The sequence below is a fragment of the Aegilops tauschii genome, chromosome 2 (genome assembly GCF_002575655.3).
Source record: "Aegilops tauschii subsp. strangulata cultivar AL8/78 chromosome 2, Aet v6.0, whole genome shotgun sequence".
NCBI classification, from domain to species: Eukaryota; Viridiplantae; Streptophyta; class Magnoliopsida; order Poales; family Poaceae; genus Aegilops; species Aegilops tauschii.
In genome coordinates this window covers 68056540-68128628 of record NC_053036.3, presented here as the reverse complement: position 1 = coordinate 68128628, position 72089 = coordinate 68056540, and the positions used below count along the sequence as shown (strand labels likewise).

Sequence of the window (72089 nt, the reverse complement as noted above, 5' to 3'; positions counted from 1 at the left end):
GTTTTGACCCAGCCATGTACATGAGCCCTGGCCATACGTACGCGCGAGTAGGCGTTCGAGACCCCGCCCGTATGTACTTACGTGGTCGTATTTACTTTCTTGCACCCTGGCCGATGTACGTACGTGTACATGCTACGTGCGCGCCTCTACTACGACATGTGTGCACCTCTACATCGACTAGTATGTACGTACACTTTCGCGACCAGAATGACAATGCTACGCACGCTTCGACCAGGTGGGTCCTGACTGTCAGGCACTTCCTTGCGTGCGAAGATTTAGCTGGTGGGTCCCAGCAGTCAGGGGACAAATCATTTTTTTGCCCGGACGCACTTCCTTGCGTGCGAAGATGTAGCTGGTGGGTCCCAGCAGTCAGGGGGAAACGTTTTTTTTTGCAAAATACGGTGGCCCGTCCGGTGGGTCCCCGCTGTCAGGTGGAGGAATAATTATTTTGCGCGTAATAAGGAGGCACTTCCTTGCTGCGGCCGTGGACCCAGCTGTCAGCCTCTCCATGTACAGTACTCTTTCGATGGAAGTCGGTCGTTGACCACATTGACCACGCCGCGCCGAGAGCACCAAGGCGGCGGACGACGGCGAGGCCTAGGAAGGGGACGACGCGGAGCCAGGGAAGATGCGGCAGTGGATGCCCACGCGGAGAGGAGTACGAGGGTTCATTGGTTCGGCTGCGGTGTGAGGCTGCCGTCGCCGCAGAATAACAGGGGGTGTGGGTGAGTAGAGGGATGGCCTGGCCAGCGGTGGGAGTAGTAGGGGGCGGTGAGGCCTCCGCGGCATCATAGCCGGCCACGGGAGGTAGGAGCATGCGGCACGACCGGCGCTGCTTTGGGCGGCTGGAGCAAAAAGACCAGAGGTTGAAGAAGCACTACGGGCGTTGGATAGACATCGTACGGTCATTGGAGCTAGAATCGTTCATATTGACTAAGTTGACAAAGCACTCCGTCCCCGTCAACTTAGTAGGCCCACAAGTCAGCCTCCCACCAAGGTGGGTCCCAACTAGCAGGGGGAGTATTCATTTTTTTGTGCGTAATAAGGAGGCACTTCCTGTGGGTCCGAGCTGACTGCGGGGGGAACGTTTTTCTCGCGAAATACGGTGGCCCGTCCGATGGGTCCCAGCAATCAAGGGGAAACGTTTTTTTGCCAAATACGGTGGCCCATCCGGTGGGTCCCTGCTGTCAGGTGGAGGAATAATTATTTTCTGTGTAATAAGGAGGCACTTCCTTGCGGCTGCTGTGGACCCAGCTGTCAGCCTCTCCACGACAGTACTCTTCCGATGGAAGTCGTTCCTTGACCATGTTGACCACGCCGCGCCGAGAGCACCAGGGCGGTGGACGACGGCGAGGCCTAGGAAGGGGAAGACGCGGCAGTGGATGCCCACGCGGAGAGGAGTACGACGGTTCACTGGTTCGGCTGCGGTGTGAGGCTGCCGTCACCGCAGAATAACAGGGGGTGTGGGTGAGTAGAGGGATGCCCTGGTCAATGGTGGGAGTAGTAGGGGGCGGTGAGGCCTGCACGGGAGGCGGGAGCAGGCGGTCCCGACGGCGCTGGATTTGGCAGCTGGAACAAGAAGATCAGAGACTGAAGAAACACGACGGCCGTTGGATTGACCTCCAACGGTTACGTCTGCTAGAATCGTTTGTTGACGTATATAATAACTAAAAAATCTTGCGTACGCGTCAACTTAATAGGCCCATAAGTCAGACCATTCCCTCTTTTTTTAATAATTTATATATAGCTCATTGCGACTTCTTATGCAATTTATTGTAGTCCTTTTTCTGGTTGGCCAGGGCCAATTTCGCATATTTCTGTGGGTTCCAAACTATTTTTAATACCGAAATGTCAAGCCAGATTTAAAGTTCTTTGAAGATATATTCAAATTAGGTTAATGCCCAGTGAAATAGGAATCTGAAAATGTGAAAAAATCAGAAATTATAAAGTAATTGCGAATTTGTCATCTGTTTTTATATTTACAACCCATTTCATATTACTTTCAAGATTTGCAGGCGTCTTGAAAGAGTTGCAGCCCATCAGGGCGTAGAAAAATAAGTAGGCCTGGATTGGGTATTCTTCAGAAAAAATAAACTGGGCTCATTTTCACAAAGAAAAAATAGCTGGGCTGGTCACATGGTGAACATAAAATATAAGCCTGGGCTAGACGGGCCACAGCCCAGTTCAAAGCCTGCTCCGTCCCAACAATACCAAAAAAATACTGCTCGAGCAGCTACGTCCCAGGTGTCAGCCGATCTTGTGTTGTTCTCTTGTCTATTGACTATATACGCTCACAATGTCGTGGGTCCTAGATGTCAGGAAAACACTAGGAGGAAGCATTTTATTTTTCCATACGCTGACATGGTGGGCCCGTACTATCATCCTCTCCACGTACTTCTGCCGATTCCTGTTGTTTGTTGACCCTGTTGACAACGCGAGAGGGCGGCGCCGCGGCGAGCGCACCAAAGCGCGCGGAGGACAACGGCGAGGCCTCGGACGTCGGCGTTAACGATTTAGGAGACGGTGGGCGGCGATGCGTGCGCTGAGGCGCAGCCAGCCGTGGGAGGCGGAAGCAGGCGGCCCCGCCGGCGCTGGTTTGGTTTTGGTGGCTGGAGGAAGACAGGACTGAAGAAACACGACAGACTGTAAAAGCAGCAGGAGTACTTAACAACCTTAACTGAAACCAGCAGGGGCACTTAACAACCATAGCTGAAAGCAGTATGAGTACTTATACAGGTTCAACTGTACAAAGCACGCCTCGAACAGTGCTACTTTGCCTACAGTTAACCAAGGGTGAGGCCGCCAAGCCCCAGGACAAGACCCAGGCGCCACCCCGCGCATCCACAACCTTCTGAAAGCGGCTTCATCTCGCAATGTGGTCAATAAACAGGATATTCGCTTTAGAGCCATGGAAAAGCAGGAACATAATCTTCTGTCCTATTCTCCAAGATGGACATGCCTTCATTATTTGAGACCACCCATGAATAAGTATCTTTTCACCTCCAAGGGGAATGGAGTAGGTCGACATAAACATCATGTTGTAACCAAGCGCAAGTCTAACCCGACCATGGTCAGGCATCTGTATAGGAACAATAGAACTGGGCAGTTTCTGTTTCAAGAAGATCACAGCTGTAAAACTGTGTATAAGAAATAGTTTATGAACAACATATATAACAGAAAACAGCTCGTACCATAAGTTTCTCGACACAGTTGGACCTGTTCAACGAGTGCAGCAGTGGCACACATATCCCATGTGGCCTTCCACCATTGAAACGCACCACAAGGACCTCAAGACGATCAATAAAGTGTAGGAACTTGTGGATGTCGTCCCAGTCAACTTCAGTGCCATCAGTAACAGCCGAGTTGTTACAGAATAACAAACGAGCAGCCTGCTTAACTCTAAAAACCCTACACGTGCCACCAATTATAAGAAAATATTAGTTAGAAGTAGCATCTTCGTGAGAGATTCGTTGCTACTTCTAAAGTTAAATTGTGATTAGTTAGACAGAATAGGTGGATTAAGAAGTAATCGAGGCAACAAGCAAGAACCAGATACAAAACTAACATGGGTGAACAATTGGAACGACGTCGGGGTGGAAGATCGCAGTGAAGATGAGACCAGGTTCTGCTATTTCCATCAACATTCGTGCGCCAACTTTCAGTCCGTAACACTTGAGGAAGTTTATCCAAGTTCGGCCATAAAAAAAGCAGCGGTCTTCTTGGTTCATGAACCCAACTCGGAACTTATATCCATGGCTTGTCTTCACTGTGACCATTAAACTGGTGTATTCAGTTATGGCAAGGCCGAGCATCTTGAGTACATGTGTTCTGGCAGAGCAAATAATGCACTGCAGGAAAAATAATATGAGAACACAATGTATTCCCTAGCCAAATCTAGAAATAACTTCCTCCTTCATGTCAGTGTTGACCATCGTACTGGTAGTACCTTTTATCCAAATATAGCAATCCAAATTTCCAAATTAGTCGACAGCATGTTCAAAAAAACCCACCCTCCCGGATAGAAAAGAGGATTCTAGGAACATACTATGCACGTTTTAAAATCCTGTGTTAGGATGAGAAGGAATAAGTGTGGCGTCTCGCCGAGGGCGCAGAAACCTGTAGGGTCCTCGCACTTTGGGCACTGCAAATGAAACACACTACATTCAGTAGGAAGAAAAATGCATCAACGGCGGCAACTGCCATCCTAGGATTACCCGCGACCAAGGGACTTGGATTTATCGGGGATGGATGAAGAATTCGTACCTGGTTCTCCATGAGAAAACCCTATGCAATCGCTGAGAGGGGGTTTTCTCTGAACAAGCAGACGAGGGAGAAGGGGATTCAGGCCCAGTGAAATATTGCCGCTTCATCCGTCCAGCTTACTGCTAAAGCTGGAAAGGGGGGTTCATGATTTGACGGCTCATTGGGCATTACTGCGGCGCTACGACCGGAGTGTGTCTACCGCGCAGTTGTGCACTCTAATTTGTGCATATGGCACATGGACCCCGTTGCCGGATGCCCCACATATCAGCGAAAGGAAGTAGAAAGACAGGAGTAACTAGTTACACAAAAATATATTTTTGACAGAGAGATACTCCCTCTGTAAAGAAATATACAAATCTTTTATATCACAACTTTATACATAAGAAAAATCAAGGGGGATATATATAACATATATAATTATAAAAAAACAGAGTTGTTTTTAACACAGTATAGACGAGTTGGTGATCATGGTGTGCCTCCCATCCTGCAATATAGGCCGTCCGATTTATATCTGACGGATAGGAAGGAAACTATGGCAATTTTGCAAAAAGGTACCCAACAGCTCTCCACATTTGCAAATAAGGCCTTCCCTCGTTCATCCTTTTCTCTCACAAGATAAAATACTCATACAAATGCATATTGATGTTACATGCAACGCACGGGCATTATGGGTGTTCAGCTGAGAATATAATACTCAGACAGGCTCACGGTTCTGGACATTGGGCCGCAGGCCCACCCTACATGTTTGGGGGCCCATGTGTTCTACCTCAGCGCTTTTCATATTGCAAGCGATCGGTACGGCGCTGGTTTTAGATGTTGTCGCAAGGCGAATACACAAAATTGAATAAAGCACGACAACTGTTGGAATGAAATCGAACGACAGTTCCTAACCAGCAATGAGAGTTGCAATTCTATCAACGATATACCATGTGATAAATAATACGGTCGTATTAATTATACACATAGGACACTTGTTTCACCATGCCAGATTATTACATCAAAATCTCTCGGAGGATAGATCAGTTCGGCAGTTGCGTGCTGCTACTGAAGAATTTGAAAGTTGATTTGGACCAGCTCTCCTTGCCGAGAAAGTTCGATTTTGAGATCATCCCCTACCGCAAGATATGATTTAGATTTGAACCTTAACCATCCTTTAGCATCAATCATCATGCAACCATCCTTTGTACTTACGGTATATTGAGCAGGTTCATTCACACCAAGGCTGCGCATGCTAAGAGAAACTTGGCCGCTGTCACCCGGATTGTTGAACGACTCCCTCGTTGCTCTAGGAATTCTCTGTTTACAAACAAGAAGACATACCCAAACAGTTAGATCAACACAGTGAATCATGCGAAACAACATGGAAAGAAAAAAGAACGAAACACTTGGGCGGCCAATGCTTACCAAGAAGGTGGACATGTCAGTTTTATTCAGGACTTTGGTATATGAAGTGCGAACTGCAACCCAGTCTGTTGCCGGTGCAACTGCTTGTTCGATTGCCGCTGCACGGGCCGGAGCAGATGCAAGTGCAAGTGTTGGTGCAGGTGCCGAAGCCGCTGCTGCTGCCGGAGATGGTGCTCCTTGTAGAGCTGGTGCCGGTGTCGGAGCAGGTGCTGGTGTCGATGCCCGATCCTCCGGTAGATCAGCCTGATCCGCTGACGCGGTCCGTGCCCAATCCTCAGCTGGATCAAACTGAGCTGCTGCCGTTGTCAGTGCTAGAGCAACTGTCGGTGCTCGATCCGTTGCTGAAGGTGGTACCGATGTGCGAGACAGCGGCGATCGTGCCTGGTCTGCTATGATCAGCTTTCTAACTTGACTAGGCTTCATGACCGTGATCCAGTTTTTTTCTTCATTTCTTTTAAACGCGAGAAGGACTAATTGTGGCATTTTTGTTAAACCAAACTGCAGTTCATCATAGGGATTCAGCTTGTACTCAGACAATAGACTGATCCAATTTTTTCCAGTAATATAAGTGATGGACAGTGCCTTCGTTACTGACACGACATAAGAAGTGAAACCTGCAAAAATAGCCATCGTAGAGCAAACCAAACAGTTTATTCTGTGATGAATGTCACATGGCAAAACATGCATCGTAAAATTGCAAGAAAAGAAAGAAAACATGACATTAAATCAATAAGATTTAGACAGTAAATCAATAAGATTTACTTGATGTGACACGAGTGAATCCTTACCAGGAAATCGCTATGTTGAAGTACTAAACAGAAGATTGATCGTCCAACTACGGGTGGCATGTAGGGGCCCCGCCTACTCCCACAAGCAGGACAGTCCAAAGGTCGTGACAAATCGTATGGACCGAACAACCATGGGACTGGAAATCCTGGTGGGTGCGATAAACCCTGCAATGCATACAGATATTGGAGTGTAACCATAATTGATAAACCGTCCTCACAAAAAAGATGATCTGGATACTTCAAAATATACAGACTGAATTGAGTGGACAGACATTAACATAGACCGTTCTCAGGACTGACCACACACCAAAAGCGGCAGTACTGATAAACAATACAGGGTTCAGAAACACAAATCAAGTACTGAACAATAGTACTTACTACAGACAAGCAAAGTTGCACTAATTAAACTCTGCAGACTATTTCTTGCCACCGACCTACGGGATGAACCCCGCATAACTGACTAGGCCATGGACTTCGTGAGAGATGTCTACATGCACCATCACCATCTCGTCAACCTTGGAGAACCTAACAGAGTGGTCTTTCCACTCATAAACATGATCATGAAGACAGGCCGCATCAGATTTGTTGGGAAGCTTTACAAGAACCACACCCTTTGTAATCGAAGGCACAACCAGGAAATTGTTGTGGTCAAGTACAGCCTCGAGAACACGCCTGACAACAATGCTACAGGAAAACACTAGTTCAGGAAACGTGGCGACAAGGACACAGCAGCTGGATAGTTTAGCAGTAGAACTCATCCTCAGGTCTTCCAGTTCACACGGCATGACTTTGAGAACTTCATCTCCACCGCGGACCTGGTTCTAATTCAAACAGAAACCATATTTTATTACTACCTCTGTTCAGAAATATAAGATGATTTTTGATATTATACTCCATATATGACTACATATACGCACAGAAATGAGTGAACAAAGACACTAGAACATGTCTTAAGGCATGAGAGCAGAGGGATTACTTGCAATATCCATAACACAAGTTACTAAGGCAAATATACCCTCTTCAAAGGTAGCATTGATGTTCATAAAGTACTCCCTCCGTCCCAAAATTCTTGTCTTAGATTTGTCTAGATACAGATGTATCAAGTCACATTTTAGTATTAGATACATCCGTATCTAGACAAATCTAAGACAAGAAATTTGGGACAGAGGGAGTAGTTGAAAGTAATCTATAAGAAATCAGTGTCAACCTCTCGCATGTTTTGGTCAAAAGAGGAATTTAGAGTCGTCATTTGGCACACAAAAATCACATGCAAGATCACCTAGAAAGTTGTACTACTAGTACTAGTACTGCGTGTTAGATGAAAAAACACGATCAAGATCGAGAAAAAGATCGTCAAGAAGAGATATTACCTGGACTTGCTTAATGAGGGATCCCGGAGAGGGGGGCTTGGACAGGGCGATGGCTTTGAGCTTGTCTGCGGTAGTCTCGGCGGGGTGCTTGCGCTTCTTCGTACCATGAGCCTCGATGGTTTTGGCCAGAGCCATAGACATCACTTCGGTCGGTGCTCCAGCGTCCATCAAGAAACTGTCAAATAGAAATAAAAGAAAAGAAACCATAATCACAAACCCAAAAGAAGAAAAGAGAGGGAGTTATAGGATCAGTCTCGGGGTTGCAAGACCGGGTCTTGGCCAGAATCAACACCATTGATTCGCTCACCTTTCCTTCTTTCGGAGAGAAGAACAATGGCAGAAGCAGGTCAGGGTTTTCTTGAAGAAATGAGGAACAATATGAGGGAGAAGCGAGTTGGGTAGAGAGGAAGCTGAGGGAGAAGCGAGTTGGGTAGAGAGGAAGCTGAGAGAGAAGAGTGAAATGATGGTTGCTTCGTCCGTCCAACTTACTACTGGAAAGGAGGGGGTTTTGTGATTTGACGGCTCATTGGGCATTACTGCGGCGCTTTGATCGGGGTAGTCTACCGTCACTCTACTACGGAGTAATTTAGTGCATGGCTGGTGGACCCCGATGCTGGCTGTCCCACACGTCGGCGAAAGTGAGTAATTTAGTGCATGGCTGGAGGAGGATCCGCACGGTAGAGCGTGTCAATTGTTTTTTGAAGAAAAAAATGATTACAGCAAGCATTTCCACTCTTACGACGGAGGAGTGCGAAACACGGCAGCCACTTGAACATACACAGTGCTCCTACTACTAGGCATGTGCAGTGGTTCATACGTCAGTACTACATAATCTTGTTGCTAGTGTAGTAAGATATGACGACAACAAATGATGTTGTGCGCATGTCAACTATATGAACAGTAATGTAGTAACATAGTACCGCTTTCTCGACTGTCCAGTCAAGAATGAACGGTGAGATCAATGTTAACAGAACTAGGTCTACAGCGCACGGAGAGTACGGTGCTACAGTACTCCACGAAACATGAACCATATGAAGCACGAATAGTGTTAGGAAGGGTGTATGAAGGGTGCACGGGATGGGAGCAAAAGTTCCCTTCTCGACCCACTTTTGGGTGTTTGGCAGAGTGCATGAAGGGTGCATGAGTCCACACTAGTAGGTTAACACAAATACACGAAGAGGAAACAACTATATTGAGATGCGAATGCAACCAAACGCACCCACATGCTTTGTGCTACAGTGACTGATCTGCGCCGTCTGAGTTTGATCCAACGGTCATGTTGTGCCGAGACATGGACATGCCCATGCAGAGGGCGCCTAAACACCACCGAAGTCTGTCTGCTTCTCGAGGTGCACGACGTTGGTGATGCAGGGGCGAAACGGCTGAAAGGCAATGCAATCTACGGGAAGGCGGAGGGAGCCAGCCGAGGAGTGGGGAATCTTTTGGTTTTCACCATGGTAAAACACCAGTCGACGACTTCTCACATCAGGGAGCAGTGGGTTTTACAGGCGGAGTCATCGTGACTAATTGTTGCCGCGCCTGCTCCCGTCAATCAAAAAATTAAAAATCCTGCCGCGCCTGCTCCCGTCAATCAAAAAAATTAAAAATCCCGCCGCACTCAAACACCAGAGCAACGCCGTGGTGGATACTTAAATTTACCTGCCGGCAAGTAGATAAAAAAAGGGGTGAAAAAAAAATGTGGCGGCGGCCTAGCTAATCGGTCGAACTAGCCCAACTAGCTAGCCACCGTGCTTCACTGATGTACTCGGCGGGAAAAGTGGTCTTTCGTGATTTGACGACTCATTTACTTGCTTCGGCGAAAACGCGCGGTAGGGCGTCCCACGTCAGGAAGAATATACGCGTGCACCACCCGGGAGGACCCCGAAATCGCGCGGTAGGGTGTGCCATGTCTCGGCACGGAGGAAAAATGTGCGTGTAAAAATTTACTGTATCAGACGTAGTACCTATGGTTCGACCTCGGGACCCAGCCTGTCAGTCGAAAACACCCCACTAGCCACACAGCTTCATCATGCTAACATGGCACGGAGGATAGGTGTGGTTAGCTCTGCCTCGACCAGCCACAACGTCTCTTGTTCTAGGCGATTCTTGTATTTTCCAAGCTTTTTTTAGTTGTAATAACACCATGGCAAGCTAGCGCCGCTCTTCGTGTGTGCCCGTGCAAAGGTTAGACGATGGAGAGAAGAGAGAGATCGCAGACCTAGGACCCACCAGTAAGTGAGTCAACGGTCATGCACGTGTTGACGAGGCACTCCCTCTACTCTACTCAACGTAATACTGTATAAAATCAAGTTATGGGACAAAGCCAACAACCGTTGTTGTTTCAGGCTATCGACTTACGCTTTGTAGTCCAGGTTGCCAGTTCGAATCTCGTCTTTCAGATTTGTTAGTTTTAGGTCCAAATTTGATTAATGACAAGTGGGACCCCCGTGTGTTGTTCCGATATTTTAGTGTAGGATGGTTTTTTTGAACAAACAATTTGCGCGGTTAGACAAGTAACGACACAAGTTACACGTATTTTGCAAGTTTACGAACAAAAATGACAGCGGCATAGAATATCACATCCACCCCGCAGTTTAGATGCTATGGTGATACGAGTTTTTACACCGTTGGAAGTGAGATCCAATGGCTTGGGATCAGTCTTTGTAATTATGCGCAATTTCCAAACTCTCCAAAGGTTTTTTTGCAAATAAAACATTCAGGCCTCGTGTGTGCCGCTGCATCTTGGATCCAACGGCTCCTCGTTGCTCATATTAGGTGCTCCCCATAGCTTAATTACCCGCTACAGTGATATGAGAATCTAGGTCGTATGATCAGTGATCAGATGGCACATGCGTAGTACTTGTACTTTCTGCGCAGTTCCCAAACTCTCTTAGTCGTATATTGCAAAAACATTCAAACCTCCTACTATGGGCCGTTAGATCTCCGTGAACTCGTATCACCATAGAATCTACGGTGCGGGAGCACCTCATATTCTCCCGTGCGAGAAAACATAAGGTGCTCTCGCAGCTTGGATGCTACGGTGATACGAGCTTCGAGGTCGTTTGATCTGAGATCCAATGGCATCTGAGCAGTCTTTGTGCTTGTAAGCAGTGGCCGAACTCTTTGGGGGCTTTTCTGCAAAAAAAACATTCGAACCACCGAGGAGGTGTTGGGTCACAAGTCCAACGGCTCCGAAGAGCTTGTATCACCAAAGCATCTAAGGTGTGGTAGCACATGATATTCTTACATACAGGTGAATATGATGTCCTCCTTCATCTTAGATGCTACAATGATACGAGCTTCGAGGTCGTTGGATATGGGATCCAAGGGCATCTGAGTAGTTTTTGTACAAATTGTGTGCAATTCTCAAACTCATCAAGGTTTCCTGTAAAAATATTAAGACATCATGTGAGCTGCTATATCTCAATCTACAAGCTCCAAGCAACTCGTATCGGCATATAGCATCTAAGGTATGGGGGCACATGATATTCTCCCGGGGAGGAGGGGTGGGGGTGCACAACCAATCAGTGGTTGGGAGGGTGGGGACAAATATAATCTAAACAACCCTAAACGGAGCTTCACAGTTTTATCTAAGGTCGAGGGGGTGACCCCCGACAATCATAGCTCCGCCTAATTAAACACAACATTTGCATGTACTGTAGTACTAGACTTAATATTCATGTTTCAGTTTCATCTTTGTTTTAAATATTGAATTGAGGACCATGGATGTCTTACATTTTACTCCATTCGTTCCTAAATATTAGTCTTTTTAGAGATTTCAAGTGGACTGGCACATACGGATGTATATAGACATATTTTAGAGTGTAGATTCACTCATTTTGCTCCGTATGTAGTCGCTTGTTGAAATCTCTAAAAGACTAATATTTAGGACCAGAAGGAGTATTTTTGAATTCGTGGCATACATGCATGGTTTGGAAAAATAGATGCACTATACTTATTGGGTTGTTGTTGTGTTCGTGTGTGGGTCTCTGTGTGTGTGTGTGTGTGTCATATGCTTAATACATACAAAGTTTTCTCACCTCCATATTGTTCATCTTTTAAATTTGAATTTGCATTGAAAAACTTACCAGGGATACCATGAGATGTGAAATCCACGTTGAGATCACTATATCACAAACTCACTCTAACTCAACAACTCGTCATAAATCAATTACCATGTTGAGATTAGTATTTGCAAGGAAAATACGGGCATTGTAATACACATAGATTCGTTCGGCAATTTAAAAGGTTCCTTTCGTATTCTCGAATGGTAGGACCCAACGGCGTACTAGCCAGACCTTGGCTCGTGTTGATCCTAAAAAAATAAAAAAAATAAAAAAAAACCGGGCTCGTGTCCTTCTGGTGGCGTGTGTGGTACGCACATTAGGCAACCCCAACCAGTCGAGCCTCCGCGTTTCGAGTCGAAATATCTGGCGGCCAGAATTCCAGCCCTAGGAAATTCCCCTCATGTCCCCGGTCCATAATGACTACCGATGAACAACGGAGGGATGCTTTAGTAACTAGACAACGTTACCTACCGTGCCGAGCACGGTTCAATTCCCTCGGTCGCCGCTCGACAAGGTCACCCGTCAACTGCATTGCCTAGTACTAATACTACTACACCAAGATGAGCACAGAATTGAGCCCATTTGTTCATGCCTAGTACTTGAGTTAATATATCACGCAATGCACTGGTATGGAGGGATTATCCTTTTGCTCTGCATATATAACTTGTCTGAAGTATAACTAAGCAAAATGTTTGACCAAATCCTTTCTTAAGAAATACAACAGGACAAATGTATGGCTTGAAAATTTATTGCATGATGTAGGTTATGATATTGTTTCCAGTCCTGGATCTTAAATTTCAGAAAATCCAAAAGTGACCATAAATTCTTGAAACTGAGCATGGTCACGTGATATGGCACAAATATTACTTCGTAATTTTTTCTTCAATTTGAGACAAGCTGCTTATGACAAGTTGCACAAATGAAGAGCCAAGGTATTTTGGAACAAAGACCTGTCACGTTAAGCGAACGCTTTCACTATTGAAACCATGGGCGTTTACGTGCCGCCACGAGTCCCACTTCTCATCGGCAGGTGCCGTCCGAGCAAGACGGGAGGCGTGCGAGCAGACCGCTGTGCAGGCTCACCGGGAGGCGAGCCCTTTGAGCAGGCTCCGCCGCCCACCTTCGTCCCAACTGCTCCCACTTTTAATGTCGCCGGCGCCGCAGTTTAAAATCAACCCCGCACTACTCGGTATCGCTACAATCTTCTCTCTTCCTCTCCGATTCTCCTGTCGTCTACCTCCAACCAGCCTGACCTAAACGTACGCCATGCCGCATCACGATGGTCTGCCCTTAGTCTTCCAGTTTCCTGAGGAAGACACCCAGCCAGAGTCTCAAGAACATAAGGCGCTTTGGGACGAGCTTGAACTGGCCTTGCGGGAAGACGTCGCGCCTGTCCCCGCTCCCGTTCCGGCTCCCATCGCCCTGACTGCGCCAGCGCCCATCCCCGTGGCATTGATGGGCTGGGAGCCGCACATTGTCGCCGAGCTTGATGCCACAGGGTTCCACGAGGTCACCGCCGACTTTCACGCGCCCGTGCACCAGCCAGCGCATGCGCCTGCGCGTGCACTGACGTGCACGCCCGTGCTGGTGCCCGTGCACCTGCCAGCGCATGCGCCTGCGCGTGCACTGACGTGCGCGCCCGTGCCGGTGCCCATGCACACGAATGTCTCCGCCGCGTCGTTGACAGCGCCTGTCCCCGCGCGGGTGCCAGTGCCCCCCTCAGTGGCATGGATGGCCGTCGTCGACCGCTTCCTTGCACCAACGCCAGTCGCCTCCTCCCGCCAGTTGACTCGCTCCGTAGTCCAGAACATTTTGGCCTTCCTTGAAGCTAGGCCAACGTCCAGGAGTATGCCAACAACGGCGCAAGGCGCCGCCGTCACCGTCGGTCAGTGGCCCGACGACACACAGAGCATGGCAGAGGAGCCTCTTCCCATCGCAAGACGCCCCCGCCGCCGCCGCGTAATCTAAATTTGCCATGAAAAACGTTCGGATTGCCATGCTTAAAATCCGAACCTTTATCATTTCCGTTTATTTTAGATCGATCGTCGTATAATTTAAAGTCGGAGTCAGACTGAACGAAATCTATGGTTTGATCGATTGAATGTTCTGCTAGAGCCGTATCAAATTAAATATAAACCGTCATCAAGCCACATGTATTCCTTGTCATCCAACGACCTAGACTGCTTCAATGTCGAGCGCTCAACACGTTTAGCGTGCAGTAAATTTCATGCCAAAAATAGTGCTAATCACATAATAACAGGCAAATAATATCCGCATGCACTTAATATACTTCCAAATTAACGTGCATTGCACGTACACACTGACTAGTGCTGCTAGCACGTGAAACTGGTGCCGTAACTTGTGAACGCGTCCAGATATGGTCAACGGCAACATCGCCCGCGAGTTCTTCGTGTTTGCCCGTGCGTCTAAACGCAGAAGGGGAGGAGAGAGAGAGCACACATGGAACCCACCAGTAAGTGAAGGCGAAAAGTACTAAGAATAATATTACATGTTATCAATTAAATAGGTTGTGGTAATATAAAAACATTATGTGAACAAAGGGAGGTACAACAAACATTGCTGTTCTACGTATGTTGCCTATTGACGTGCGGCTTGAAGGCCCTGGTCGCATGTTCGATCCTCGTCCTTTATTTTTTAATTTGTATATGGGTCCAAATTTGTTTCATGACATGTGGGCCCCTCGGTGTGTAGTTTGTAGCACTTTAATTTGTGGGTCGAAATTTGTTCCATTCCAAGTGGACTATCGGTGTGTAGTTTTGTAGCTTATTTATAATAATTAAAGAGAACAACAGAGTTTTTTGCAATAATACCATGGTGCGACGTTGAAGGCGAGAAAGGACGTGCGAGAGAGCGATGACCGAGCCAGAGGGAAATCAACTAGGGGAGTTGCGGGGGTTGCAACGGTGTTTTGAGTAGTTGTGGGCCGAATGCTACGAAAATATAATCTAAACCGACCGGAATAAATGCCTACACAAATTAATCCAAGGTTGGAGTGCCCCTCGCAATGTAAATAGCTCCGGCTTGCGAAGGATGGAGAGGTAGCTTCAATGTGTGGAAGATACGGCGTGAGAAAGCAAGGTCAATCGAGAGACATATAGATAGAGAGACAAAGTGAGTGTGGTCCGACATTCATTGAACAAATATATATTCTCTGGAGAGATATTGTCCGATTGAGCTTTTGGCAAGGGTGAGGGCTGTAAGATAGAGCTTGAGAGATGATCCAGTCACAGACGTGTAGATATATTTTGTGCGTGGGAGGAAGCAAGGTCAATCGATCACATAGGGTCGTCGTGCGATCGAAAGAGTGAGACGGGTTGGAGAGAGTGACCTAGATAGACAATGTGTGTGAGAGAGTATACAATGTGAATAAGTCGAATTGGGCTCAAACATGATATATCGTTTTTGTCCGAGAAAGAGCGAGGTCAATCGAGACATACAGAGAGAGAGAGAGAGAGAGAGAGAGAGGAAGAGAGAGAGTGTGTGTGGCCCGCCATGAGGTTGAACGAGTGGGGGCGACTTCGATGGACTGACCTAGATAGACAATCTGCATGAGAGAGTATAGAGTGTGTCGATCGAGGCCCGAACAAGGAGATATATCATTTGTGTGTGAAAGAAAACGAGGTTAAACGAGACTCAGATAAAGAGAGCGAGATTGAGCAAGTGTGGCCCGTCGTGTGGAAGAAAGAGTGAGACAGTCTCGAGGGAGTGACCTAGATAGACAACGTGCGTGCGTGCGCACGAGAGGTTGGGGGCTAGATAGGCAATGCATGTATTTAGCGCGAGAGGGTGAGAGGGAGAGGGAGAGAGAGAGAGCTCGACATGGGGTGCAATGGCGCGTGTGTGAGGTAAATACATTTTGTAACAGAGTGGAAAAAGGGGGTTGTGTAGTTGAGAGAGTTAGAGATCGAAACATGGAGAGAAAGAATGGATGTGTGTTGGAAACCGATAGCTTCCTAAGGTGGTTAGGAGAGGAAGATTGACCGATACAGGAAGTATGTAGCGTGTGTGGGGGGGCTAAAAACAACATTTGAATGTAGATAGTACGAGACTTAATATCGATGTTTCAATTCGGTGTACATTGTAAGATTTGAACTGAGGACCATGCATATGGGTAATTATTTCGAATTCGTGCCATACTAGGTTTCGAAAAGTTGACATTGACTCGATTTGTTGTGCTATTTTGTAGGTCATATGTTTGAATCCATCCAAAAGTTTTCTCACTACCATGGTGTTCATCATATACATATAAATTTGTATTAAAAAAGTAGCGTGGATACAGTGAAATACAAAATCCACGTTAGAATTGGAGATCGCTATGTGACACACACTCTAATTCAAATAACTAATTATGTGACACACACTCTAATCCACGTTAGCGTGGATACCGTTTCGATTTTTTTTTCAAATAACTCCTCATTAATCAATTTATAGTATCTTGTTTCGAATGACTAACTATTGCAAGGAAAACACAGGCATGGTAATACATACAGATTCGTGTGCAAATTAAAGAAGATTCGTTTGCATTCTCAAATGTAGGCACACCAGGCAGGCCAGGGTCGTGTCGTGGTGGTCGCATGTGTTGGACGGACGCTTAGCACCCAGCCACCCACCCCCTCCCTCCCTCCCCCCTCCCCCCAAAAAAAGGACGACGACAAAATAAGTTCGCGCTTCCATGTTTCGGATTGAAATATCCAGCGGCCCCAATTCCAGCCCTGCAAAATCTCCCTTCTCCACCATCCCCTTCCGCGCCCAGATTGCTCAAATCCCTAATTCGCCGCCAACCCAAGCAAAGTTCGAATCGCCCCTCGTCTCGTCTCTTTCCCCACCTCTGTGCCGGACGACAAAGACGAAGACGACGGTCGCGCTTCACCACCGCACCGGAGCTACCTCATCTATGCCCTAATCCACCGCACCGGGTGGTCCACCGACAACGTCGGCCGCCGCAACCGACGTGCCTCACAAACACCGACTTCCACCGCATCAGGTGCGCTTCACCGACGGCGTCTCCCAGCTCACCGGGGCTACTTCACCGAGCACATCGTCGCGCCTCCGCCCCTCGAGGCCGCTGGGGCTTCACCAACGTTCTCGTCCACCGCATCGTAGCGCTCCGCTGCCACTCAGGATCTGCATCCGTGCGCGGCCAGCCAACGCCAGCGCCTCACCCTCAACGGCTCTGAAGTGACCCGCACTCTAGCTAGGCGAGCATGCCCAAACGCCGGCCCGAACTAGGTATCCACACATCACTCCCTTGTGCACTGTTCCGACAATGTTTGCATATCCTTTCACTGCTCTCTTAGCTTACACGCCTATCCAACTCTGACTTTAACTCTTATTTCTTCTGGAGATATCATCTGAAACAAGAAAATCCATTTTTAGCGAAGCATGATGATAACCCACAAGTATATAGGGGATCGCAACAGTTTTCGAGGGTAGAGTATTCAACCCAAATTTATTGATTCGACACAAGGGGAGCCAAAGAATATTCTCAAGTATTAGCAGTTGAGTTGTCAATTCAACCACACCTGGATAACTTAATATCTGCAGCAAAGTATTTAGTAGCAAAGTAATATGATAGTAGTGGTAACGGTAACAAAAGTAATTGAAGCAAAAGTAATATTTATGGTGTTTTGTAGTGATTGTAATAGTAGCAACGGAAAAGTAAATAAGCGAAGAACAATATGTGAAAAACTCGTAGGCATTGGATCGGTGATGGAGAATTATGCCGGATGCGGTTCATCATGTAACAATCATAACATAGGGTGACACAGAACTAGCTCCAATTCATCAATGTAATGTAGGCATGTATTCCGAATATAGTCATACGTGCTTATGGAAAAGAACTTGCATGACATCTTTTGTCCTACCCTCCCGTGGCAGCGGGGTCCTAATGGAAACTAAGGGATATTAAGGCCTCCTTTTAATAGAGAACCGGAACAAAGCATTAGCACATAGTGAATACATGAACTCCTCAAACTATGGTCATCACCGGGAGTGGTCCCGATTATTGTCACTTCGGGGTTGCCGGATCATAACACATAGTAGGTGACTATAGACTTGCAAGATAGGATCAAGAACTCACATATATTCATGAAAACATAATAGGTTCAGATCTGAAATCATGGCACTCGGGCCCTAGTGACAAGCATTAAGCATAGCAAAGTCATAGGAACATCAATCTCACAACATAGTGGATACTAGGGATCAAACCCTAACAAAACTAACTCGATTACATGATAGATCTCATCAACCCATCACCGTCCAGCAAGCCTACGATGGAATTACTCACGCACGACGGTGAGCATCATGAAATTGGTGATGGAGGATGGTTGATGATGACGATGGCGACGAATCCCCCTCTCCGGAGCCCCGAACGGACTCCAGATCAGCCCTCCCGAGAGGTTTAAGGGCTTGGCGGCGGCTCCGTATCGTAAAATGCGATGAATCCTTCTCTCTGATTTTTTCTCCCCGAAAGTGAATATATGGAGTTGGAGTTGAGGTCGGTGGAGCGTCAGGGGGCCCACGAGGTAGGGGGCGCGCCCTAGGGGGCAGGCGTGCCCCCACCCTCGTAGGCAGGGTTTGGGCCCCCTGACGTGGATTTTTCTTCCGGTATTTTTCTTATTTTCCAAATAGATGTTCCGTGGAGTTTCAGGTCATTCCGAGAATGGAAAGTCTGCTGAAAACAGCGTTAGTCCGGGTTAGTTCCATTCAAATCATGCAAGTTAGAGTCCAAAGCAAGGGCAAAAGTGTTTGGAAAAGTAGATACGACGGAGACGTATCAACTCCCCCAAGCTTAAACCTTTGCTTGTCCTCAAGCAATTCAGTTGATAAAGTGAAAGTGATAAAGAAAAACTTCTACAAACTCTGTTTGCTCTTGTTGTTGTAAATATGTAAAACCACCATTCAAGTTTTCAGCAAAGATTATGACTAACCAGATTTGCAATAACTCTTAAGTCTCATGTTTACTCATATCAATAGCATAATTAACTAGTGAGTCATAATAATAAATCTCGGATGACAACACTTTCTCAAAACAATCATAATATGATATAACAAGATGGTATCTCGCTAGCCCTTTCTGAGACCGCAAAACATAAATGCAGAGCACCTTTAAAGATCAAGGACTGACTAGACGTTGTAATTCATGGTAAAAGAGATCCAATCATAGTCATACCCAATATAAATTAATAGTAATGAATGCAAATGACAGCTGCGCTCTCTAGCTAGTGCTTTTTAATAAGAGGGTGATGACTCAGCATAAAAGTAAATAGATAGGCCCTTCGCAGAGGGAAGCAGGGATTTGTAGAGGTGCCAGAGCTCGGTTTTGAAATAGAGATAAATAATATTTTGAGCGGCATACTTTCATTGTCAACATAACAACCAAGAGATGATGATATCTTCCATGCTACACACATTATAGGCGGTTCCCAAACAGAATGATAAAGTTTATACTCCCCCTCCACTAACAAGCATCAATCCATGGCTTGCTCGAAACAACGAGTGCCTCCAACTAGCAACAGTCCCAGGGGGAGTTTTGTTTGCAATTATTTTGATTTAGTTTGCATAAAGCATGGGACTAGGCATCCCGATGACCAGCCATTTTCTCGTGAGTGAGGAGCGGAGTCCACTCCTCTTGAGAATAACCCGCCTAGCATGGAAGATAAGGGCAGCCCTAGTTGATACATGAGCTATTCGAGCATACAAAACAGGATGTTTATTTGAAGGTTTGGAGTTTGGCACATACAAATTTACTTGGAACGGCAGGTAGATACCGCATATAGGAAGGTATAGTGGACTCATATGGAATAACTTTGGGGTTTAAGGGATTGGATGCACAAGAAGTATTCCCGCTTAGTACAAGTGAAGGCTAGCAAAAGACTGGGAAGCGACCAACTAGAGAGCGACAACAGTCATGAACATGCATTAAAATTAATAAACGTTGAGTACAAGCATGAGTAGGATATAATCCACCATGAACATAAATATCGTGAAGGCTATGTTGATTTGTTTCAACTACATGTGTGAACATGTGCCAAGTCGAGTCACTTAAATCATTCAAAGCAGGATACCACCCCACTATACCACATCACAACCATTTTAATAGCATGTTGGCATGCAAGGTAAACCATTATAACTCATAGCTAATCAAGCATGGCACGAGCATCTATGATGTCTAATTGTCATTGCAAACATGTTTATTCATAATAAGCTGAATCAGGAATGATGAACTCATCATATTTACAAAAACAAGAGAGGTCGAGTTCATACCAGCTTTTCTCATCTCAGTCAGTCCATCATATATCGTCATAATTGCCTTTCACTTGCACAACCGAACGATGTGAATAATAATAAGAGTGCACGTGCATTGGACTAAGCTGGAATCTGCGGGCATTCAATAAGCAGGAGAAGACAAGGCAATATGGGATCTTGGTTAAATCAACAATAATGCATATAAGAGCCAATTCAACAATTTAATCATGGTCTTCTCCTATCGACCCCCAAAGAAAAGAAAAGAAATAAAAGCTATTTACACGGGAAAGCTCCCAGCAAGCAAAAAGAAGAACAGGAAATCTTTTTGGGTTTTCTTTTTAATTATTACTACTACAGCAAGAAAAGTAAACTAGCTAGAAGCTACACTAATTTTTTTGGTTTTTCTTAAAGTTTATTAAACACACAAGAAGAAAGCAGGAAAAAGAAAAATAAACTAGCAAGGATATTACAGTGAAAAAGTATGAGCACCGACATCTAGCAATGAGTGTGTGTACATAAATGTAATGTCGGTGGGAAATACGTACTCCCCCAAGCTTAGGCTTTTGGCCTAAGTTGGTTCATTGCCACGAATGGCCTGGCGGATATCTGTAGTTGTAGCTGGGGTCGTACTGAGATGAAGAAGACTCTGACTGCCACTGGCTAGCAGTCATCTCCAGATCCCAAAAGTAATCAGACTGTCGTGGAGGCTCAAATTGTGTTTCCGGCTCAGGGGCTGGTGTAGGGTTCCTGTAGGCGTAAATGGCCGCCCGCGGAACGAGATACGGGCCTTCGGATAAATTAAACAAGGAAGGAGCAGGCAAGGTAATAGTATCAAGGTGATGTTTATCAAAGAACAATTTGTATTTAAGCTCCCCTTCCTTATTCTTAACAATAAAGTCATGCGCTACCATCCTCTTATAATCTAAATAAGCATTGGGCAGCAATTTTTCTTCTTTCTCATAGAGCCTAATAGGTATGTTATAATGTGCAGCAAGGCATGAAGCATAAATACCTCCAAAGATGGGGCCCTTTCTACAGTTCAAACTTAACCGTTTAGCAATAATACCGCCCATACTAACAGTGTTATCGGAAAATAAACCATGGAACAAAATGATAATATCAGGAACACTAAGGTTTCCACAGTTTCCGCTACCAATCAAGCAACGACTAGCAAAAATGGCAAAGTAGCGTAAAACAGGAAAATGTATGCTAGTGATTCTTGCATCGGAAACCTTCCTGGTTTCCCCCACAGTAATTGTGTCAATAAATCCGTCCACATCTTTACGATGTGGTTCATCTAAGGTACCCTCGAAGGGTATTTTGCAAACCTTGCAAAATTCATCTAGTGGCATCTTCTTAACAACATCATATAAATGAAACTCTACTGAAGGAGGTGTTTCCTTAGGAAAATAGTAGAAGTTTTGCACAAAAGTATTGGTGAGTAAGAGATACTGATGACGTTGGTCGCGGAGGAAGTTGGTGAGGCCAGCATTCTCAGCCAATGAATAGAAATCATCATAAATCCCGGCTTCTCTCAAGAAATCATCGGAAGGCCATTCACACGGCCGAACCTCCGCGGTGCGAGGCAAATTATATTTGGGCCTCTGTGCTTCTTCATTCTGCTTTTCCTTCGAGCTTCGGCTCGATGAGCCCCTCAAAAATCTCTTCATTATTTTCTGAAAAATTCTGAAATTTTTAGTAACTTCAAAAAAAAGTGAACCAAGCTCAACAAAATTGATAGCAACTACTCCTACAAGTGACTAGAGCCTATATCAAGCATTAGAACTACTTGGAACCATATAAATTTGACATGCAAGCTCAAGAACATGGTCACCTAGGCAGCACAAATTTGCAATGAATAAAGCACTATAACAAAAACTAATTGGACCAATGGAGGAGTCACATACCAAGGAACAATCTCCCCAAGCAGTTTTGTGAGAAGTGCTTTGAGCAAGGAGATCAAAAATCGCAGCAAAATGAGCTAGAACTCGTGCTTGAGCTGGATATTGGTGTTTGTGGGAGGAAGAAGAAGTGTGTGGGTGCAGGAATAAGTGGAGGGGGGCCACCATGGGCCCACAAGGCAGGGGGCGCGCCCAGGGGGTAGGGCGCGCCCTCCACCCTCGTGGCCAGGTGCTTGCCCCTCCTGCTGTGTTCTCAGTGCCAGATATTCTCAAATATTCCAGAAAAAATCATATTCATTTTCAGGGCATTTAGAGAACTTTTATTTTCGGGGTATTTTTATATTGCACGGATAAATCAGAAAACGGACAGAAAAATACTATTTTTACTTTATTTCAACTAAATAACAGAAAGTAGAAATAGGGTACAGAAGGTTGTGCCTTCTAGTTTCATCCATCTCATGCTCATCAAAAGGAATCCACTAACAAGGTTGATCAAGTCTTGTTAACAAACTCATTTCGAATAACATGGAACTGGAGAAATTTTGAATAACACTATGTTACCTCAATGGGGATATGCACATCCCCAATAATAAGAATATCATATTTCTTCTTGACAGTAGGAAGAGGAAATTCAAAACCTCCAAATATAATCGATGGAATTTTTCCAATAGAGTTGATACTATGAACTTGAGGTTGTTTCCTCGGAAAGTGTATCGTGTGCTCATTACCATTAACATGAAAAGTGACATTACCTTTGTTGCAATCAATAACAGCCCCTGCAGTATTGAAAAAAGGTGTTCCAAGAATAATAGACATACTATTGTCCTCGGGGATATCAAGAATAACAAAGTCCGTTAAAATAGTAACGTTTGCAACCACAACAGGCACATCCTCACAAATACTGACAAGTATAGCAGTTGATTTATCAGCCATTTGCAAAGATATTTCAGTAGGTGTCAACTTATTCAAGTCAAGTCTACGATATAAAGAGAGAGGCATAACACTAACACCGGCTCCAAGATCACATAAAGCAGTTTTAACATAGTTTCTTTTAATGGAGCATGGTATAGTAGGTACTCCTGGATCTCCAAGTTTCTTTGGTATTCCACCATTAAAAGTATAATTAGCAAGCATGGTGGAAATTTCAGCTTCCGGTATCTTTCTTTTATTAGTAACAATATCTTTCATATACTTAGCATAAGGATTCATTTTGAGCATATCAGTTAATCGCATACGCAAAAAGATAGGTCTAATCATTTCAGCAAAGCGCTCAAAATCCTCATCATCCTTTTTCTTGGATGGTTTGGGAGGAAAAGGCATGGTTTTCTGAACCCATGGCTCCCTTTCTTTACCATGTTTCCTAGCAACAAAGTCTCTCTTATCATAATGTTGATTCTTTGATTGTGGGTTATCAAGATCAACAGCGGGTTCAATTTCTATATCATTATCATTACTAGGTTGAGCATCATCATGAACATCATCATTAGCATTTTCATTAGGTTCATGTTCATTACCAGATTGTGTTTCAGCATCAGAAATAGAAATATCATTTGGATTCTCAGGTGGTTCAGCAATAGGTTCACTAGAAGCATGCAAAGTCCTATCATTTTTCTCTTTCTTCTTTTTAGAAGGACTAGGTGCATCAATATTATTTCTCTGAGAATCTTGCTCAATTCTCTTAGGGTGGCCTTCAGGATACAAAGGTTCCTGAGTCATCTTACCAGTTCTAGTAGCCACTCTAACAGCATAGTCATTATTCTTACTATTCATTTCATTGAGCAAATCATTTTGAGCTTTAAGTACTTGTTCTACTTGGGTAGTAACCATAGAAGCATGTTTAGTAATGAGTTTAAGTTCACCTTTAACATTAGCCATATAATCACCCAAGTGTTCAATCATATAAGAATTTTGTTTAATTGTCTACCAAAATACGCATTGAAATCTTCTAGCTTAACCATAAAGTTATCAAACTCATCCAAGCATTGGCTAGCAATTTTAGTAGGAGGGATTTCAGCTTTATCATATCTATAGAGCGAATTTACCTTTACTACCTGTGTCGGGTTATCAAGACCATGAGTTTCTTCAATAGGTAAAGGATTAAGATCATATGTTTCTTCAATAGGAGGTAAATTCTTAACATCTTCAGCTTTTATACCTTTTTCTTTCATAGATTTCTTTGCCTCTTGCATATCTTCGGGACTAAGAAATAGAACACCCCTCTTCTTCGGAGTTGGTTTAGGAATAGGCTCAGGTGCTGGCTCAGGAAGTGTCCAATTATTTTCATTTGTCAACATATTATTCAATAGAATTTCAGCTTCATCCGATGTTCTTTCCCTGAAAACAGAACCAGCACAACTATCCAGGTAATCTCTGGAAGCATCGGTTAGTCCATTATAAAAGATATCAAGTATTTCATTTTTCTTGAGAGGATGATCAGGCAAAGCATTAAGTAACTTGAGAAGCCTCCCCCAAGCTTGTGGGAGACTCTCTTCTTCAATTTGCACAAAATTATATATTTCCCTTAAAGCAGCTTGTTTCTTATGAGCAGGGAAATATTTAGCAGAGAAGTAATAAATCATATCCTGGGGACTACGCACACAACCAGGATCAAGAGAATTAAACCATATCTTAGCATCACCCTTTAATGAGAACGGAAATATTTTAAGGATATAAAGATAGCGAGATCTCTCATCATTAGTGAACAGGGTGGCTATATCATTTAATTTAGTAAGATGTGCCACAACAGTTTCAGATTCATAGCCATGAAAAGGATCAGATTCAACCAAAGTAACTATATCAGGATCAACAGAGAATTCATAATCCTTATCAGTAACACAGATAGGTGAAGTAGCAAAAGCAGGGTCAGGTTTCATTCTAGCAATAAGAGATTGCTGCCTCCATTTAGCTAATAACCTATTGAGCTCATATCTATCTTTGCAAGCTAAAATAGCTAAAGCAGCTTCTTTTTCAAAAATATAACCCTCAGGAATAACAGGCAAGTCTTCATCATCACTTTCATCAATATAATCAGTTTCAATAATTTCTTTCTCTCTAACCCTAGCAATTTGTTCATCAAGAAATTCACTAAGTGGCACAATAGTATCAAGCATAGAAGTAGTTTCATCATAAGTATCATGCATAGCAGAAGTGGCATCATCAATAACATGCGACATATCAGAACGAATAGCAGAAGCTGGTTTAGGTGTCGCAAGCTTACTCAAAACAGAAGGTGAATCAAGTGCAGAGCTAGATGGCAGTTCCTTACCTCCCCTCGTAGTTGAGGGATAAATTGTTGTCTTAGCGTCTTTCAAGTTCTTCATAGTGACCAGCAGATATAAATCCCAAGTGACTCAAAGAATAGAGCTATGCTCCCCGGCAACGGCGCCAGAAAATAGTCTTGATAACCCACAAGTATAGGGGATCGCAACAGTTTTCGAGGGTAGAGTATTCAACCCAAATTTATTGATTCGACACAAGGGGAGCCAAAGAATATTCTCAAGTATTAGCAGTTGAGTTGTCAATTCAACCACACCTGGATAACTTAATATCTGCAGCAAAGTATTTAGTAGCAAAGTAATATGATAGTAGTGGTAACGGTAACAAAAGTAATTGAAGCAAAAGTAATATTTTTGGTGTTTTGTAGTGATTGTAACAGTAGCAACGGAAAAGTAAATAAGCGAAGAACAATATGTGAAAAACTCGTAGGCATTGGATCGGTGATGGAGAATTATGCCGGATGCGGCTCATCATGTAACAATCATAACATAGGGTGACACAGAACTAGCTCCAATTCATCAATGTAATGTAGGCATGTATTCCGAATATAGTCATACGTGCTTATGGAAAAGAACTTGCATGACATCTTTTGTCCTACCCTCCCGTGGCAGTGGGGTCCTAATGGAAACTAAGGGATATTAAGGCCTCCTTTTAATAGAGAACCGGAACAAAGCATTAGCACATAGTGAATACATGAACTCCTCAAACTATGGTCATCACCGGGAGTGGTCCCGATTATTGTCACTTCGGGGTTGCCGGATCATAACACATAGTAGGTGACTATAGACTTGTAAGATAGGATCAAGAACTCACATATATTCATGAAAACATAATAGGTTCAGATCTGAAATCATGGCACTCGGGCCCTAGTGACAAGCATTAAGCATAGCAAAGTCATAGCAACATCAATCTCAGAACATAGTGGATACTAGGGATCAAACCCTAACAAAACTAACTCGATTACATGATAGATCTCATCCAACCCATCATCGTCCAGCAAGCCTACGATGGAATTACTCACGCACGGCGGTGAGCATCATGAAATTGGTGATGGAGGATGGTTGATGATGACGATGGCGACGAATCCCCCTCTCCGGAGCCCCGAACGGACTCCAGATCAGCCCTCCTGAGAGGTTTTAGGGCTTGGCGGCGGCTCCGTATCGTAAAACGCGATGAATCCTTCTCTCTGATTTTTTCTCCCCGAAAGTGAATATATGGAGTTGGAGTTGAGGTCGGTGGAGCGTCAGGGGGCCCACGAGGTAGGGGGCACACCCTAGGGGGGCAGGCGCACCCCCCACCCTCGTGGGCAGGGTGTGGGCCCCCTGAAGTGGATTTTTCTTCCTGTATTTTTCTTATTTTCCAAATAGATGTTCCGTGGAGTTACAGGTCATTCCGAGAACTTTTGTTTCTGCACATAAATAACACCATGGAAAGTCTGCTGAAAACAGCGTCAGTCTGGGTTAGTTCCATTCAAATCATGCAAGTTAGAGTCCAAAACAAGGGCAAAAGTGTTTGGAAAAGTAGATACGACGGAGACGTATCACATGATGGCGCTACGGGATCTGGTACACATCCTGCACACCCGTATAACCTTGTAAGTATCTGTCCTCCGGTACAACAGCAAGGTCGATTCCTCTTATTTGATCAGCCATTCGCCGTGTCAAAAATGCAGAGGGGGATGCAAGGAGCACAAGGCCTGCACATCCAAGCAAGTGGTAACATGGACATTACATGGAACATCCCAAGCGCAAGCAGAGCTGCAGTGAGCCTATACAACGAGCTAGCGTAAGTTCCTGCATTTCATTTAATTCGTACTGGCATTCGTGTATGATTTGTGTGCAGTGGCGGATCCACGAATTCAAGTTACCAGGGGCGAACATTTTACTTAAAAAATACGAAGGCACTTGCACTCCGGAAATCAACATAACTTGAGAAATGTGAAGCTACATGCACTTTGAAAACAAGCTAATGATCCAAAGTAGTTCAGATTATAAACACTAAATGATGCAAGCACCAAAAAACACAAAATGAAACATGGTGTACAAGGACTACAAACATGGTCTGTACCTGCTTGAATTATTCGTTCTCTGGCTGAAAATATCGAAGTGTAATTGCACCTATAACCAGTGCGCAAACTGCATATCAATATATCTATCCTGCACAAGTATGCCAATAGTTTCAAACAACAGATTAGAAAAGTATTTATGCTACGTTGTCATGATACGGGGACTTTCTGGTAGATGGCCTCGACGTTTCCTCAAGCCATCAAAATGCACTATAATTTGCTTGTCATCAATGCCTGCAAATCTCTATGTCTCTCTCAACATAGCAGATCATCATTAGACACTAAATCCTTCAATGGGAGCTTGCAAAATGCTTGCATTAGATGCCTCATTAGACACTATATGTTCATCACCAGGAGCATGTAAAATGTTTGCATCAAATCCTTCATTAGCAGTCTGTTCATTAGACACTTCAGGCTCAAGAACAACATGAGCTTGGATATTTGCACCGGAAACTTGATTAGATACATCAGATTCAGTCAGTTCAATATTGATTGGGGGAGTTATAAAATAAGTAGAAATTGGTTTCATTTTCTCATAGATTCCCTACATACAAGCAGTTTTACAACACCGTCAGGTTTAACTATTGGCCAGAAATTGAAGAGTTGAATTAGATATAATCAGGGATGTGATGTACCTGCTCGTTGCGCATGCTACTCTTGCAAGCTACGACTGTCCGTTTGCACAAGCTCGATGCCATGCCCGTGCTGCCGCCGCTGCCTCCCACGCAGGCTACACCCAGGGTTGGATCTTCATCTTCTTGTCCTTCCATTCGCTTGAAGCCCGGTGATCGCCCTCCAACAAGGGCGCGAGGAAGTGCTGTGTCGGTCTGTCCAGCGGCGGCTAGGTTAGGAGCGAACCAGACTGGAGGCTGGAGCGGATGAATTGGGATTTTTCCTACTGTCGATCGATATGGGAGGCACTCGTTTGGGCCGCGAGCCTGCTATATGGCCTGCCTTGCACTTATGTTATTGGCCTGTCCAAATTGAAACATTTTGCTTCATTTTTTACATTACCTGCTCGTGCGTTGGGACGAACAAAACTAGCCTGGGCCAACCTGGACGACTCAAACTAGGTGCAAACTTTCGAGCCACCCGAGGCGGCCGCCCATACCAGCCCCTATGGTGGCGTCGCCCCTTTTTGCGTGTATGATAGGGGTAGTGAAAAATATTCCAGTGGCGCTTTTGATTGACCCACATAATGGTTGAATTGCTTGTTTCTATGAACTGAGTTCGCCAATAATTTGAAGGATGCCAGTCTTTTCATCCTATTGTAGATTGCTTAGATCTTGATATGCCAAAAGTAATCGCATGAAATATACAGTAAAAGCCAGTGTGATGTGTGTGGCTACAACTAGTCTGACTACACGTCCTCATATAACATATCAAGGACGCACCATCTAACCAGATTAACCATTCGACTTACCAATGCAGTGTGGGAAGAAAGAAGTATTGGGACTACGTATCCAAGCAATTGATGCCATGGACTCCTTCGTACAACCTTGTAAGCGAAAAAGAAGTTGCAGTGTGCCTATACAAAGAACTAGCATAAGTTCAGTTACCTGCTTCTCGGAATTTTAGTTAGCCACTTATTGCAAAATTGTTCAATTATGTTGCTTGGCTTAATTTAGTTTGCTACTGATTACATAATGCCACAGCCTGTTAATCCTATTATAGACTGCGCCTATCTATGTGTTTGATACTTACTGTTAAGAATTACATGTTTGCCTCAACTTAAATAGCTACTTGTTTGTTTAACTGCTTTGCTGCTGCAACAACGGGTTACAATGATGTTAATAACTACTTTTTAGCATCGAATTGAAACTCTTTAATTCCTTGTTTGTTTAACTGGTTTGCTGTTATAACTCCCAGTTGAGATGTTTTGCTAACTTAAACTTTTCTGAATCCAATCAGAACTTTAATGGCAAAAAAGGTTAGCCCAAGATCAAAGAGCGAGGTCCCCATGGACGTTGTATCATCCCACAGCAGTGGCACCGGCCCAATCGTGTATTATGAATTGCCAACTGCTGATGCTCTAGAGGTTAAACTAGTGGTAGAAAGAGATTCTGCTTCTGCACTTAGAGATGAAGTTGACATGTTGAGGAAGCAAACAGCACAATCAGTAGAAGTACTCAAGACAACCATTAAATATTTGGTGGATTTCAAAATGAAGCAAGCTGAGACTGACCAGATTGTTAAGGTCCAGAAGGAAAAAAGGTAATTAAATTCCCACTTGGTAAATCATAGGTGAAATGTTCTTTCCATCGTTGAATAACCTTTGTGTTGTTTGTTCATGTAATCAATCAAACCATTTGTTTTAGAGATCATGTAATAATTGTTTTTTGTTTTTTGGTTTGTAATTTCATTTGAGCACAAGTCTGTATTAATTGATAAGACTCGGAGACATTTCATTTTGATTGATGTGCCAGACCTACAAACATGCCAATCGGGCTGAATGTGCATTCAGCAATAATAGTAGTATAGATGGACCATAAGTGGCATGCATCAGAAAGGGCCAAGATGTTGTAGTAGCTTGGCTAAAAAAAGGATGCTATTGTAGCAAAGAAAAGTAAGCGGCCTGGCGTATGTATGTTAGTTGATATTATTGATCCATATACTCTATAAGTGTTTATATGTATGTTAGTTCTGTACATTCTTGGTTGATTGACTCGGTATTTGAATCTTGATACATCGCTTGTGTACATATCTAAATGGGAGTACACATTATGCTGCGTGTGACATTTGAGTTGGACATGAAGTGTTCCAAATATTCGAATTCACCTTAAACTGGATTCTAGCTTCTGAATTTGAGTATCGGCATTTGTAAACCATATTCATATATGACAGTGGAATACATCTTTGTCGTCCTTTTGAAGATATATAAAAACACATAGAATGATTTATAAAGATTCGTATATGAATACAAAATGGATTCGAATTTAGTTGCCAGGGTAAACGTGGATGCTTATTGTCCCAAAATTCGAAAGAAGCGACAAAATGTCCACTCCCACGTCAGCTGCCCGAAGCCAAGTGTTTGGGAGATGGAAATTACTGTCTACCCATTACACGGACAATCCATCGGCCCGATTTCCACTGCTCTAAATAGGGGTAGGATAGTAACTTCAATTAGACGTGACACGACCGCCTCTAAGCCCATTCCGACACGGTGGGCACCAAACATGGGCAATAAAACACATTTGATTCAAGCTTGTCCGAAAGACCTCTGTTTCTCCCTCCATTTCCCCATTCATACACGGTGGGCGGCAAAACAAACTCGACTCGACCAAAATCGATGTAGGCAAATATTTTCAATAAGGGCAGGTTTGTAACTTCACTCAGACGTGACACAACCGCCCTACCTGTCAGCCATGTTCATACACCGTGGGCGCAAACCATGGGCGCCAACCACCCTCTCCTCGCCCGAAATCGCTCTTAGCAAATATTGGCGAGATGCGAGATTATCGTCGTATCCCCAACCGACGAGACGTCCAAATTTTAAACGGGGGCTAAGTTCGTAACTTTCCCATATTTCAGACAGGCGCGTCCCAAAAACATGGTTCCCCGTACCTCTCCCTCCATTTTCCCATTCATACACCGTCCGCGCTAGAACACCATCCCCACACCAGCCTCCGTCCGCCACCCCATCCATCGCCGCCGTCCTCCACCACATCCATCGCCGCCGTCCTCCACCACATCCATCGCCGCCGTCCTCCACCATGCCGGAGCGCCTACCAAGACCGCGTCGTCCACTGCTAGAGATGGACGTTTCTCATCCACGGCGACGGACCAAGAGCCTTGCATCACGTCCTCTCGCTTCATCGGCGTCGTCGTCCTCTTTACCGGGGCCGCTCACATGACCTTCTCTTCCACCGCAACGGGACTTATCCCCCGATGCACCCATCTGCCATCGCAGATCTGCTTCAACGCCACCGACAACCATCGCACCCCCGATGCCTACACGGCGCCGCAAGAGAGGTGGTACTTCATATCTCCTCAACTTTTTGATCTCAACCAGAAAATAGATCTTAACTTGGTTACTCTACTTTCTTTTCAGCTCTTAGAATTTAGTTCTTAGTTTGAAGCAAACAATGGCTGCTAAATATCATTTCTCTGGTTTTCCCCTTTTATGATCACTATACGATCAGAATACGTGCTTCGTGTCATAATAGCACTGCTCGACCCATCAAGCTAAACAAGCTTAGTTGTTCAAATACGAATCTAATATTATTAAAACAGATTTGTTTAATTGGTCAGCTAAATGTTCCTAAATTAGTTTCGAAAATGCATGTTCGCCGCTCGGGTGTGTATCTCTACAGGGTGCCCACAGTGGGCCGGCCCACCCTGGGATTTTGGGTCGTCCCAGGCCCCGATTCCCCTCTGTTCTGCTGCGCGCTTCCGATCTCTACTCGCCCCCAGCCGCCTGCCTCGCCGGCGACTTGCCGTCCCCGGACGGCATGACTCTAGGAGGAGACGCCAGACTAACAGGAGGTCAGGAGCCGCTCACCCAACAGCGTCACCGCTGCCCGGGCGCGCCGCCGTGCCTACCTTCCCAGTCCGTTCAGGGCTTAGGCGTGTAGCACCTACTAAGCCAACCCGATTTATCCTGAGATAAGTCCTCAACACTCAGCAGCCACTCCTGATCACCCATTTTCTAATTGATTCATTACTCATTAGGTAGGACTATCATTAGGGTTTGTTGTGTACTCAGTGCTACCTACACTTAATGGTTCAGATGAATTTCGGTAATCTTTAGTACCTGTAAAGTTCACAGGGTTTTCAAAATTCCGGCCCTAGGAACAGACACTAGTCATTTTAGATTGTTGGTCGTAGTGACATTGACCCAGATTACTACTGCAAGCCAGGTTTGTTGACAATTTTACTTGTCTTTCTTACTCATTCGATATAATATCCAATTATTCACGTCGATTAGTTGCAAATAATAAGTGCTAGACAAACTTCTTGATTCAGATTTTGGACGGTCTCTTACTGCAGTTACAATTCTGCATACTTGTCCTAGTAAGCTCACAAGTAAATGATTGATTCACTACATCTATGCTTGCCTTGTCATATTTGTTGTCAATATTCTTTTAGGGTGGACCGCCCTGTTTCTAAATACTGCAACCATAGAGATGAGTGAATAGTATTTCTCTATGTGATCTCTTCCATCATGTGTGGGCAACGAACACTGCATTGTATAGAAAGAAAGTGTCATTTCCAGCTTTTACATAGGCTTCGATCTTTTACATGGAATACAATCTGCCTACTTGCTTTGTGTCGCACTACTGACACTCCATCCTTGAAGGTAAACATTATGCCACTCATAATTCCTTAGTTTATTTGTTCAAATACAAATTTCATATGATTCTAATGTTCCTACTTCAGTTTTGAAATGTGTGTCTGCCTGTTATAGAGACATAAGGGGTTTGTATTTCTGTGTGTGGTCTGGTCAGCACGGTTGGGGGGTGAACTTTGCATATGCAGGGGTTTATAGGGAGACACTCTTCGAGTTGAATCCACAATGCATTCCATAGATAATCTGACTATTTTTTATGTTTTCATGAATCTCAGATTCTGAACAGCATCATAATGATTATGAGCTTGCGAGCATGAAAATAATAAAGCAGAACAACGCCATGGCTGTCAAACTTGGCATTAAGGGACTGAAATCAAGTCTGGATGCAATGCAATGCAAATGCTCTCCACCTACAGATTCATGCTCAGAATATGATCCTAACAGTGATTCTGAGCTAGAGGGAGACCTAAGTCAATGTAGCTCCCTAGTGGAGGAGTCAGAGGAAGATGCCCTATCTTATTCACCCATCAAGGTGCTTGCTCTAACTTTCCAACGTTATATTTGTCGCACATATCTTGCAACTGATGCTTTGCATTGCTTCTACTTTGTTGAACTGCCATTAGCTTAGTTTGCACATCGTGTATGTGAATACACCCTGCCTATCCATTTTTAGTACATATTCCATCTGTCATCATACCATATTTATCCATTCAAATGTTGTTCTTGTGTATCAGACGTTCAAAAGGAAGAGGGCGATTGCTGATCATGGAGGAGCACAAGCAAAGTATCTGGAAAAGTTAGTGGCGCCTGATAAATCAAATAGCCCATTATGTGTAGTTGCAATATCACCTGACCCACAAAACACCCCAACTCTAGCAGACTCTAGCCCTACTACACTGGTCATTTCTTATGCCCCAACTCAGCAGACCCCAACTGCAGCAAACATTATGATTATGCCAGTTGACATAGCACCAGCTCTACGACGCAAAACCCCCATTCCAGCAAAGAGTACACCAAATCCAGTTGCCAAAACCCTTTTTGAACCAGAGAGAGCCCCAATTTCAGCAAATAGGACCCCTGTTCCATTTCTTCCCAGTTTAGAAGACAAAGCTTATATTGTTGTCAGGAACTTTGTGCGCATCTTTCCTTCATGGAAAGATTATACCGCAAGCACAGAACAATTTCCAATCTTCCTCCGCAACTTACGCGTAAGTAATGTACTAATGTTATTCATGGTCATTACTGCATATGTTTCTACTGACAGAAGACACAAGATTTCATTCTTTTAAATAGGCGAGGACCAAACTGGATTGTGAAGATGCACAAGGGTTGGTTGCGCTTTTCAATCACTCGTTGATGAAGTATCATTCCTACCTGAGGCAAGCGCACTTCGATGGCAAGCCTCTAAACGAAATTTCTATAAAGTCTCCGGTGCTACATTTATCCGACGGTGACTGGAATAATCTTGTTACACATTGGTCTCGGCTGCAGCGTAAGGTACTATCTATGATATCACATCACAATTTAAACTACATTTCTGCATTTGCCTTAACGTCTCACTTGTACGAAAACTGTTAGCAGAAGAACATTCATTCTCAAGGGACCACAGAATCTCGCAACTATACTGCACACTGCATTGCTCTTGTGAGTACCTCTTGCCCTGTATGACCATATTTACTTTCATAACTGTTTGATTATGTAGCATCACTGCACATGTTAGCCTCGTTATCGTCCATTTGGTGGACATTATAAGATCCGTATGGACTCTTACATAAATTTAGAATCAACCCAATGCTTTTGAAGAGGTTTAGCTCTGCAGTCCTCTTGTAAGGACTGAACGTCGTCTATCACTGTACTTACATTAACAGCTACTCCCTCCGTCCCATAATATAAGAACGTTTTGTACAGTACACCAGTGTTCAAAACACTCTTGTATTATGGGAAGAGGGATTGGTTCAGTGTGTAGCATTCTGCATCTTATCTCCCTCGCCCACCATTTACTAAAAAAGATCAGATCTATATTTAATCTTACCAAAAAGTAGAATACACAGACAATGCCAGTGCAGAAGTGTAGCCCATTGCTCTTGTCAGTACATTTTGTCATGTAATGCTTGTACTTCTAGGGATTGGTAGTTGATTATGTAGCATCAATCTGCATCTTATCTTCATTATCCTCTATCCCTTCCAGTATTATCATATCTATAATTACTCTCTACAAAATGTAGAGTACAGGCAATGCTTATGAAGAAGATTCTGTGCTGAAATTCTTGAGTTATCCTTCCCTTGACATGGAGAAGGGCATTATAAAGCCTGTGTTAACTGTTAATGTAAGTCAGTCCTTCTAAAGCCTTTATCCTCAACTGCTGTTTAATTTGCTCATACTCCCTATCGTTTACTGCTGTTTAGTTTGCTGTTTCTACCAAAATGCATGTTCGCAAGAACAGTAAGTTCTAAGTTTTACTTGTAAAATCAAATTCCTTATTCATACCATGCACATTACTCAATACTCCCTATATGTATGCTTGTTTTTGTGGATCTATAATCCAGTGTGTGGTGAAGCAGCCCACGTTTGCACCTTGTCATCTCCTGTTTTATCTTACTGATGTGGCTGATGATATGAACAACATGCCATGCACATTAACCAAAATAGATACAATGATTTTCTTTGCCCTTCATCTATGCTTGTTATGTTGACATGGTAATCCAGTAGTGTGGTGAAGCTCCCCGCATTATGAACAATGCCAAATTATGCTATTGATATTTTGAACTTACTCTTTATTTTCTAATTTGAAATTGGATGGAATTGACAGCACAGTTATCATCTTTGTTTATACACGTGCAAAACCTGTCTTCTCTCTGCTTTGTTTCAGGGTGATATGCCTGATGGCATGCACAAGTCTGTTGAAGGCTGTGAGACAAACCCAACATATATTGCAGCGAAGAAGGCAAAACATCTTGAAGATAGCGAGACAACCCCAAAGTCTTGTCTTGATGCAGTGTTCAAGTTACTTGAGACTAGCAGTCAGACAAGCTCACAGAATTCGTTGTCTGAATCAGTTTGACTTCTTCAGTCCCAAGTTCTAGCAGAAAGGCATTCTGCAACTCAACTTCGACTTGAAGTCCTATCTCTAAGAAAGATTGCGGAGAACACCAATGAGAACCTCATTGCTAAACAGCTACACCTGGAAGCTATGACCGACATGCTAGGCCGGTCTCACAGCCTTGCTCAGCAGCTTGCGCAGCAGTTCTCGCGCAAGGCTAACCTTTCTTGAACAGTCTTGGAAGTGGTCTCGGTTCAGTATTATTTTGTTACGCTGCAATGGTGCCCAGTTTTTGTAATCTGCTTCTTCGTTGCGTGTTATGATCACTGGTGGCGAACTTCGATGCCAAGTGGATGTAATATGCCATAAATCCTTTATTGTATAGTGTAGGTTTATTCTTAGTTACTATGCCGTAATTTATTTATTGTATAGAGTAGGTTTGTTCTTAATTCCTACTAGTTACTGCCATCATTCGCTATCTGAAAAAAAATCAGATGTAGTCGACTGGGCCGAAACATTCACCTCTAACGGGCCTGGTGTTTAGCGGGCCACAATTGGGCCGGCCTGCATCTTTCTTGGGCCCGAATCATTCGGGCCTTCACACTTTGCGCAAGGCCCACAACTTACACCGGCCTATATTTTAGTTGGGCCTTTTGTGGACCCAGCGCTTAGTTTGGCCTAGGTAGCGTTGGGCCGCTAACAGGCTGAATATTGTACTGGCCTGTTACGGCCCAGATGAAACCATGGGCCTTTAGCAGGCCGAAATGCATATTGGGCCTCAATTTTCACTAGTCATCGACGGGCCTTCAGCGGGCTGAAATGTAGACCGGGCCTTTTTGGGCCCAGTTATATCACGGGCAGTTACCAGGCCAAAGCATATCTCGGGCCTTAGTTTACCCACTGATATCATGGGCCTTTAAGAGGCCGAAAGCTTAGTACAGACATCAACGGGCCGAATTATGCGACAGGCCTTTAACAGGCCCAAAGTCACGTTGGGCTTAACTGTTGCCACCTTTATCACAGGCCGTTAGTGGGCCCGATGTCCCATCGGCCCATATATGGCCCATGGGCAGCACGGGCCATTCCCAGGCCGAAAGTCACACCGGGCTGAAATGGGCCCATGTCTACATCGGGCCTCTAACAGGCCAAAAGTCACTGGGCTGTAATTGGGCCCAAATATTCGGCGAACAATTAACGGGCCAGATCTGGCTTCGGGCCGTAAATGGGCCCAAATATTCGGCGAACAATTAACGGGCCAGATCTGGCTTCGGGCCGTAAATGGGCCTTTATTAAGCAGGCCGTTGTTAGGCTGGCCCACTAGTACCTGAGTAAGTACTATGGGCCTTTGACTGGGCCGGCCTTCTTAACCTATATGAGCCTCTGTTGGGCCATGCCACGTGTCGACGTATCATAGGCGCTTTGGGTCCAATGAGTGGATGAGATTTGTCCAACGGTGAGCTGACACGTGTTTCCTCCAGCCAATGATGATTTTACACGTGGAAAATCCCCATTGGTCAGGGCTGTTAACGGGTTATCGGATCCAAAACTGGACCCGATAGCTTAACGGCGTTCCATTACGGTGGATGCCATGTGTCGGTCACCCTTGATGAAAGCACTTCTGTGACGCGCGATTTATCGTCATGGAAGTGGACACTTCCGTGATGATAATTTTGGTAATGTCATGGAACACTTCTACGACAGCACAGGTATGACTATCTTGATTCTGTCATAAATTTGTCATGGATGTACATGCATGATAGAAAACGTGACCTACTGTGACAAACACGTATCATCACGGAAGTGTATTTTTTTGTAGTGTAAGCATTGTCCATTGAGCTTTGTGTACTAATCCATGGTCTTTGTGAGAGTTCTATGTGGGGTTAGGTTTGCTTCCATGGGCTTGTGTCAAGAGGAAGATCACATACAACCCATGGAGGATGACATCAAATCAAGGTTGTGTTGTGCAAGTTCAAGTGGAGCATCATGAAGAAATCATGCTTGTAGCTTGCCGTCCATTGTGGTGACAATGGACTTGTGAAGGTGTATCGAAGAGTGACTCACCCATAGTGGAGTATGGGGGAGCAATCAACTAGCCTTCATCGAGCCAACGCAATCACTTGTGAAGGTGTACCGAAGAGTGACTCACCCATATTGGAGTATGGGGGAGCAATCAACTAGCCTTCATCGAGCCAACGCAATCACGAAAGGTGGTCCAACTTGAGGAAGTCAAGATCATCATCATCTAGCTCAAGTGGACTTCGTGCAAGGCAAAGGTTTTCCCTTGATAGGTTTTCTATTTTACCGGTCTCCTGGTGATAGTTTGGAGACCGGGTTATAGGATCGATTACCGTACTATCAAGGGGGCTCTCAAGTGAGTAGCTTGATCGTATCGTTCGTAGAGAGCTCAAACCATTGCATGCTTGCATCATCTTTCTTGGTTCTTGTTTGTTGTTCTCCTTGTGAGATTTGGAGCTTATGGTCATCTTCTTGACAAGCTCGAGTTCATCAAAAACGGAGTTCACATGCTTCTTCTATTGCGTTTTCGATGTTGGAGGTTTTACCGGTCTTATTCGAGGAAGCGTTCTCACCATTTTCTTATGGGCCTTTTCTAATTTCCTTCTTATTAGTATTTCTATCAAGATTGTGTTAGCCCTTGTCGCTAGCTTTCCAACGAACTTGGTTTCGTCGAATTCGGAGTCCGTTTGCAGAAGTTGTGTCAGTTTTGGTGTCCTTAAAAGGGGCTGCCGCGGATGTAATTTTTTACTACCGCTCTTGGGAGCGGCACTACCGCGACTACTTCCGTGGCTACTTCCGCTCCGGAACAAAAACTCGTCTCAAGTTCAGCGGTGGTAGGCACGGATGTATTTTTTTAGTACCGCTTGCAAGCAGTAGTACCGCTACCCTTTGAGGTAGTACCGCTACCCCTAGCGGTAGTATCGTGAGGACGAGTGGTAGTACCGCTCTGTGCGGGCTGTGAGCATAACGGTTGGATTTTTCCCCACCTATAAAAGGGGGTCTTCTTCCCCAATGAACCTTATCCTTTGAGCTCGTGTTCTTCCCCCATTGTTGACCTTCTTAGAGCTTGCTATCTCTCAATCCCTCCATGGATTCTTGCTAGTTTTTGAGGGAAAAGAGAGAGGAGATCTAGATCCACATTTCCACCAATCACTTTCTCCTCTATGTGAGGGGAACCCCTTGGATCTAGATCTTGGAGTTCTTGGTGTTCTCCTTCTTTGTTCTTCCTCTCATTTTCCTCCCTAGCATTAGTTGCTTTCGTGGGATTTGGGAGAGAAGGACTTGGGCACTCCGTGTGCCCTTGCCATTGCATTTGGTGCATCGGTTTGAGTTCTCCATGGTGATACGTGGAAGTTACAAGTCGAGAAGCTTATTACTCTTGGGTGCTTGGTACCCTTGAGCTTGTTCCTCTTGGGTGCTTGGGTGCCCTAGACGGTTGGTGGTGTTAGGAGCTCAATCATTGTGGTGTAAAGCTCCGGGATAGCGTCGGGGTCTCCAATTAGGTCGTGGAGATCGCCCCGAGCAATTTGACGGGTTCCGGTGACCGCCCCCAAGGGCTGCCAAAGTGTACGGGTTCGGTGACCGCCCTCAAGGGTCCCTTAGTAGAATCATGGCATCTTGCATTGTGCGAGGGCGTGAGGAGATTATGGTGTCCCTAGTGGCTTCTTGGGGAGCATTGTGCCTCCACACCGCTCCAAACGGAGATTAGCATCCGCAAGGGTGTGAACTTCGGGATACATCATTGTCTCCGCGTGCCTCGGTTATCTCTTACCCGAGCCCTTTACTTATGCACTTTACTTTGTGATAGCCATATTGTTTCTTGTCATATATCTTGCTATCACCTTGTAGTTTATCTTGCTTAGCATAAGTTGTTGGTGCACATAGGTGAGCCTAGTTGTTGTAGGTTTTGTGCTTGACAAATTAACCGCTAGGTTTATTCCGCATTTGTTCAAGCCTAAACTGTAATTATTTTAAAGCGCCTATTCACCCCCCCTCTAGGCGACATCCATGATCTTTCAACCAGCCTGGCCAACGACAAGCACAGCCTGTTGGAAATATGCCCTAGAGGCAATAATAAATTGGTTATTATTATATTTCCTTGTTCATGATAATCGTTTATTATCCATGCTAGAATTGTATTGATAGGAAACTCAGATACATGTGTGGATACATAGACAACACCATGTCCCTAGTAAGCCTCTAGTTGACTAGCTCGTTGATCAATAGATGGTTACGGTTTCCTGACCATGGACATTGGATGTCGTTGATAACGGGATCACATCATTAAGAGAATGATGTGATGGACAAGACCCAATCCTAAGCCTAGCACAAGATCGTGTAGTTCGTTTGCTCAGAGCTTTTCTAATGTCAAGTATCATTTCCTTAGACCATGAGATTGTGCAACTCCCGGATACCGTAGGAATGCTTTGGGTGTACCAAACGTCACAACGTAACTGGGTGGCTATAAAGGTGCACTACAGGTATCTCTGAAAGTGTCTGTTGGGTTGGCACGAATCGAGACTGGGATTTGTCACTCCGTGTAAACGGAGAGGTATCTCTGGGCCCACTCGGTAGGACATCATCATAATGTGCACAATGTGACCAAGGAGTTGATCACGGGATGATGTGAGTTACGGAACGAGTAAAGAGACTTGCCGGTAACGAGATTGAACAAGGTATCGGGAGACCGACGATCGAATCTCGGGCAAGTAGCATACCAATAGACAAAGGGAATTGTATACGGGATTGATTGAATCCTCAACATTGTGGTTCATCCGATGAGACCATCGAGGAGCATGTGGGAGCCAACATGGGTATCCAGATCCCGCTGTTGGTTATTGACCGGAGAGTCGTCTCGGTCATGTCTGCGTGTCTCCCGAACCCGTAGGGTCTACACAGTTAAGGTTCGGTGACGCTAGGGTTGTAGAGATATTAGTATGCGGTAACCCGAAAGTTGTTCGGAGTCCCGGATGAGATCCCGGACGTCACGAGGAGTTCCGGAATGGTCCGGAGGTAAAGATTTATATATGGGAAGTCTTGTTTTGGTCGCCGGAAAAGTTTCGCACTTTATCGGTATTGTACCGGGAGTGCCGAAAGGGGTCCGGGGGTCCACCAAGGGGGTCCACCAGCCCCGGGGGGCACATGGGCTGTAGGGGGTGCGCCTTGGCCTATATGGGCCAAGGGCACCAGCCCCAAGAGGCCCAGGCGCCAAGAGATAAGAAAAACAGAGAGTCCTAAAGGGGGAAGGCACCTCCGAGGTGCCTTGGGGAGGAAGGACTCCTCCCTGGCCGCACCCTTCCTTGGAGGAAGGGCCAAGGCTGTGCCCCCCCCTCTCCCTTGGCCCTATATATAGTGGGGGGAGGGAGGGCAGCAATATCCTAGCCCCTGGCGCCTCCCTCTCCCTCCCGTGACACCTCTCCCTCCCGTTAGTGCTTGGCGAAGCCCTACCGGGATCCCCGCTACTTCCACCACCACGCCGTCGTGCTGCTGGATCTCCATCAACCTTTCCTCCCCCCTTGCTGGATCAAGAAGGAGGAGACGTCGCTGCTCCGTACGTGTGTTGAACGCGGAGGTGCCGTCCGTTCGGCGCTAGGATCATCGGTGATTTGGATCACTACGAGTACGACTCCATCAACCCCGTTCTCTTGAACGCTTCCGCTCGCGATCTACAAGGGTATGTAGATGCACTCCCCTTCCCCTCGTTGCTAGATTACTCCATAGATTGATCTTGGTGATGCGTAGAAAATTTTGAATTTCTGCTACGTTCCCCAACACAGCCGACGTCAGCAGCACAGAGAGGTGAATGTTGTCGCTTCCGAAGCCCCAGAGTTCATGCACTGGTCCGAGAAGCCAATCAGTTAGCCGACCACCCGGAGGTGATGCCTTCTCCGGGTTCCTATGCCCTGGTGTTGGATGCAACCTTTGCAACAGAGAGGCGAGCTGCTCGCTTCTCCCGGATTCTGATAGACGGCGGTAGCAGCATCAACATCCTCTACCGTGACACTATGGAGAAGCTGTGCATCAAAGAGAAGCAGCTCCAGCCCAGTCGGACTGTCTTCCATGGCATTGTACCTGACCTTTCCTGCTCACCAATCGGCAAGATCAAGATAGATGTCCTCTTTGGAGACAAAGATCACTTCCGCCGCGAAGCAATTTGGTTTGAGGTGGTGGATCTGGAGAGCCCTTACCATGCACTGCTTGGCAGACCTGCCCTGGCCAAGTTCATGGCGATACCACACTATGCCTACCTCAAGATGAAGATGCTAGGAACCAAGGGCATTATCACCATGTCTGGAGATTACAAGAAGTCGGCCTCCTGTGCCGCTGCCAGCAGCCGGCTGGACGAGTCCCTTGTGATTGCTGCTGAGAGGAAGCTCCTTGACCGGGTTGTGGCCATGGCTGGCAAGCAGCCGGACCTGTCACCAGACCCCAAGGAGTTGGAGACTTAGGGCTCCTTCTAGCCGGCCAAAGAAACCAAGAAGATTCCCTTGGACCCGGACCACCCGGAGAGGTTTGCTGTCGTAGGTGCTCACCTTGACAGCAAATAGGAAAGCGAGCTCGTCGATTTCCTCCGTGAGAATCGGGACATCTTTGCATGGTCTCCCAAGGACATGCCGGGTGTTCCGACGGATTTCGCCGAGCACAAGCTACACGTCAGAGCAGATGCAAAACCAGTCAAACAACCCCTCCGTCGCCTGTCAGAGGAGAAGAGAAGAATTGTTGGTGAAGAGATAGCCCGGCTTCTAGCAGCCTGCTTCATTATGGAAGTGTTCTTTCCAGAGTGGCTTGCCAATCCAGTCCTTGTACTGAAGAAGAACAACAAATGGCGCATGTGTATTGACTATACCAGCCTCAACAAAGCTTGCCCCAAAGATCCGTTCGCTTTGCCTCAGATTGACCAAGTGATAGACTCCACAGCCGGATGCGAGCTGCTGAGTTTTTGGATGCCTACTCAGGGTACCACCAGATCAAGCTGAACCCGGCCGACAGGCTGAAGACCGCCTTCATCACACCATTCGGAGCCTTCTGCTACCTGACTATGACATTCGGCTTGAGAAATGCTGGTGCCACCTCTCAGCATTGCATGCATAAGTGCCTCCTCAAGCAACTCAGCAAAAATGCCCACGTCTATGTAGACGATATTGTGGTGAAGACAGAGAAGCGTGGCACTCTCTTGGAAGATCTCAAGGAAACTTTTGAAAATCCGCGCCATTTTCAAATCAAGCTCAACCCAGAGAAGTGTGTCTTTGGAGTGCCAGCCGGCCAGCTCCTTGGTTTCCTGGTCTCAGAGCGCGGCATTGAGTGCAACCCTATAAATATCAAAGCCATCGAGAGGATGGAGAGACCCACCCGACTGCGAGACGTCCAGAAGTTTACCGGCTGCTTGGCATCCATCAGCCCCTTTATCGGTCGGCTGGGCGAGAAGGCTCTTCCCCTGTACCAGCTCATGAAGAAAACCACTCACTTTGAGTGGAACGACAAGGCGGACGAGGCCTTCCTCCATCTCAAGAAGATGTTGACCATGCCGCCTGTTCTGGCCGCTCCGGCTGCTAAGGAGCCCATGCTTCTCTACATTGCCGCCACCAGCCGAGTGGTCACCACAGTCGTGGTGGTAGAGCGCCAAGAAGACGGCAAAGCACTGCCGGTCCAAAGGCATGTGTATTACTTAAGCGAGGTGCTGTCAGCCTCCAAGCAGAACTACCCCCACTACCAGAAGATGTGCTACGGCGTGCACTTTGCCGCCAAGAAGCTCAAGCCATACTTTCAAGAGCACCCCATCACGGTTGTCTGCCCTGCCCTGCTTGCCGAAATCATAGGCAGCTGAGATGCATTGGGCCGGGTGGCCAAATGGGCCATCGAGCTGGCCCCCTATACCATCTTCTACCAGCCTTGCACCGCCATCAAGTCCCAAGCGCTGGTTGACTTCCTCGTCGACTGGGCCGAGACCCAGTACCTTCCGCCAGCGCCGGACTCCACCCATTGGCGGATGCACTTCGATGGCTCAAAGATGCGCACCGGTTTGGGAGCTGGCATCGTCCTCACCACTCCCAAAGGCGACAAGATCAAATACATATTGCAAATCCACTTTGCAGCCTCCAACAATGTGGCCGAGTATGAGGCACTCGTACATGGACTCCGGCTGGCCAAAGAGCTCGGCATCCGCCGGATCCTGTGCTACGCCGACTCAGACTTGGTAGTCCAACAGTCGTCTGGCGACTGGGACGCCAAGGATGCAAATATGGCGAGCTACCGCTTCCTTGTCCAACAACTCAGCGGATATTTTGAAGGGTGCGAGTTCCTTCACGTGCCACGGAACGACAACGAGCAAGCAGATACCCTGGCACGGATCGGCTCCACCTGGCAAGCCATACCAGTCGGCGTCTCCCTTCAGCGCCTCCTCAAGCTGACTATCAAGCCTTCGCCAGAATCAGAGTCTATCTTCGTGCCGGCTGCTCCCGGAACAGTCGGATCCGACTCAGGGGCTGCAACAGCTGGCCCGGGAACTTCGGCAGGCGGCTCGGGGGTTGCAGCAGTCGTACCCGGCCCGGGGACTTCAGAGCCCGGCCCGGAGGCTGCGGCAGTCGGCCCAAAGACTTTGGCAGGCGGCTCGGGGACTGCAGCCGTCGCACCCAGCCCAGGGACTCCAGAGCCCGGCCCGGGGGCTGCAGCAGTCAGCCCGGGGACTTCAACGACACAGCAAGCGGCGGCCGACTCCACACCGCCGCCTCCCAACCCAACCGCCCTAGTATCAGTAGCCGTGGTGACAGTTGATGAAATCGAAGCACCATCATGGGTGCAGCCCATCCTCAACTTTCTGGTGAGCAGAGAGCTACCAGCCGACGAGATCTTGGCCCGACAGGTGCAACGTCGGGCAGCAGCATACACCATAGTCAACAGAGAACTCGTGAGGCACAGCATCACTGGCGTGTTCCAGCGCTGCATAGAGCCAGAGAAGGGCCAAGCAATCCTCAAAGACATCCACCAAGGCGAGTGCGGCCACCACACGGCCTCAAGATCCCTTGTCACCAAAGCTTTCCACCACGGTTTCTTCTGGCCGACTGCTCTAGAAGATGCCAAAGATCTGGTCAAAAAATGCAAGGGGTGTCAGAAGTTTAGCTCCAAGCAACATCTGCCGGCTTCTGCACTCAAGACCACCCCCTTACCTGGCCTTTTGCCGTCTGGGGGCTGGGCATGGTGGGCCCATTTAAGACAGCACGCGGCGACATGACCCATCTGCTTGTCGCCGTGGACAAATTCACCAAGTGGATTGAAGCGAAGCCAATCAAGAAACTAAACGGTCCGACTGGTATCGCAGATATCACCGTCCGGTACGGTGTACCACACAGCATCATCACCGACAATGGCACAAACTTTGCCAAAGGCGCCTTGGCCCGTTTCTGCACGATGCTGGGCATCCGACTGGACTTAGCGTCCGTTGCCCATCCGCAGTCAAACGGCCAAGTTGAGCGAGCAAACGGCCTCATCTTGTCCGGCATCAAGCCCCGACTGGTCGAGCCTCTGGAGCATTCGGCCGACTGTTGGATCGACGAGCTGCCGGCTGTCCTCTGGAGTCTCCGCACCACTCCGAACAAGTCAACCGGCTTCACACCCTTCTTCCTCGTGTATGGGGCCGAGGTTGTCATCCCAACTGACATCAAGTTCGACTCACCTCGCGTCACCATGTACACGGAGGCAGAGGCGAAGGAAGCACGAGAAGACAACGTCGATCTGCTAGAAAAGGGCTGGCTGTTGGCACTCAGCCGGTCCGCCATCTACCAGTAGAGTCTGCGCCGCCCGAATCTTGGGGGCTACACCCAGCGGGTGTGCTGACGCGCCCCCGCGCGAGAGAGAAAGAACGGAGTGCTTACTCCGGCTCTCGGACAAGTCAGCGATCCGCTTGGCCAGCTCTTGGACCTGGGAGTTGTAGGCGGCTGCGCGGATGTTGTGGTAATCCTGCAACGAAGACAACAGAAGGAAAGAAAGGGTCGGCACTCGGAACTTACCTTTAAGTTCCGAGCCGCCTGCTCAGCAGCCGGCCCGGAACTCGGGGGCTACACCCAGTGGGTGCGCTGGCACGCCGCCACGGAAGATTACAAGAATTAAAGAAGCAAAGCACAAGGGGCATACCCGGACGGCCCCTCGCGTAGCCAGAAATGCCTTCGTGTAGTTCTGGAGGGCGGTGCCTTGGGCCTGAAACTGGGTCTGAACCTCGTGCGCAGCCTTGTTCAGGACACCCGTCCCCGCCCCCAGGCATCTAGTCTGGTGAGGCGGCATTGGAGGCCTCCGCCTCAGGGGCTAACGAGCTCGCGGCCCCGATCTCCTGTTGCGGTGGCGCTGAAGCCGCTTTCGCCGCACGCTGGCGCCCTGGAGTGCGGACCACGGGGATCGCCCCCACCACCAGCTCGTCGTTGACTGGCGGCGCCAGCGGCACGTCAAGATGACTACCTTGGGCCTCGGCAGTCAGCGCTTGTGGGGCACCTCTGCCCTCAAGATGACGGCGTCGCCCCCGTCCCTCTCCATAGCTGGCTGGTCATCGCCGGCTCCTCCAGTCGGCGCTGGGATCTCGGGTGCCGGTGGCGCGGAGCGCAGGGGGATAATGAGTTGCGAAGTCTGGCCGCGTGCGGCCTCTTCCGCCTACGCCTTGGCGACCGCGTCCGCCTGGGCCTTGGCCGCGGCGTAGGCCTGGGCCATGGCCGCCGCGTCCGCCTCCTCCTGCACCGCCTTGGCCGCCTCCGCCCTCTGCCATTCTGCCTCCTCCCGCTCCTCGCGCGCCTCCCACGCGTTCTTTTCTGTCGCCTCCTGGAGGTCGGCGAGCGGGTCTATGCGGCGGGTGTTGGCGGAACCTTCCGCCGCCCCGATCACGGAAGCAGAGGCAGACCGCTCAAGAGAGAGCGGGGGCCTGTTCAAACAAGATAAGAAGAAACTCAGAAAGAATTTGCGAAAAGAAAAGAAAATGCAAAAGAAAAATCGAGCACTTACGCGGACACCATCGAGGGCTGTTTCGGGGGCTTCTGGAACTGGACCGCCTTCGCGGCGGCCTCGTGCCGCTTGGTCGCAGCAGCCGTGCTCCTGGGCTTCGGCCGGCTGCCGAACAGCAACGAGCCGGCTCGACACTTCGGCGCGCCGCCTGGTGCAGTCGGCGCGACTGAGGAGCTCTCACCCGCCTTGTCGGTGCCGTGCGCGTGACGCGACACGTTGTCCTCATCATCATCATCCGGCCAGTCTTCGAGGCCGCGTCCCCCTCCGGAGCCGCCTGCTCCACTAACGCCACCCATGGCGTCGTCCTCCTCCATGGCGGCCGTCCCCAAGTCGGGGTCGTCCACATCGCTCTTCGTCCGGTCCGGCATGAACACATAGCCCGATTCCAGAGCGTCGGTGGCCGACTGGGTCGAGAAGACCTGATCCATTGCCGACTGATCAGACGGCAAAGCAAGAACTCGAACAAGCAAAGAGGAAAAGAATAACAAGACTCACCACAGGCGGCGGGTGAGCGCGGCTGTACGGCGGCTTGCCGAACTGCCAATCCTTCTCCGACAACTTGCAGTTGGAGAAGTAGTTGACCAGTTGGGCCACCTCCATGTCCGGCATCTCCCGCGTGCTCATCTGGCATGGGTCCCAGTGCCCGCTCATGCTGCTGATGATGTGCGGCCGGGCTTGAAGGGGCAGCACCCGGCATGCCACGTAGGCGGCCAGCAGGTCCGAGCCCTTGAGACCCTCCGACTCCGTCATCACCTAAAGTCGGGCGAGGGCGGCAGAGGAGGTGGCCGACAGAGTGCTCGGCTTGTACTGCCAGTTGGCGCGCGGCTCGGCAGGCGGGCTGGCCATGTAGGCCGACAGGTTGATGTAGTCCATCGTCGGGTGTATGTTCTTGATGTAGAAGTAGGACTTCTGCCACAACTTGCCCGACTGCAGCAAGGAGACGGGCGGGAAGCAGTTCCCGGCACCCGGACGCCGCACCGCCACGCAGGCTCCGCACTGAGCCGCCGTGCCCTTGGTGGCGGTGCCGAGTTTGAGGTAGAAGCACTCTGCCCAGAGCTCGAGGGTGGGCAGAGTGCGGAGGTAACCTTCGCACATGGTGACGAAGGCGGACAGCAGCACCACCGTGTTTGGCATGAGGTGATGCGGCTGGACATGGTAGAAGTTGAGGAATGAGTGCAAGAAGCCACTCGCCAGAAGGCCGAAGCCACGAAGGAAGTGGGAGCGAAAGACGATGCGTTCGTCGTCCTCCGGCACCGGCGAGATTTCTGCCTGGGGGGGAGGACACGCACCTTCACGTTCGTCTCCCGGGATAGCCACCGTGTTTGATGAAGGAAGGAGAGGTGGTCCTCATGGACATTCGAGCCGTCCCAGTCGTCGGCCCGTAAGCGCGCCATGGACGAAGAGCTCGTTGGAAGCACGGTGCGGTGGCGAGCGGGCGGAACCGCGGCGGAGCGAGAAGGCCGTGGCGAGAAGAAGCCCGGCGACGCTGTGCTACAGCAGCGCCTCGGCAAGACGAAGAGGTGTTGCAGCAGCGAAGAAGAGGAAGAGAAGAATGATGATGGCGAAAGCAAAGGGAGAGGAGGGCGCGCGTGCGTCTTCCGCCCCCCTCCTCCCCCTACTTATAGCCCCTGGCGGCGGAGACGAGGGGGCGGAACGTGGGGGGTCGTGGGATTAACTGCGCCCACAACCCCACGACTCCCAGTTTACCGCGCAGTAACGGCGTGCATTTACTGCGCCCCGGAATCTCAACCGTCCGCCTCGGCAGCAACGGATCCGCGCGCGTGCCGAGGCCTGGTAGTGGCGGGGCCCAGCCTGCGGCGACGTCTCGTCATGCGCGTGGGCTGGCAGGCTGGCCCAGCCGGCTGGCACCGCGTGGCGTGCGGACAGCGGGCGGCAAGCCTGGCGCCCAGCTGGCGTGCCACCTAGCTCCCGCCACGACATTTCAAAATCATCAGGCGGCCTGCCTGGTCGCGGCCGACTCCCGCCAGTCGACACTACGGAAGATGGATGAACCAAAGCAACAAGACCACTCAGAGTAGGAAGCTGCCGAGGCTCCTCGCCTTTTCAGCCGCGGCGCCCCACTAGCTTCAGGGACTATTGTCGGAGTAAATGACCACGGGTAGCCTCATCAGGCTCCCTTGGTATTTCAAGAATCGGGGGCGGCTGCGCCCCTCAAGCATCAAAGACAAAGGACGGCCTTCTTAGGGCCGGCTGGTCCAAGCGGCCGGCTGCCGGAAGGCGGCGGAATCCAGAAGGCGGCCTTGAAGTGGGCCGACTCCTAGCAGGCGGCCTCCAGAGAGCCGGCTCCCAGCCGGCGGCTCCCCATGCCCTCAAAGTTTGCACCCACATAAACACGACAAGACGGGGCGTGGCTATAGTGCAGCCTGTCACCCCCCGAATCCAGGGCAGGGCGTGGCCACAGTGCAGCGTACTGGGCGGACATCCCTCGCCCGGCGCGGCACTGTTGCCACGCGGCTCCTGACATCATCCATGGCAGAGAAGGCCATGCTCCCACGACAGACTATCGGTACGGCCCACAGGCGGTGGGCCCTACCTGTCAGTGAGAAGCTAGAAGGCGGCGAGCCTGACCAGTCGGCTCAGGGGAGGCCGGCTCCTGACCTGGCGGCCCTCCCCTTCCTTGGAGTTTGTGCGCCATTAACCAGAAGAGACGGGGAGTGGCTACAGTGAACGCCCACCAGGCGGCAGGACTGTAGCCACGCTCTCCCCGACAAAGCACACATCATCAGAGGCGCTGCCACAGTACTAAGCAGCCGGCAAGACCCGCAAGCGGCGGGCGCGGCCTGTCGGCCGAGTACAAGACAGCCGGCGGGACCCACCAGGCGGTGGGCCCCAGCTGCCGGCGGAGAAGCCGGCCATCGGAGACACTGACAGACGGGTCCTACACCCAGCCAGATTACCGTTGTACCCCTGGGGGTAGGCCTATATAAACCCCCCAGGACACCCATGCAAAGGGTTCAGCTTCTTAGATAACACACAGACCATAGAGAGGAGTTGAGCTAGCCTAGCCCTTCTTCCTCCTCTAGCAAAACAGCTCAAGGAGCACCTTGTAGCTACTTGTTGAGATAGTGATCATGCGGAGACCTCGCAGAGCAGGACTAGGGGTGTTATCTCCTAGGAGAGCCCTGAATCTGGGTAAAGTGCGTCGGCGTTCGTGTTTACGCCTTATCCCATTTCCAGGCACCGGCGACGTATTACTCTCCCCCACCATGATAAGCCATCCCTTGGCATATGTCACACGAAACCCCCGACATAGGGGCACCACCTCGGTGCAATTCTACAATGAGTCATGGATTTGTGTCTAAGTAAAACCTTGAAGACGGCAGAAAAGGTCTTGCCGAGGGTCTTCTTTCATCCTTTCTATCCATGTTGTGTCAGCGGTTCCTCCAGCGCCATCGTGGAGTCATTGGAGGTGGTTGGCATCGTCAACGGTCTCATCCGAGAGACAACACACCAAGGATTCCTTCGGCCTCTTAGTAACTGGGTTGGACCATAACTCTTTGAATTGTTCCTGTTCTGGGGAAGCTTTGTTTTTCTTCCCTTTTTTGTTCTTTTTTCTCTGCCTTCTATCTAAATGTCATGTTTTTTATAAAAATAGGTATGAAAATTGATGATCCCTTTTCAAATTCATGATTATTTTTCCATATTTGTGTCTTTTTTCCAATGTATGACTATTTCCAAATTTGAAAAATAATTTCAAACTCGTGAACTTTTAAAAATCCGCAAATATTATTTCGAAATTCACATCTTTTTTCAAATTCGCAAATGTTTTTAAAATTCATGAACTTTTTATGGATTCATGAATATTTTTCAATTTGTGAACTTTTCAAATACATGAACATTTGTTTTCCAATTTCTTAACCATTTTCCAAATTCATGTACAATTTTCAAAATCATGGATGCTTTTTAAATTCCTGAACTATTTCCAAAATTTGCAAACTTTTCAGGATCCGCAAGTCATTTTTCAAATTCATGGACTAAATCCATGGCCAAAATTTTATTTCTCCAGTTTTTCAAAATTAAGAAAAGTATACGGTTTTTAGATCACAAAACAACAGTAAAATGGCGAGAGAAAAATTAAAATGCTAGAGCATGGGTGAGTTGGCGAGTGGGCACCACTATTGCGCCAGCCCATGTAAGCGCGCGTGTGCACCATAGTGCCAGGCGGCGCCGAAAGCGTGGAATGCTTGCTAATGCACAAACATGCACTGGCAATGTCCGCGCGGAGGGGCCGCTCATTATGACGATACCCAGCTTGATGTGCTAGACTAAGGACCCCTTCGCCGGTTTCGTCCTAGGCCACTTTGGACGACCCATGAGTGTAAACCCTAGGACCCCCGATATGCTATATAAGGAGGGGAGGCTATTATAAGATCTCAATTTAGGTGAGATCAATGAGATCATTTCTTTTGAAAACAGAAAACAAGTTCAAACATTCTCAAAACATTTATACACACACATCAATGTTTGATGTACAACCCTCAAAAGTCTCAACCCCTAATTTGGCATGCACTAAAAAGACAAATCGGATGTGAATAGTTTTAAAATACCATTCACCCAAATATGTCATACAATTTGTCTTTTTTGTATCTCTAACTGTACATCGAGTTTTGTGCTGTTTTTTCGAGTTGTAGACACACCCCTCAGGTTTGTTCTCGAATAATTTCATAATTTTTTCGAAATGTCTAAATATAAATTTTTGTGGTAGATCTCTTTGATCTCACCTAATGTGAGCTCCTATACTAGTCTCCCCTATATAAGCTGGGGGTCGGGCTCATCATGGAACACAGGGAATCTCTCGGTACTTTGTACTTTGTATACACCCGACGCAATAATGCAAAGAGCAGGGCGTAGGGCATTATCTCCACCGTGAGAGCTCGAACCCGCGCTAAAGCCTTTATCTCTGTTACCATCTCGCCAAGTCGCCTAGTTAGGATCCCCTACTTAGGGATCTCTCGGATTTAGCTCCGACACGCACCCCGCAGCTAGCAAAACACCAATATGGGCCGACCCATAAGTTAGCTAATGTTTGTTTTGTTCATTTTTTTCGGTTCCTTCTTTTTAATGATTTTTATCTGCTATTTATTTTCAGTTAGTTTTCAATTAAAACAATATCTAATTTTAAAATTAGCTTAGGGACCATAAAATGTTGCAAATTTGAAAGAAATGTTCATGATTTCAAAATTGTTCGTGAATTTAAGAAAATGTCTGCAAATTCAAAAAATGATCACAAAAAATAAAATAGTAGTGAATTTAAAATTTTGCAAATTTGAAAAGAAGTTTTAAAAAGATTTACAAATACAAAAAATGTTCATGAGTTACAATAATGTTCCTAATTTTTAAAAGTAGTTGCTAATTGAAATAATATTCAAGAATTAAAAAATAATTCCTGAACTGAAAAATGTTTGCAAATTTAAAAATTGTTCAAGAACTCAAATATTTTTCATGAATTCAATTGTTTTTCACAAATTCAACAATTGCTGTGGACCAATAATGTTTTGCCGAATATGAAAAATATATGTGCATTAAAGACATATTACATGAAAGAACATAAATCCTCCTTATTTCAAAAAATGTTCACCAATTAATATAAATAATGAATTAAAAATTATTCATTAATAAAAATGGTTCATCAATTTGATAATGTTTGGGTGATTTCTAAGTAATACCCATGAATTAAAAATATATTCAAATATTCATAAACTAAAAAGGAATAAATAAAAATGAAAAGTAAAAACGAAAAATACCAAAAGAAAACCGAAGTAAATCAGAGAAAGGAACAATGAATAAAATTTGATCCAATGGTAAACACACAGGAGAGATGCAAAATGGTCCAGTTCATGTAACAGTGCTACCCTTGGAGGGTGGACATTTGCGTGGTATTCCCGGGGTTACGACGCGGGGACTAGTAGGATTGGCCGCGATAAGTCCTATCGTGCCTTCAGCGTCGGATCTTCTCTATGGCGCTCACATGAAGGCTCCCTGGGCCAAGCCCAAGAATGGTTGGTCGCTCAGTACTCCTAAGTTCGCTCAACTTTTGACTTATGAAAAAAATGAATCTGATAAATTCTAAAAAATGAAATAAAAATAAAAAATTTGAAAGAACGTGGATTCTAAAAAGTTCATAGATTTGCAAAAAAGTTCAGGTATATGGAAAAGTTGAAAACTTTGAAAAACCTCATGAATAGGAAAAAAGTTCATGGATTTGAAAAAATCACGAATTTAGAAAAAAATCATCAATTTTGAAAATTAAAATCCTGGATTTTCGAAAAAATTGTCAGTTTGGAAAAAGTTCATCAATATTGAAAAAATATAGATTTGAAAAAATTTCATGAATTTTATAATTTTTTTGTCAAATTTGAAAAAAATTCAGTTGATTCAAAAAGCTGACAGGATGAAAGTTCGATAATTTGAAAAGTTCATGAATTTTAATAGGAAAAAGTTCAAAATTAAAATTAAAAAGGAAAGAAAAAAGAAAAGCAAATGAACAAAACCCGACCCAAAAACACACATAAAAAACAAAAAAAATCTGCATAAGAAAATGCACTACAACTACAATCGTAAATAGGCCGTCCCGCTCGGTTGGAGGGTGTGCACCGGCTAGTGAACTCCGTGATAACCGACACTTAAGGCGCGAAATAGGAACCAACAATTGCACGAGAGCTCCTTGCTGGTTCCTTTTTAGTCTCCTTGTTGGTGCCTTGTGCGCTAGTTTAGCAGGCGACGGTCACGTGCAAGGTCATCTGGGCCGGCCCATATAGCACAACCGATCACTTCTCTCGATTGCTTGACCAAACAAAACTCGCATGCTCATTGGATTCTCACTGCTAGCTCGGGCATCAGTTGATTCTCAAACAAGAAAAAAACTCCGGCATCAATTGACCATTGAATCTTTGACCGCTTGTAGTAGACCACATTGACTTTTCAAAAATTGAAAAAAGTTCACTTATTATGAAAATAAGTTCATGAATTTTTAAAAAGTTCATTGCTTCAAAAACAAATTATAGATTTGATAAAGTTCATCAACTTGGAAAAAAGTTCATGAGTTTGAAAAAAGTCATCACTTTTGGAAATGATTTTGAAAAATTACTCATATTAAAAAAAGGTCATCCATTTTTTATAAAGTTCATTGATTTTGAAAAATAGTTTGTCAATTTCTGAAAAAAAAAGGTTTCAAAAATTGTAAAAGTTCACGATGTTGAAAAATGTTCACATGAAATGTAACAAAAAACGAAAAAAGCAAAAAAATTGGGAAAAAATCTTGAAATTTGAAAAAAGTGCACGCATTTTAAAATAGGAACGGGAGAAAAAATAAAACAAAATAAAAACCAAAGAAAAAATGCCCAAACTAAATCATAAGAAAAAGAAAAGGCAGAGTCCTTTCTTAGCGTTACAATTCAATGCACAACAAAAGAATGGAAAAAAGACTAAGTAGGCACGCAAGGTGTGGTGTCCAATTGGTTATCACGGTTACTACTGAACCATGGGGTTCTCATTTTGAATCTCATGTGTGAGCATTTTTTGAAGTTCGAAGAAACAAAAAAACAAGTAAATGGGCCGAGCCCAGGAAGGAGGAGGGTGTGCACCGGTTTGTAGAAGTGCGTGTAATCGGCTCTGAGGGCACCCAATAGGATTTATTTATTTGAGACAACCTCGCAGTATTCAAACTTCACAATGTTTACTGGGACGAAAAAAATAATATCCGGCTGACCTAACCAAACATGGCGGCCAGACCCGCAATAGGAAATGTTTAAAAAAATTGAGACAAAATATGAAATGATAATTGGCACCTCCTCACATCGAATGCTCAAATGTTTTATGGGCCTTAGGTGCCTTCCAAGATCCAATATGATCGAGACCCAACGAGCCAGCCCGGTGACTTGCCCCATGAGAATGGCAGCCCACAAGGCCTATATATAGCGCGCGACCCCTCTCTCGCCCATCTTCTAACCCTAGCCGCCTGCGCGCCGCCACACGAACCCCCACCCAACCCGAGCGAGCGCCGGCCGAGGAGGAAGAGAAGGTGAGATGGCTCGCGGCGCGGCGGCGGCGGCAGCGGCCGCGAAGGGCAAGAAGAAGGGGTCCGTCTCCTTCGTGATCGACTGCACCAAGCCCGTGGAGGACAAGATCATGGAGATCGCGTCGCTGGAGAAGTTCCTCCAGGAGCGCATCAAGGTCGCCGGCGGCAAGGCCGGGAACCTCGGCGACTCCGTCACCGTCACGCGCGACAAGAGCAAGGTCACCGTCACCTCGGACGGCGCCTTCTCCAAGAGGTATACCCCGCGCGCCTTCCACGCTCCATCATGCCTTCCTTCCTGTGTCCCCACCTGCAGTTCCTGAATTCATGACTGTCTTTGCGTAATAGTAGATCTGAGAACTAAGTATGAGCTTGGATTGGTTCATTTTGCGGTGGCGTAGTTGCGATTGGCCAATATCTCTGTTCTTTCGATTGTAGCTGTATGCCCCATACACACTGATGTATATTGTTCTCAACTGTATAAGATGCATGCCCAAGTTGTTAGTAGCTGCAGCAAGAAGTACTTATTCGGCTCCCATAGTTTCACCTTTGTACAGAGCGTTCTAGCTTTTCCTAAATGCAAATGTCTAACTCAATTAGCTGATTATATTTCGATTGTCAAAAGTATTCAGAACTTAAATGCCACAATATATATCATGACCCTTTTAATTGTATTGTTTGCACTTTATTTTGTTTGTGCAGCTTGAGTATTTGTAGATACACCATTGGAACATCAAACGCTAGATAACTTGCTTTGTCTGAATGTTCTAACTTATCATTGCCTTGGCGGTGGAGCTTATCTTTACCTTGCCTAAACACTGAACATTCAGGCCGGTTATACTATTCGTTATCCAACATTGGTTGAAGTGGAAGAAAGATCTTTCTGTCTGTACTACAATTTGCGTGCTATTAGCAGTTACCATCTTTTGTTGCCGTTTAGTCTAATCACATCATTCTTCTGCCTTATCAGGTACCTCAAATACTTGACCAAGAAGTACTTGAAGAAGCACAACGTGCGGGACTGGCTTCGTGTGATCGCAGCCAACAAGGAGCGCAACGTGTACGAGCTCCGGTACTTCAACATAGCTGAGAATGAGGGCGAGGAGGAGGATTAGAGTGCATTGTTATATTGTAGTGCTTGTTGAGTTTTGATACTTGATCTGAGTACCTCCTAGTTATCCACCTATCTTATGTTGTGCCCCGTTGAACCTGGATGGTTTAATTTGAAGAATCCTTATATTTTGTCTCCCCGACTATGGATCCATATGTCTCTGAACCTAGACAAGTAATATGGAGATTTGTTCTTGTTTTCATGTGAACTGCTGTGTAAAACGGTGGTGCTTTTCACTCCTGAAGGTTTGGTCAATCTGATTTTGAGCCTCTTACTCCATTAGTGCTGAGCTATGTCTACAGGTGCCGCTTACATTGCTGGCTCGAATTCTCCCCCTTCTCTGTACAAACAGTATGAAAACTGTGAATCGATCCTCGTACAAACAGCTTGAAAACAATCTGGACGCCGGCAATGTTGGACTCCCAACACCCCGGAACCAACCAAAACCCTTCCCTTTCCACGTCGTCTTGAGAACGTTAGCAGATTCAGAGCAGGCGTGACCGGCCGCCTAGAACTCCGGCGCTTTGCATTCGATCGGCTGCTCCGCCTGCCCTGGCTATTTAAGCCGGCCGACCACATCCCAAAACCCTGCCCCTGAGACCCTTCTCCCATCGTTCGAGCCGTTGTCCAACCACCCTTTCGCATCCTCTTCCGCCGTCGCCATGGCTTGCTTCTTTGCTATGTGGTATAGGAGCTTGTTGAATTTTGATACTCGATCTGAGTACCTCCTAGTCATCACCTATCTTATGTTGGGCTCTATTGAGTATGGATGGTTTAATTTGAAGAATCCATATATTTTGTCGCCTCAAGTGCTGGCCTGAGTTCATCTTAAGTTTTCTCCATTCTGATTTAGAGACCCTTTCGTGATGGTCTGCAGTTGCCACTCAAGTGCTGGCCTGAGTTCTCTCCCATTCTCAAGATCCTGATAGCATGTTTGATAACATTGACCTTCCAAGAATTTGAGCCTGATGTTTGCTGCTATCAAATTGACATACCAAATTTGCAGTATTGATAGGGAAGATATCATTAGGCTAAGCTTTTATCGAAACAGCATGAAAACTGTGAATTGGTGCTAATTTGCAACGTTTCATTGTTCATCATGCGTGACAACATTTACAGGAGACTAATATTCTGTACAAAACAACATGAAAACTGTGAATTGGTCCTAATTTTCTTTCTGAGAGAAGCAGAAGCAATTTCCTTTGCTGGCATCATGGCAGGAGTTGTCTACTCATTCAGCATCCACCACCCCATCTTCTCTCCCAAATTCCAAGACCTAGTTTCGGATCGCCCTCTTAATCGTCACGTTTAACCTATCCATGTCTCGTCGAAATTGTGGTAGGTAACCGGTCCTTGCATAAGCCAGCAAACAATTCTTTAGAACAACCCTCTTGTGAGCTGAGTGAAAGTTCTAGTACGAGTGCCTAACACAAAACATGGCGCTTTGAATCTAGGAACTCCTTTTGTGTTGCTGTATCGGCTTATATGACATGATAGTACATGCTGCCGTGTTGTTTATCCGAAGGTTTTGCTTTAAGGTGTTGAAGAACTGTCTCCAACTACTTTTGTGCCATACTTCTACTAGAATATTTATGAGCCGTTGCAACGCACGGGTAGTTTCATAACAATATCCTTGATGGCTTAATGCAAAGGGCGAAGAGGTTGTGCGACCGGTTTAAGAAGGTTATGTTTCTCCAAATCCGGACAGGTATCTCCCCTTGTATTTGATTGTAAGAGGGGTCTTAGATATTGTAGTTCAGGTAAATATCTGATTGCACTTGGCAACCTCCATGAATGGAGCCAAGAATCAATAAAGTGGATGGAGTTAAATATAATTTTAACCATTTTATATGGAGATTTCATGGGTATGTATAGAATTTTCTTAAACCTGGTGGTGGGGATGGATGTATAGAATTTTCTCAAACCTGGTGGTGGGGATGGGAACCCCCTAGCTCCGTCACTGGGAAGCTTGTTATATTTCCTCGGTGGACACACCCAAATTTCAGCGAGATCGGAACAACTCTTTCGACGAGACGTAAACAGAAAGCTGATTGGGAGATTTTTTTGGTTTAGTCGCATGGACGTGTCACTCAGTAATGAAAGGCCACCAACCGTGCATGTGAGGGAGGTGTGTCAAGCTTTGGAACCGCGTATGTAGTTTTCATCATACGTAAACCTCCCAACAAAGGTGGCCCAGGGCGTTGATGACAAAGTTGTGCACCAGGGTTATTTTTCTCCAACTCTGCCCCTGCCACATGTAGTGGGAGTATCGTAGCAAGTATCGTGCATGTAAACTAGGCAATTTTGACGATGTGGCATAAAACTAAACGAAGAAAGAGATGGTTGAGAATCGTATCATGATCTCATATCATGATCGTTGCAATATGTGGTGGTGGACGGTGAATCTTGCTGATGCTACTGAGCAGAGCATGTGAATTAGTGGTGTAAATATAGCCTAAGCTACTGTCTCCGTCCCCATTCAAGGAAACCGTTTGAATACCAGGCATGTGATGCAGTTAGCCAGATTGTCGAACCGTGTTTTGAACAGACCTTTGAAGCGAACATACAGACAACATAGAATTCTTAGCTAGGGGGTTGTAATGTGATGAGAATTTGTACGATGTAACGTAGAACATACACACAATGATGGACCTAGGGGGACTAATGCCCCCCTCCCACCTCCAAGATCGAGAAAAAAAATCTATACATACCCTTGAAATTTCCATATAAAAATGGTTAAAATTTAATTTAACCCCCATCCACTTTTTTGGTTCTTGGCTCCATCCAAAGTGGTTGCCCAGTGCACCTAGACATCTACCTGAACTACAATATCTAAAATCAAATAGAAGAAGATGTGAACCAACCTGTAGTTGGATGGTTAGGTGAACAGCGGTATCCCCAGCCCCATAAGAGGGGGCCAACTTCATATAAAAACACACAATATGCATGAAAACCCACACTACATATCCCCTAAAAACAAGCAGTGGAACATATGTAAGGGTAATTAGAAGACCATGTCATAATAATAAAAATTCACACAAATACAACAGATATAACTGGTTCACATATACCTGCGCATTGTGGATAAGTAAATTTTGGTGCTCCAAAAAATAGATCGCGCGTAATGATCAAACGACAACTAAACAAAACTAATAGCTATAGATATGCTCTTTCTACTCTTCCTACTTTTGGAATCAGCAATTATATCTTCACAACCAATTTTTGATGCAATTTCTCATTCTTTTTTTAGAAGCAAACTGTATGCAAGAAAATCATCTTTTATTATTGTGTTGCGCAGCCTTGACTTGATAATCTTCAAGCTCAAGAAAGCACGCTCAGTTTGGGAAAGCACGCTCAGCTGATAATCATTCATTCATATATGGCAGCAGTGCTAGAGCATTAAGAGCTAATGGACATCTTACAAGAAAACACGTCGGTGTCCACGGCGATGGCGTCTGGCGTAGAGCGCATGCCAGGCGGCCGACTTTGGCGTGGTGCAGTGCCGTGTGCAGGCCTGCAAGCGGTCTGCTCCAAGCCTCAAACCATCGAGAAGCTGAGGATCAGCCGGCCAAGAAGAAGGGGATAAAGGTCGGCCCGTCAGCTGCGGCGGCCGCCGCCGTCGTTGAGAGATCAGGTCGAGGCCGTCGACGCTGGACGTGCAGCCAGGGAGGCATGGAGGGTGGGGACTGGGGAACGAGAGCTGAAGCGGACGCGTTGACTCACAGTCAAGACAAGAGGAGGCGCTGGACCAGAGTCGTAAGTATACCTACTAGTAGTAAAAGAAAGGGAAAAAAATCACTATGGAAATCGTAGCCCAGTTTCATCTACACTACGCTCCGCCAGTGCGCAGCCCACCAGGGTTTAAATTGTGAGTTTTTGTACTGGACGACACCACGGTGGCCACGTTTTTGAGGGTATGTCTAATCCTCGTCTAGAAGTGATATATGTCACATCACATGTTCGGTGGGCATTTATTCGTAGAAATTGTGACCTTGCTTTTTGTTGTTGCATCCACCTCTCATGTCCATGTACGTGACGAGTTGGTTATGCATTCATCACAAGATAATTGCACGCATTACCACAACAGGGGTTGAGCGGATGAAGGAAACCGACGACACGACAGGAAAAAGTGGTTGAGCCACAACAGAGGAAGTGGCGGCCAGGGTGTGAGAAAAAAAGAGAAGACACCCGAACCTCACCATCTGAATTCAAGGTGGGGAGATCAAATATGGAAGGACACGCCTGGCCCCACCAGTTGAATTCGTATGTAACGAGTTGGTTATGCATTCATCACAAGATAATTGCACGCATTGCCACAACAGAGGTTGAGCAGATGAAGAAGACCGACGACACGATAGAAAAAGTGGTCGAGCCACAACAGAGAAAGTGGTGGTCAGGGTGAGAGAAAAAAAGAGAAGACACCCGGACCCCACTAGCTGAATTCAAGGTAGGGAGATCAAATATGGAAGGAGACGCCCCGACCCCATCAATTGAATTCAGGGCAGGATTTATTGATGTTGCACACACGCGTGGTGGCGGGGGCGAAGGCCATGAGTGGGTGGGGAGGACCCAAGAGAATGGCAATGAGTTCCTTATCTTAGGTTTGTCAGTTTGTGGATTGTACTCATTTTCTCCTGGGCTGTTTCTTCTTTGTGGAGTGATGTTTCTTTCCATCTATTTATTAGTGGGCGTATCAGACTTCTCTTTAGGCCGATGGCTGGAAGGTCTGCATGGTTTGGTGGTTGCCAAATTCTGCTTGATTTTTATCCATTTCTGTTCCACTGTGCATTGGTGTTAGTTTCTTAAGTTTTGAATGTTCCTACATGTTCCTGCCTCACTCAACAGTTCCCTTTAGTCATTACTCCCTCCGTAAAGAAATATAAGAGCGTTTAGATCACTTACAGAGGGAGTACATGCATATTGCTCTTTGGTCATTGCACAATTGGTGCTTACATTTTTCTAGACAAAGATGGGCATGCATATCCGACGGTCTTGCTTTAAGGTGTTGAAGAACCATTTCCAGCTACACTTGCGCCGCACTTCAATCACTACCATAGCAAACTGGAAACATACAATCATTTGGATGCAGTTAAGACCTGTCCCTTGTTATTTTCACTGTGACATCTATGAAAGTAAATGATAGTTTACACCCTTCCAACCTCTAGAAAGAAGTACTCCCTCCGTCCGGAAATACTTGTCGGAGGAATGAATGTATCTAGACGTATTTTAGTTTTAGATGCATTCATTTGTATCCATTTTTGCAACAAGTATTTCCGAACGGAGGGAGTACAATGTACTCAAGGCACCATTGTTTAGGTTTATATACAAGCTATTGCATGATTGGTGTGTCTTCGCTCCCTACCATAGTCCAAAAGCACACGATATCGCTTCAACTCATCTCCATAGACAACCTTCAGAGCTCCCTCTCATCCTTCATTAGCTTGATTCTACTAGGCTTCGCATTGTACTCTTTTTTCCTTTTTGAGGCAAAAGACAGTGGTGCTGTCGATGCATTTCAGAGGGAGAAAAGTTACATCAGCAGCTTAACAGAGTGTCTGTGTTAGCCGAAAGAGAGAAAAAAGGCCACAAGGGGCCAAAAGAAGAAACAAGAAAACGAGGGAGCCACAGGGGGTGTGCTCTTTTGTTGTCCTTGAAATGAGCTTATGGTCATCTTTCTCATAATCTCTAAATGATTCAACGTAGTTCTAGGAAGATAAGGAGCTTTCATAGCATTGATATGTCATTGTTTGGCAAAAGTATATTCAGAAACATACCTCTCCACAAGTAAGCTTCTTGAACTACTTAAGTTGCATAAAAATACCAAAAGACATCCATGAGCACGGTGCACCTCCACCCTTGATCTCGGGGTCCTGCTCATGACTACCCTATTTCTAATACTCACTCTGATCCATATTACTTGTCGCAGTACTAAAGCTACGACAAGTTATATGGACCAGAGGGAGTACTATATTCATCAATGGCATCTCCCGGCTTCTTAAATGTGGAGAATATCATGTCTGATTTGGAATGAGGTGCAGCCATGTCAGCCTCTGGGAAAGATTTGAATCTGAACTTCACTTCTTTCTCTTTCTCTTCATCTGAAGATGGTAGATCAAGTTGATCTTCTATAGGGTTCTTTGCATCCTTCTTCCACTTTCTTGCCCTTGCTAGGAAGTAGAACATCTTCAACATTCTCATCTGCATTGGTAGCATACATATCAACATCACCTTCTGTGTGTTTCATTGTCACTGACTGTCATAGAAATCTTCACCAGAATCTACATTATCACTATCACTTCCATCAGATCCTTTGCACTTACATCAGATCTATGTGATTTAATATGTTCTTTTACATGCTATCTTAGGATTGTGGATTGTACTCCTTTTCTCCTGGACTGTTTCTTCTTTGTGAGGTGATGCTTCTTTCACTCTATTAGTGACCGTATCAGACTTCTCCTTAGACTGATGGTAGGAAGCTATGCATGGTTTTGTGGCCGTCAAATTCCTGCTTGTTTTTTTATCCATTTTTGTTCCTCTGTGTATTGGTGTTAGAGCATCTCCAACCAGCGCCGAACACGCCGCGCGCTAAAAACTGCTTTGCCGCGCGCCCATCGCCTGGTTTGACGCGGCGCGCAGCGCTGGCTCCAGCAGCCGCGCTAAAAAGCAGCGCGCGCGCACAGCTCCAGCAGGCGCGCTAAAAATGCAGCGCGTGCTCATTCTACAACATTTTTTAAATTATAATTTTGCATAGATAAAAAACGATACAAAGGTATTTTACATCGGTGCAACTAGATAGATAGTTCGAAAGCATAGATAGATAGAACTACGGTGCAACTAGATAGAAACTACTATGGCATACATAGATAGAAACTACTCCAAGTCGCTACCATCATCACCATCATCATCCTTGTCGGTGTTGTCCGAGGTATCGAGCCATATGTCGTCCCAACGTTCATCGTCTGACGTGAAGATCGACCTCCCACCTGTTTCAACGATATCGCACTGCGCATTTGCCAATGCCTTCCGCCGACGCCGGTCCGCCCGCTCCGTGCGGCGCCTTGCCGTCCTCTCTGCCCAGTAGGCACGCTCGTCGGTGAGGTCCTCCGGGTGGCGACGGCGCCACTCCGCCATGGCTCGCTCGTCCTCCTCGGCGATGAGGAGGCGGCGCTGCCGCCGAGCGTGGTCGGCACGGTCCATGTCGGTGATGAGACGCGGCGGAGGGGCGACGCGCTGCGCCTGCTCGCGCGTGAAGACGTCCCGGAAGTTCATCTGCGACCGGGGCCTCTCCAAGCGCCACGCCGCCGCGTTGTACGCGCGGGCCGCCCCGTGCGCGCTCCGGAACGACCCGAGGCCGAGCCGGTCCGGATCTCGGCGGAGTACCAGCCGTTGGGGCGCTCGCGGTCGCCGCAGTAGCCCAAAGAACCCCGGCGGCGCGGCAGCATGGTGGCGCGGAAAGCGGCGAGGTGGCGAAGCGGCGAGGTTGCGAGGGGAGGGCGCGTGGCTGTGTTCTGTGCGCGTGACGAGCGCGGGATTTTATAGGCGCCCGCGAAGCGGCGCGCCAAATCTATCGCGCCGCGTGCCGCTTTCTCCCGCGCGCGGTAAGTTCCCGCCACCGCTGGAGCGCGCGGAACCAGTCGGCGCGCGCTAAAACCAAACTTTACCACGCGGGCGCGCCTTTTGCCGCGCCTGTTGGAGATGCTCTTAGGTTTCTTAAGTTTTGTGAGTATGTTCCTACATGTTCATGCCTCACTCAACAGTTGCCCCCGAGGGGCTAAAAAGATTGCACGCATATCGCTCTTTAGTCATTGCACAATTGGTGCTTACAGACAAAGATGGGCATGGAATTCACACACAAGCTAAAAGTTATATCCTGATGTAGGTTTTGGTTCCAGCTGTATGGATTAGTACCATAGGTTCTTATGCAATTTCTATATATATCCTCAGAACCATATAGTATTCCAGTAACACATCATTTAAAATTTGGAGGGAAGAAAACAAGCGATCTTGCATAAATAATCCTACACTGGATTGTATTCTCATCTTTCAGAATTTCCTGGAGCAACACACGAGAGAAATTAACCGAGGCAAGTATTTGAAGAATACATCAGCTTGAACTTTAGAGGTAACAACTGATATTGCATAATTCTAGACGTCATTGCCCATCTTTCATAATTTTTTGGGCCAACACAAGGGAGAAATGAACCGAGGAGCTATAGCATTGAACATAATTGATGTTTAAATAAACTTCTCAAGAACACACAATCCAAGAACGGACAGACGACATACCGAACTTGCTGAGGATTTGATTAGTCCTTGAGGCCGCCAGGGAGGCCTGCGCAACAGACGAGGTACTCTTGCAGGGTACAGGGGCGAGCAAGAGGCACTAGATTCAGCCAGACGAGGTACTCTTGCAGGGTACAGGGGCGAGCAAGAGGCACTAGATTCAGCTCTGGTCCAGTGTCAAGAAAAAGATTCAGCTCTGGCCTGTTATGTCGGTGGTACCATTTCAGTGGTTCATCTGGAGAAGCTGGCCCGTCAGTGGTGAACTCAAACGGTGGATCCGCACTCTTGTCCGCCAGATACCGCACGCCGACGGGAGGGTAGCGGGCACCGGTCGCCCCCAGGTGCACCGCATTCCCAGCCACGCACGGAAACGTCCTGGCAGAGAGGGAGAAGCATGCCGCCTCCCCGACAAACACCGCACGGTGGCGGCCAATGTCCTCCACCGGGACGAGCCTCTTTCCGGCCACATTCACCTCGAACACCTGGATCAGGTTCCACCGGCACTCCTTCAACCTGTTCTCCACCCTGATTGCATCCATGCGCTTCCTCCTGCGCGCCATGATTCTCCGCTCGTCAGCGCTGAGGTGATCAAGGTCGAGGTAGTAGCGCACCATGAGCATGCCGCCGCAGCGGTGGTCGTCGGGAGGGACAAGGTAGGAGGACACTTCTCCCCTGGTTTTGGGCTGGTTCACGACTATCGGCACCAACTGAGGCTCAGGGCAGAGCCTCACATGCATTATATTCCCCTCAAGAGTCGCAAAGTAGAAGCGCCCCTGTAGGGTTGACGCCGACGATAGCCGATATGATGCGTAGCGATTGGGTCTCCCGATCTCGTCATGCTCAATCACAGCCCACCGCTGGTCGCCAGGCTTGGCGTAGACTATGGCACGCCCACGGTCAATCATCAGGAGCACAACCGACGCTGGGGAGGTCTCTTCAGAGATGCCAGTGTAGATGAGGCGCTCCGAGGACTCCAACAGCCCCGTCCAGACAATGTACGCTCTGCCGAGGTCCGGGGTGATGGGCGGGAGGTTGGTGAAGGCCCTGGTGAGCAGGTTGAAGAGGCGCACAGCGTGGCTCGCCTTGCCGCGCAGGAGCAGAAGGCCCTCGGTGCTGGTCTCAAGGTGGTGGCGGGAGAGCTCCGGGAGATCGACACATGCGCTGGCACCGGTGGAGTCGTTGAGAAAGCGACGGCCGTCGCCCTCGGTGCGGTTGGACAGCATGATCCAGCGTCGGGGGCGGAAGCGGCAGTCCAGGCCGCCTCCCGCGCGTGGATCATCGGTGCAGTTCCTCCACTCCTTGCACGCAGCACGGAGGCGGATGTACTCGGCCACGTCGTAGAGGAGAAGCCGACCAGCGATATCGTCAAGGAGCACCGTCGGCAGGTTCGGTCAATCTCGCCTGCCGGCACAAGGATAATCGTCAGAAATAGAAAAACAGGAGAAACTAGGATAGAGGACGGGGAATTTTGAACTGACCATTCCTCGTCGTGGCCGCGTTTACGCAAAGGATGATCTCCGCCACAATATCGCAAGGAACCAGCAAGGTTACGATGGTTTCGCTTGCTCATGCGACCTGACCCCCAGATCTGCATCCTCATTTCCGACTGATGCTGGATGACGGGTAGCGGCAGCTAAACCCTCCATCAGCATGGAGCAATTCGGTGCCTATATATATTTTCCATTTCTAATACTTACTAAAAAGTTACTTCATCCAGCATTAAAGCGCAGCTTATTACCTTCCATATATGGCGATCAACACCCAGAGTACAAGCGAGCAATGCTAAGCTGTGAGCTGCTACCTCTGTATCCCTACCTACCGTGTCCAACCTGTGCACGGTTCTTCATGTCTTGGATCACCATCATGTAAGAGCACCTGTTCGTCTCCTACAAAGTTGTTGATGGAATTAGCAATCTGAAGCCACCCTAATACAATCAAAACATCGGAGCTCACCATAGTTTCCATTATATCAGGCTCTTTTGGTCGCGGCAGACAGCTGTCCGCTGCCATGTAATCGCCTCAGAGAAGAGCAGTGTCAGCGTTCAGTATCACCTCCCCTGGACCCAGCAAGATCCATCCCCTAATCCTGTGTTTAGAGCTCCGCCATCACCAGAAGCGAACCGTTCTTCATAGATGAACTCCAGGCTAGCAGCATTGCGACGCACCAACAATACCACCCATGAAATGATAAGTACCTTGGCCGTCTCACCCTGTGACATGCTGTTACATATAAGGAAACCCCAATGTCTTGGATCAGTCATTCACAGGCTTGCAAGCATTTCCATGAGATCTTCATCCAAAAGAGCTCAGGTGCACTTAGACATTGTAGAATAAAGTAGAGCATGCTCCCAAGTATCTTCATATGCATCACAAATACAACAAGACCTGACAGTGGCGAGCAATTGCAGAACTGGAGCGACCTGAAGACACTACATGCAGTGTTCTTTACTCTCCATCGGTTTCTGCAAAAGTATGGATTTCAGTTGTTGGGTGAGTACTGAGTAGAGATGCACTAATAAAACATGCCAGATTTGTTATCGACAAGCTTATGTCAAGTGCAGCCAAAAATCAGTCGTGTCAGTTAAGCTCAAGCCTTATTCTCCAATAGGTGGACAGGTTACCAGCTTTGTCTTTGTCACTAACTCGGCCTTCTTTGACAGGTCCAAAATAACAATAAAAAATTAGCCTTCATTGCACAATGTTCTAATATGTGCCCTTTTTTTTTTTAAAAGTATGTGCCCCTTCTGAACAGCAACACTTGTTCTTGTTCTAGAGCAAGCCAAAAACCCTTCTGGCTACTCCAGAAAGTGGTTCTCTTAGAGGTTGCTCATCCTGCTTGTTGAAGCCATCCTCACTGATTGTATGATCCTTGTCCATTGATGGTCCAACCACTGAATTGTCTATCAGATAGTTCTGCTCTTTTGCTGGATCAGTAAGATCTGATGGGTTCTCAGTCATTTCTGGTGACCTTCCAGCTTCTTCAACCTTAGCTTCGTTGTTATTCTTGTACACTTCATCCAAATATTCTGACGATGATGACGATGATAACGAAGGCATCTCATTTTTTGTCGAGACGATAGGCTCTACTCTGTCATCTGCAGAACTTTGATCGGCATGAAAACTGGGGACCTGATGCTCCTCCTCTTGATCTTCATTGCCATAAAGGTGCAATTTCTCAAGAATCCTCCAAGTCACAGCATCCGGTGAAAGGCCATTCCTTCTCATCTCCTTCACCAATTGATAGGCCAACTTCTTCAATCCCTGCTTGCAGGCAGTGTCAATGAGTATGTTGTAGCAGACAACACTGGGACAAACCCCAGAGTCTGCCAACTCATACAGGAAATCGCATGCCTGCTCCAGTTTCCCCAGTTTGCAGAGGCCTCTCAAGATTGCACTGTACACATAACCATCATGTATCCCTGATGGCCAGACCACATTATCCCAGAATGCCTTTGCCTTCTCAAGCTGCCCCGCGTCGCACAACCCTTTGATCACCACAGTGTGACTCACAGAGTCGGCAGTGATGCTACTTGATTTCATTTCGTCGAGGACCTGCATTGCTCTGTCAACTAGCCCAAGGCAGAACAATCCCTTGAGGACCGAATTGTAAGTGACAACATTAGGGGAGCACCGGCGCCTGGGCATCAAAGTGTGCAGCACATGGAGGGCTTCTGCATGCTCACCTACATCCAGGTATCCAGAGATGAGTGTGGTGAAGGTGACAACATCAGGAGCACAGAATTTCCCATTAATCATGTCGTCCAAAATCTTTCTAGCCTCCTGGGTACGCCCAACTTTGCAGAAGCCATGAATGACAGTGTTCATAGTGATCACATCCGGTTTGCAGTCCCCCTGCAACATGGACACAAGCACACCGAGCTGCTCGCTTGGGTTGTCCACAGCACGCAGTGCCCCAAGGAACATATTGTATAGCCTAGTCCTGGTCTCCTCGTCAGGTTTGTCATGCCCACATTGGGGCTGCAGCATCAGCTCCAGGACATCCTTGGCCTTAGCAACCTCTTTCTCCCGGCAGAGCTCTTCGACGAGTACCTTGTATGTTACCTCTCTCGGTCGGTACCCGGAGCGCACACCTTCCATCACCAGCTGGTACGCCCTCAGGCGTCCCCCGGGCTTCTGGCTGGTGCATAGCCCGTGAACAATGCAGTTGTAGGACAGGGTGCTTGGGCACAGGCCCCTCTTCCCCATGATGTACACTATTCTGGAGGCGCCATGGTGCTGTCCAGCCCGGCAGAGAGAGTCAATCATCTGGGCATAGGCAAACTCGTCTGGGACGAAGCAGCGCCGCTGCGGCATCTCCTCGGCGACGCGGAAGACAATGTGGAAGAAGCCCTCGCCGCACAGGCACTGCACAAGGTTGGCAAACGCCGCGTTCTTGAGCCCCTGGTCCTCGTCGTGGCAGCGCTCCATGCTGGGCCAGAGCTGGTTGTCGACGAGGTCCATGGCCGCGCCGACGTCGCGGCTGCGGAGGAAGGCCTTGACGAGGAAGGTGCGCGCGAGGGAGCTGGGAGCCAGCCCCCAGCGGGGCATTTCGTCGAGCAGCTTCTGGGCGGCGCGAGGGTCCGCGGCGCACGCGTAGCCGTCCAGCAGCGCGGCGTAGGAGACGGCGCTCGGAGGCACGCGCATGCGGAGGAGGAGGCGGTGGGCGAGGAGGAGCCAGGGAGCGGCGGCGGAGGAGAGAAGGGCGAGGAGGCGGTTGTAGTTGCGGAGGGAGGGCACGAACGGGGCGGCCTGGACGAGGCGGAGCGTGAGGAGGGGCGTGCGCGCGCGGAGGAGGCGGGCGAGGAGGCCGTTGGCGGTGGGCGCGTCGAGGCGGCGCGACGCGGATGCGGAGGAGAGGAGGAGCGCGACGCGGTGGTGCGCCTCGGCGGAGCGGCCGGACGCGCAGAGCGCGTCCACCAGTCCGCCCAGGTCCGGCTGCTCGGGCTGCGCTGCCGTCGCCATCATGGCGGGCGCGAAAGGAGGTGCACGGTCGAGAGGGTACACGACGCCGTCGCACGCTCGCTCTAGTTTCTGCGATCTGCCGCGGGCAGGTTCCCGCCGACGAGCATCGTATCGGTGCCGGCGTGAACTTAGCGGGTAACTAACTGACTGGGTGGCAGTTCAATTCAGATTGCTGCCTTTTTTTCCTTATTTTGTTGTGATCATCTACTACTTTTACTGTTACACTTAGGGCATCTCCAACACCGACCCGTAAACCGGACACCGCATCGGTCCCTGGACCGAGGAGACCAGTCAGAAGACACTTATGCCGAAGGCGCCGTCTGAAGATAACCGCATATGTCCGGTTGCATTTTGATTGAAATTTAATAAAATTGAACAAATTTGATGCATATTTAAACAATCCGGGCAATATCCATTCATACATGAATAATTTTACATAAAAGCAGATGGTTTTTGACATATTTGAACTTTCATGGGAGAGAGAATGGAAACCATGGCCGTCGTCCTACATGTCGATGACCACATATGGACGAGATGGACCTTTGATCCACGCCGCCATGATTAGATCGATGGTGGCGACGGCGAGGCGGAGGAAATATTTTTGGGGTGGTTGTGGTGCTTTCATCTTTAACGAGCCTATGTGGGATCGATGCTGATACAAGTTCAATGTTTTTGAATTCAGATATATTGGCCCAGGTTGAATCTGTGCGATTTGTGTGCCATTATTCATTTCCATTTTTTTGTGTGCCATTATTCATTTTCATTTTTAGCCCTGGACGCTCATACTACTACGTCATACTATTCATCAAGTTTGGATTGCGTACATCATACTACTCCCTTGGTTTCAAAATAATTGAAGTTTTAGGTTTTTCTAAACCAAACTTCTTCATGTTTGACTGTGTTTGTAGAAAAATATATCAATATAAAACACAAAATTAAATACATTAGAATCTTCAGAAGATATACTTTCATACTAGGTATAATTAATTTTGTAGATCTTACCATATTTTCCCGTAAACTTGGACAAATTTAAACAATTTTAATTTATAACAAACATAAAACTTCAATTATTTCAGAATGGAGGGAGTATTCATGTTAAAAGTTATTAGTATAAATTAATTACCATTGGATTGAACAAAATGGGCGGCCTATATTGAATTAGGATACTGCAATATACTTCCTCGAACCAAAAATGTAAGCCATACACACATCGCAAGATTTGAGTTTACCTAATATTTAGATTCATAAAATGTTATATAAGACACAAGAGTGGCCACATTAAATCTTTTTTGTGCCCCATAGCTCACATTTAAATATTTAAAGTAACCCAAATATCGGGTTGTGTGCATGCCTCGCATTTTGGAATGGAAAATATGGTGCTCAGTGAAAATATGTATCTCTAAGTTTGAAAAAGGTGAAAAAAAATCATGCGTATGTTGAAAAAAAATCTGCACAGCACAAATCGTGCAGATTCAATCTGGCCCGATATCTCTGAGTTCAAAAACATTGAACTTGTGTCAGCATCGATCCCACAGAGGCTCGTTAGCGCTCGTTACGCCCGGTAACGCAACCGGTGCTCACGCGAGAGGGGATTCCGTGTTGATTCGCTAACTCATTCGACCCGCTGACCGCTGACAGCTTGACCTTCGACCGCAGACTATTGTCCATAGATCATTGACCGTTGACCTTTTATGAAAAATATTTTGTGATTTTTTAGAAAATCCGGTAACAACGTACACAAATTAGAAAAAATGATTGGGGATTCAAAACAGTTCACGAATTCGAAAAAAAATCATAGATTTTGAAAAAAACACATGTATTTGGAAAAAGTTAATCAATTTTGAATAAAAAGTTCCCAAATTTGTAAAAAAATGGACTTTGAAGAAAAAAATGGAAAACGCTTGTGGATTTAAATATATTCATAAAGTTGAATTTTTTCACGAATTTAGAGTATGATTTCATTTTTGAAATAAAATAAAATATAAAAATAAAATAAAGATCGAATAAAAACCACCAGAAAACCAAAAAGGAAAAAACTGGCCGGAAGCTTCTGAAAGCGGTCTGGAAGCTTTGCAAAACCAGCTACCGAAATTACCTATTAATGGGCCGGCCCACATAAATTCGATCGAAGCGGTGGGCGCGCGCGCGTACGAAAAACGCTATAAGTTGCGCTACGAGCGCCGAACAGGAGCTGGCGCCACAAAGACGGTGTGCGGTGTTTTCCTCAAAAGAAAAAAAAAGACGGTGTGCGGCATGACATTGTACTCGTACCACTGTTTGCGTGATTGCGTCTGGCCAGTGCCAACCACTAGTCCCCTTGTATTCTGGGTCACATTTAGATCATGATTTTAACTAGTAAAATAGATGTTATATGTAGTAAAAATAATATCACTGAAAACTACGTTCAGATATAAATCCAATGATATAATTTTTGATGACATGAATTTTTTTTTGAAACAAGACAAAAGACTTGCCATTTTTCTTGATTAAGAAGAAGGTTTAGACATAAGCCGCGAGGAGATAAAAAGAAAAAGGTCTACTCTCGCGACATAACAGTACTGAGCTGTTTGGCTCCTGCCAAAGACCAGAGATGGGCCTCCTCTTTGATTTTTGCGATAACAATGGAGGTCGGGGGAGAGACATTTTGAAAAATTCTTGCGTTGCGCTCCTTCCAAATTTCCCACGAGACAAGCATCATCAAGGAGGCGATGGCCTTCCTGCAGCCACCTCCACCATTAACCGCCTTGAGCCACCAATCTCTAACTGAGTCTTCATGACACCAAATCATTGGTGAGGAGTCAAGGATGCCAAGCCAAGTGCAAATTTCGGTCCAAATCCGGACAGTGAACCTACATTGAAATAGGAGGTGAGCAGCAGATTCTTGCACTTGCTTGCAGAGAGGGCACACATTGCAGCTTGGCCAGCCTCGCCGGAGTAAACGATCGGATGTCCAAACACGATTTTGGAAGA

The 72089-nt window shown here is 46.8% G+C and overlaps 3 protein-coding genes across 4 annotated transcripts; 1 reads left to right on the top strand and 2 right to left on the bottom strand.

The window, feature by feature from the left end:
* Nucleotides 1–54681: 54681 nt before the first annotated feature.
* On the top strand, nucleotides 54682–56082 carry LOC109783263 (large ribosomal subunit protein eL22z). The gene is made up of 2 exons (XM_020341863.4): nucleotides 54682–55019; nucleotides 55734–56082. The coding sequence occupies exons 1-2, from the start codon at nucleotides 54775–54777 to the stop codon at nucleotides 55876–55878; spliced, it is 390 nt and encodes a 129-aa protein (XP_020197452.1). The 5' UTR covers nucleotides 54682–54774; the 3' UTR covers nucleotides 55879–56082.
* A 6662-nt stretch (nucleotides 56083–62744) lies between these two features.
* On the bottom strand, nucleotides 62745–63143 carry LOC141040749 (uncharacterized). Its single transcript, XM_073506864.1, has one exon. It carries the CDS (start codon nucleotides 63141–63143, stop codon nucleotides 62745–62747), a length of 399 nt encoding a protein of 132 aa, XP_073362965.1.
* A 722-nt stretch (nucleotides 63144–63865) lies between these two features.
* Nucleotides 63866–69285, bottom strand: LOC109783262 (uncharacterized). 2 transcript variants are annotated; one of them, XM_020341862.3, is made up of 4 exons: nucleotides 66111–69266; nucleotides 65896–66043; nucleotides 65636–65824; nucleotides 63866–65558 (listed from the first exon to the last, which is right to left on the bottom strand). In XM_020341862.3, exon 1 carries the CDS (start codon nucleotides 69120–69122, stop codon nucleotides 66927–66929), a length of 2196 nt encoding a protein of 731 aa, XP_020197451.1. In that variant the 5' UTR covers nucleotides 69123–69266; the 3' UTR covers nucleotides 63866–65558; nucleotides 65636–65824; nucleotides 65896–66043; nucleotides 66111–66926. The 2 variants fall into 2 exon arrangements, with proteins under 2 accessions (XP_020197451.1, XP_020197450.1); XM_020341861.4 differs by having other exon boundaries at nucleotides 65636–66043; nucleotides 66111–69285.
* Nucleotides 69286–72089: the final 2804 nt, after the last annotated feature.

Excerpts from the sequence above, each read along its gene's own strand:
- LOC109783263 (XM_020341863.4), top strand. The coding sequence starts at position 54,775 with ATGGCTCGCGGCGCGGCGGCGGCGGCAGCGGCCGCGAAGGGCAAGAAG. Across the intron at positions 55,020-55,733 it reads GACGGCGCCTTCTCCAAGAG|GTACCTCAAATACTTGACCA; the intron begins GTATACCCCGCG and ends CTGCCTTATCAG.
- LOC141040749 (XM_073506864.1), bottom strand. The coding sequence starts at position 63,143 with ATGAACTTCCGGGACGTCTTCACGCGCGAGCAGGCGCAGCGCGTCGCC.
- LOC109783262 (XM_020341861.4), bottom strand. The coding sequence starts at position 69,122 with ATGATGGCGACGGCAGCGCAGCCCGAGCAGCCGGACCTGGGCGGACTG.